This window comes from Maylandia zebra, linkage group LG20 (assembly GCF_041146795.1).
Source record: "Maylandia zebra isolate NMK-2024a linkage group LG20, Mzebra_GT3a, whole genome shotgun sequence".
In the NCBI taxonomy this organism is placed as follows: Eukaryota; Metazoa; Chordata; class Actinopteri; order Cichliformes; family Cichlidae; genus Maylandia; species Maylandia zebra.
The window spans coordinates 16,280,419-16,352,507 of NC_135186.1; the positions used below are offsets into that span (position 1 = coordinate 16,280,419).

Below are 72,089 nucleotides of genomic sequence, written 5' to 3' on the forward strand. Positions count from 1 at the left end.
CTCATCCCCGACCCAGAGTGGGCACTCCACCCTTTTCCGGCTGAGAACCATGGCCTCAGATTTGGAGGTGCTGATCCTCATTCCCGCTGCTTCACACTCGGCTGCGAACCGTTCCAGTGCGAGCTGGAGGCCCTCATCCGATGAAGCCAACAGAACCACATCATCTGCAAAAATCAGAGATGAGATTCTGAGGCCACCAAAGCGAAAGCCCTCCGCCACTTGGCTGCGCCTAGAAATCCTGTCCATAAAAATTATTAACAGAACCGGAGACAAAGGGCAGCCCTGGCGGAGCCCATCACCCACCGGGAACGAGTCCGACTTATTGCCGGCAATGCGAACCAAGCTCTTGCAACGGTTGTATAGGGATCGAATGGCCCGTAGCAATGGGCCAGTCACCCCATACTCCCGCAACACCTTGGGCAGACTCCCATGCACCCTCAAGTATCCTGGAGAGGATAAAGAGCTGGTCCAGTGTTCCGCGACCAGTACGAAAACCGCATTGTTCCTCCTGTATCCGAGGTTTGACTAGCGGACGAACTCTCCTTTCCAGCACCCTGGCATAGACTTTCCCAGGGAGGCTGAGGAGTGTGATCCCCCTGTAGTTGGAACACACCCCTTCTTAAAGATGGGGACCACCACCCCGGTCTGCCAGTCCACAGGTACTGCCCCTGATCTCCACGCAACATTGCAGAGGCGTGTCAACCAAGACAGCCCTACAACGTCCAGAGCCTTCAGGAACTCGGGGCGGACCTCATCAACACCAGGGGCTCTGTCACCAAGGAGTTGTTTAACTGCCTCAGTGACCTCGCCCCCGGAAATTGGCGGGTCATTCCCCTCATCCCCAGACTCTGCTTCCTCCTCGGAAGACGTGTCAGTGGGATTAAGGAGGTCCTCGAAGTATTCCTTCCACCGCCTGACAATTTTCTCAGTCGACGTCAGCAGCGCTCCGCCAGCACTATACACAGTGCAGGTAGAGCACCGCTTTCCCCTCCTGAGACGCCTGACGGTTTGCCAGAATCTCTTCGAGGCAGTCCGAAAGTCTTTTTCCATGGCCTCTCCGAACTCCTCCCACACCCGAGTTTTTGCTTCAGCCACTGCCTGAGCCGCATTCCACTTGGCCTGTCGATACCTGTCGGCTGCCTCCGGAGTCCCACAGGCTAACCAAGCCTGATAGGACTCCTCCTTCAGCCTGGTGGCTCCCTTCACCTCTGGTGTCCACCATTTGGTTCGGGGTTTACCACCACGGCAGGCACCAACCACCTTGCGGCCGCAGCTCAATGCAGCAGCTTCGGCAATGGAGACGCTGAACATGGTCCATTCGGACTCAATGTCCCCAGTCTCCCTCGGAATGCTGTTGAAGCTCTGCCGGAGGTGTGTGTTGAAGATCTCGCGGACTGGGGCCTCTGCTAGACGTTCCCAGCACACCCTCACTACGCGTTTAGGTGCACCAGGTCTGTCCAGCGTCCTCCCCCGCCACCTGATCCAACTCACCACCAGGTGGTGATGAGTTGACAGCTCAGCCCCTCTCTTTACCCGAGTGTCCAGAACATATGGTCGCAGGTCTGCTGATACGATTACAAAATCGATCATCGACCTACGGCCTAGAGCGTCCTGGTGCCACGTGCACTTATGGACACTCTTATGTTCGAACAGGGTGTTCGTTATGGCCAAACTGTGATTAGCACAGAAGTCCAATAACTGTTAATAAATTGTTAGAATTTTTTTTTTCCAACAATATCTTTATTGCATTTCAAAATTACATACAGAAATTGGAGTACTTCCACAGCAAAGGAAACATCCAGGGCAGCTAAATTATTGTATAACAGTCAATCGCCCTCACTTGCAAATCAGACACTTATAAGATGTTAGAGAGCAACAGTTAAGTGGAAGTACAAACTATATGACCTGTAAATAATAACTTAGTCAAACAAAGGAAAAGGAAAACACAACCCCCCCCCCAAAAAAAAAAAAAAAAAAAAAAAAAAAAAAAAAAATATATATATATATATATATATATATATATATATATATATATATATATATATATATATATATATATATATATATATATACATAATAACAAGCTTCTCTATTTCCAAGGGTTGCTCAACATCAACTCGGTTACACTATTGTGCATGGTTCAAAGTTACAAACTCAAATGTACAATTCACACAGCATTAAAGATCAAGTATAAAAGAGATTAATTTAGGAAACTGCAGAGGACCACCAACATTTACACCCCATCTGCCCCATCCACCATACTGCCAAGATCCATATTTCCCATATATTGCATAAAGGGACCCCAGATGTTTTGAAAAAGTGGTAGTTTCCCCTTGATAATGTAAGCAATTTTTTCCATAGGTAAAGTTGTGGACAATTCCTTAATCCAGTTAATGTATTTTGGTTTACTGGTCTTCCTCCATGAGAGTGCTATGACTCTTTTTGCCAGCAGTAGACATAAGTCCAGGGCGGTAATTACCTTTCTAGACATAAGATGTCCATCAGGATATAACCCTAAAATAAAAAGTTTAGGGTCAAGAGCTAGTTGTGTACCCAATATAATATCCAGAGCTTGTTTAATCTCTTTCCAAAACCGTTGTACTTTATTGCATTCCCAGACACAGTGGAAAAACGTCCCTTTCTCCTCTCCGCACCTGAAACACAAGTCTGGGATATCACCATTATACTTATTAAGCTTTTCTGGAGTCACATACGTCCTCATTAGCCAATTATATTGCAATACTTTGAGACGAGTACTGGTAGTTTGTGTTTGTGCTCCAGCACATGCCTCCTCCCAGTCTTCGGAGGATAAGTCCTCCTGTAAATCTTCCCTCCAGGCATTAAGTTTTCCTAAAGAAGATTCAGGGGAACCCTCTACTAACATATTATATAATTTGGAGATTATTCCCTTTCCAAAGCAATCTCTTTTCATTTCTGTTTCCAAAGTGGAAAACGGAGGGATTGACAAACACTGATTTTGAGATGATCTAATAAAGTTTCTCACTTGTAGATATTTAAATCGATGTTTGCATGGGATATCATACTTGGAAATCAACTCCTCAAATGACATCAAAATCTCACCCTCTGATCCCACGAGATCCCCTATTGTCTTTAAGCCTTTGTCAGCCCACTTCCTAAAACCAGGGTCTGCTCTGCCTGGAGGGAAAAATTGATTACCCCATATTGGGCTAAAGCGTGCGAAAGAGGTGGGTTCACCCAGGTATTTTTTAACCTGATACCAGATCATAATCATATTTCTGACTATAGGATTTTTTGTCTTTTTTTTTCAACATTTTGACTTTTGCTGAGTATAGGTACTGGGGAAGGGGAAGAGGTACTGAACTATTTTCCATATTTGTCCAAGGCGGGGGGGATTTATCTGTAAAATAATACATCATAGTCCTCAATTGGGCTGCCCAATAGTACCAAAGTGGATTGGGACATTTGAGGCCTCCTCTTTCATACGGTAAGTACAAGAGTGATAAACGGAGCCTTGGTCGTCTATCATTCCACAAAAAACGTACAAAAATTGTCTTCAGGTGTGAAAATAAGTGTGAATTTATTTAATATTAATTTCTAATATCAGCTGAAGTTTGCTGGAGCCACAGCTGTAAAGCTGCTGGTCACGATATCGGTTTGGTTATCTGGTGAGACGGAAACATGAAGATGAAACCAGGAGATGTCCTTACTAAATCATCAGAGCTGAACAGGTGATGGAGAAACAGGTTTACCTTTTAGGTGACATGAATGAGTTGAAGGGAAGTTATGAACTGTTTCTGAGAGACAAATAACACCAGGATCCTTTTCTAAATAGCTGACAGCTGGTAACTGTGCAGGGGCGGGTCTAGGAAAGTTTTGCCAGGGGGCCAGGTAGGGCATTAACAGGGAAAGGTGGGGCACAAAGAAATACTTTTCTTTCTTATTCTCATTTAAAATATCTAGCTTTTATTAAATAATTATCTAAATCTTACAACCAAAGTTTTTATCTGATGTAAAATGTATAGAAATCATACATATACCAACAAGACAGTGTACATCACTGTCACAACAGCATTTGTTTTCATTCAAAGGCTTTATGGCTTTAATACCTGGTGGGCCGGTCTCTAGTCAAAATGCCCGATTTTCTGTCCCAGTCCAGCCCTGCAGGTTAATACTGGCAGTGTCACCATGCCAGCTGACTGTATTTCATCATCAGCCAGTGTTGTTCTTTATCAATATTACCAAAGTTTACCATAAGGCAGCATAGAAAGTATTTACTTGCTTTCAGGTTTTATTCAAATGTTAGTCTTTTCAGTTGTTTCCCCACTTTTTTCGTGTTTCAAAATCAAACACCAGTTTGTGAGAAGATTATCTTCTTTTTTTAACAGACAGATAAAGTTTTACATTGGAATTGGCTAATTTGTCAATTGTTTGTTACAAATGTTCGTATTTTAATATTCAAAAATGTTTTTGCCCAAAACATATGTGCACTATATGTCAGTAAAAATACTATGCAAATATTGCTGTCCTTGAATGCTGAGTAAACACTGACAAAGCACTGATTGTATCTCTTGTACTTTATCAACACAGTATCTAAAAACTTTGCACCGTAGTGGTTAAAATCTCATACTAATAAGAGTTAAAAGCGCATTCGGTTATTAGGTTTATAGGGTTATTGAATTATGGTTAACGGTTGGTAGAATTTTTTTTAAACATTATCTGCCAATTACATCTGCCACCCTTCTCCAAATCTGTGCCCCTACCTGGCCCCCCCAACAAAAATTTTCTAGACACGCCACTGCAAATATCTGTCCGCGTCAGGTCCCAAACGAACACTGTGTAAATTCTTTCACCTTTTTTTTTTTTTTTTGCTTGTCCCATTTGGTTCTTTAGCCGTCAGAATTGTTGTCTGAAGGCCAACAAGGATACCCAATGGATTTACCTTACCAAGTGGATCATCACGGCCTTGCCGTATTGGTCCATTTGATCGACCTTTGTTGTTATTATTTATTTTATTTTGTTTTCAGTTGTTACAGACGGGACAGAGGGGGAAGAGGGACAATGAGAAAAGAAGCAAAGTCTGGAACCATTTCAATCTTATTGACAAAACAAAGGCAGAGTGTAAGAAAAGGATATCATATAGGGCTCCACAAACAACATGCACAGGCACCTGAGAACTGTCCACCCATCAGTGCAATGGGAAGATAAAACGCAGTCAGTTGAGTGTGATATTAACATTTCTAGATGCCAACTTTTCCCTTAATTAAAGATCTGGGCGTCCCCCCCCCCCCCCCCCCCCCCATATTTTAATTTATATTTTATTGTGTTGTGGTTTGCAGTGTTTTGTGTTGTTTCACTTTAATTTGTTTAAAAGGAAAAAGCTGAAAATTTAAGTACTTAAAAGTTGAAATGTAAATAGTTGGTTTTTGTATTTTATAATTTATTTATTACATTTTATGTGGAGTGAATAAACAAAAGTATATTTACATGTTTTGTTTTTGGTTACTGATTAAAGGTGTTGGCCTCCAAATCTGCTGCTTACCAATTTAAATGCGATGATGATAACAGCATTTTTTTTTCTCATTAAATTCCTTGAATTTCCTCTAATAGTGACTGACCTTTTTTTTTTTTTAGCTCAAGTGCTGAAATAACTGGCCTTTTGTGAATCCTTCAATTTAAAAAATTGCTTTGTTGTTTTAGTGCTTTTGAGCCACTCCTGTGTCCTGTTAAAGTTACCTCAATACACTGCAAACTCAGTGTGGTGAGAAGAACAACACACAAGGGTGGTGATAGAGAGCTGAAATGAGTACCAATCAGCAAAATGGCATTCAGGTTGGTTATACTTAATAGACTGAAATGTGGTTCAAATCATTAAAAAGCTGGTTTATTAATATGTATTAACCCAAGAAGTTGCCACAGAACATCATCTGCCTCCATTTCACCCACCTCCTTCTTCCACATTAACCTTCTGCATGTCCTCCTTCACTACATCGATGAATCTTCTCTGTGGTCTTTCCATTTTCATCCCACCTGGGAGCTCCAATTTTAACATCTTTTGTTCAGTGCATCATCTGTCCTTTGTCTGTACAGGTCCTGATCATTACACTCGAGCTGTACTGAGCTGATGTACTAATTTCTAGTTGTGTCTCTCCAGGCCACTCCCAGCAAACTTGTTAACATCTTCAATTCTGCCACCTCCAAAGCAACCTCCTGTCGTGACATTCAACAAACATGATTTCCTGCACGATCTGGGTGTCTTTTAATACCTGACAGTGAGAGCACAGGGAAAAATGTAACTTACATCTGAAAACTGCCAGGCCATACTTGTCCTCAAGAAACCTCAAGGGTTCAGTTATAGCTACCTGGAGCTTTAATTTAACATATTCAATTCATAATTTTTATTCTGTTTCTGCATACGTCACTTTTTGTCATAGGCTTTCTTTGTTACAGGAAAGATGTTAGCAAACAGTGAATTCAATATAGTTTTAGTCTGCTGAAATTACAATTTAAACTTTGGAGCTAATAAGCAGACACACACAGGCTCTAATCATTCATTTGTCTCACTACATCTCCCAAGTGAATACGACATCGATAGAGACCCTCCATTGCTGCATGTGCTATGTGCAAATGCATTTGTGTATGTGGACGCACGTGCTGTATGTGTGTGCTTATGCATTCCCAGTGTCACATCTATGTTAACAACACATTTATTCTGACTGTACACAATAATGACTGATTAATTATTCCCATCTCCAATTACCATTCCATTACTGCCACACATGCACACACACAAATGTAGAAAACACTTTCATGTCATGATGACTAAGTGCCAGCAGTGGTTCTATGCCACTTTCTGGGGCTAATTGAGGTTAATGAATGTAAATGGTAAGTAAAAACACATTAACTAGAATAATTAAGAGTACCATAAGTTTGCTGGAAACACCACAGGAAATTACACAACCTATCAAACATGATTTCCTCCCGCTCTGTCAGAGACTGAAATATGTGTCTTGATTGAAAATTTATTTTGGCCATAAAAATGTAGTGCCGCTGAATTTGTTTCCTTGTTTTTACACCTCACAGATAACCCTGGAAGAGATGAACAGACTGTATGAGAGTGAGAGATAAAGAGATGTATGAAGAAAGTATCACAAAATGGGGGGGGGATCAAGACAGAGAAAGAGCCTGTAAGTTAGGTAAACAGACAGGAGGTGAAAGGAGGCAGGGGAGACACATGTTAGTCAGGGGGAATCCTGCACATCACCCTGCATAAGGAGTGCAAACCTGACACTCACAAGCTGCACACCAGGCCTGGAGACAGCCTGAGAAAAAAAGATAGAAGAGACCGAGATCACAATCATTCAGATGCTCGGGGAGACAATCAGGCAAGCCAACTGGACTACTCAGGTGAACCACTGAAAAGAGAACTGGAGAGAGGATTGTAATTTTCTATTAATGTGTGAATGTCACCAATTAAGCTTGATTTGATGTAATCTAAAATAGCGTGACTCCTGGAGAGATTGTATTTGAAAGTATCAAAACAGCAAAAAAGGTAAAATAGTAAACAAAAGATGGAGTAGTTGTAGTTTCCTATGGAATGCAATTAACAACAAAAAAGCAGTCTTTCTATCAAAAAGACATATACATTGCAAGTTATAAGAATGAGCATTGCACAATATGTGAGCTTACTTCATTTGGTACAGTGAAACTAAATTTTGGCTGCACAGATCCCTTTTTTACAGCTCTGTTTTTCTGTGCCAAAAGACTTACAGTGGGGCAAAAAAGTATTTAGTCAGCCACCGATTGTGCAAGTTCCCCCACCTAAAATGATGACAGAGGTCAGTAATTTGCACCAGAGGTACACTTCAACTGTGAGAGACAGAATGTGAAAAAAAAATCCATGAATCCACATGGTAGGATTTGTAAAGAATTTATACGTAAATTAGGGTGGAAAATAAGTATTTGGTCACCTCAAACAAGGAAAATCTCTGGCTCTCACAGACCTGTAACGTCTTCTGTAAGAAGCTTTTCTGTCCCCCACTCGTTACCTGTATGAATGGCACTTGTTTGAACTCATCATCTGTATAAAAGACACCTGTCCACAGCCTCAAACAGTCAGACTCCAAACTCCGCCATGGCCAAGACCAAAGAGCTTTCGAAGGACACCAGGAAAAGTATTGTAGACCTGCACCAGACTGGGAAGAGTGAATCTACAATAGGCAAGCAGCTTGGTGTGAAAAAATCAACTGTGGGAGCAATCATCAGAAAATGGAAGACATACAAGACCACTGATAATCTCCCTCGATCTGGGGCTCCACGCAAGATCTCATCCCGTGGGGTCAAAATGATCATGAGAACGGTGAGCAAAGATCCCAGAACCACACGGGGGGACCTGGTGAATGACCTGCAGGGAGCTGGGACCAAAGTAACAAAGGTCACCATCAGTAACACACTACAACGGCAGGAAATCAAATCCCGCAGTGCCAGACGTGTTCCGCTGCTGAAGCCAGTGCATGTCCAGGCCCGTCTGAAGTTTGCCAGAGAGCACATGGATGATACAGCAGAGGATTGGGAGAATGTCATGTGGTCAGATGAAACCAAAGTAGAACTTTTTGGTATAAACTCAACTCGTCGTGTTTGGAGGAAGAAGAATACTGAGTTGCATCCCAAGAACACCATACCTACTGTGAAGCATGGGGGTGGAAACATCATGCTATGGGGCTGTTTTTCTGCCAAGGGGACAGGACGACTGATCCGTGTTAAGGACAGAATGAATGGGGCCATGTATCGTGAGATTTTGAGCCAAAACCTCCTTCCATCAGTGAGAACTTTGAAGATGAAACGAGGCTGGGTCTTCCAACATGACAATGATCCAAAACACACCACCCGGGCAACAAAGGAGTGGCTCCGTAAGAAGCATTTGAAAGTCCTGGAGTGGCCTAGCCAGTCTCCAGACCTCAACCCCATAGAAAATCTGTGGCGGGAGTTGAAAGTCCGTGTTGCTCGGCGACAGCCCCAAAACATCACTGCTCTCGAGAAGATCTGCATGGAGGAATGGGCCAAAATACCAGCTACTGTGTGTGCAAACCTGGTAAAGACCTATAGTAAACGTTTGACCTCTGTTATTGCCAACAAAGGTTATGTTACAAAGTATTGAGTTGTATTTTTGTTATTGACCAAATACTTATTTGCCACCCTGATTTACGAATAAATTCTTTACAAATCCTACCATGTGGATTCATGGATTTTTTTTTTCACATTCTGTCTCTCACAGTTGAAGTGTACCTCTGGTGCAAATTACTGACCTCTGTCATCATTTTAGGTGGGGGAACTTGCACAATCGGTGGCTGACTAAATACTTTTTTGCCCCACTGTATCTGCTTTTTCTTCCAATAGAAGCTGGATTCATGTGTAAAATGTAGGACTGAGAGAATGACCCTGAATTGGACAAGCTGTTAAGAAAATGATGTATATTTTATATATAATAACATGCTGTATACTGCTGTTTGAGCCAAGTCTTATAGATCAGCTGCTGCGACTGATTATTTATTAATATTACTGCCCCATCTATCATGGCAAAAAGGACTAAAAAGCGTTCTTAAAAACCTCTCAGCCAGGAAAATTCACAGAGTTGTCTGTCCAGCTGTCCAAAGTTCTCATGGAATCAGAGCTCTCCAAGCACAAGGTTATCAGACTTTCACAGGACAAAAACAGCGGATCCCACTGATTTATTCACGGCTTTTACTTTTGTAAATAGGCCATTATGCACTACTGTCTTCACACCTGCTCCACCACTTGTCATTACTGAGCAAGCAAAGCGACCCAAAAGCAGACTCTAAAGATTAAATAGAAAATCCCCTTTAATAGTGGGTGGTGAGCAGTTCAAAATACAAAATCTGATAAAGAGGAAACACAAACTAAACTGCCAGGTAATACAAAGGGAAGACATATATCACCAAAAGGACAAAGTAAAAAGGGAAAATACACAAACACAGAGGGTAATCAATTGGAAACAGCTGGGAAACAAGACAAAGGCAAGCATAATCAGACAATTGGCTAGAAGGGAAGTAGAACCAAAGAAAAAACAACTTTTACCAAAATAAAACAGGAACTAACAGATGCTAGCCATACCCGGATAAAAGCATACCTGAGGCAAGCTTTCCGGAGTGCACTAGTCTTTGCCTTGGTGGCACCAGCCATTTTAGCCAACCTGGTTTTCCATTTTAGGATGAAACCTCTTCTCACCCACACTCTGTTATTCATCTCTGTTTTTATGTTGCGGCCTTTGAGCCGGGTCGTAACATAAGTGGGGGCTCGTCCGGGATCTTTGGACATTTTAGTGGAGACTGAATGTCAGTTTGTTTTGCTTTTAAGTGGGTGAGTGATGGTGGTCACTGTAATTGTGCAAACTCCCTTTAGTAAGTGTGTTTCAGCTGGGTGGCTGTGCTGCCCTTCCATCGAAGCACTTGTTTGTTGTTTTGCTTTATTGTTTTAGTTTATTGTGTTTGGTGGCTATCCTGGGTGGGGGTACGCTTCAGAGTTTGGTAGGAGACTATATCTCTTGTCTGCTGCCTGCTCTCGAGTTCGCGTTTAAAGTTGCCTCGAGCCTGGTACACCACTGAAGACTAGGGTAGGAAAAGTAAGGGTTTTGTTGTTTTTAGTGTTTTAGGCTGGGAGTTGCACATAGTAAATCAGTGGCACCAAACTCGGTAGGAGGTTTGAGACCATTCATGATTATGGTCTGTAGCTGTGGCGGGTAGGCTGTTTTTAAGTTGGCATTGTGTGTACGCCATGTGTGTGCATATGTCAGTGTTGATGGATGCTAATGAGATCCTTGTGAGGTGAGTGTTTTTGTGATGTGACCTTTTAGTGTTGTGGGGAATATGGCTATTTTGTTGGATCACTTGTGAGTGTTGTTGGCCAGGTGATGGCAATAACACTGTGGGGTGCTGAGCCACCCTTGATGTGATCATTGTGTGGCCATAGCTCTCCAGTTTGTGGTTGGTCACTAGTGTGCTTGATTTACTGAACTTTTTGGATTAAAGTAACTTGTTGTGGTATAGGGCCACTTGTATGTGACTGTTTGTGTGGTGGAGACAACAGATCACTTGTGATTATTTGTTGCTACATTTGGTTTTGTGTTGTAGCAGATCAGGTAATCATTTTGGGTTTGTGACTGTTGTGCTCCTTTGTGTTGGTCACATGTTACTTTTTGTCTGTTCAGTGTGGCAACTTCAAATCCTCATGCCCATCCATGCTTAGAGATGCCAACTATAACGTGAATACTGTGCTTCTGTTAGCTTTAACTTTTATTCCAGGTTTGTGGGTCAAGGAACTGAAGGCTTCAGAGGGGCTTTTAATAAATTTAAGGGTCCTAGAGGAACCCTTTTAAGGGAGGAGGTGTTACGTCCCTCTGCAGCTTCTAATCGTCTCAGTGTTTTCAGCTGGTGCTAATTGGCCACACCTAGTCAGGTGTGGATAAAAGCATACCTGAGGCAAGCTTTCCGGAGTGCACTAGTCTTTGCCTTGGTGGCACCAGCCATTTTAGCCAACCTGGTTTTCCATTTTAGGATGAAACCTCTTCTCACACACACTCTGTTATTCATCTCTGTTTTTATGTTGCGGCCTTTGAGCCGGGTCGTAACACCCATACACACACCAACTTTACACTAAAGGAAACACAGAGGAGGCCAGGAAATTAACACGAAACCTCTGCCTCAGGATCTCTTACCCGGACACTTATGAAAGAACATGAAACATACAACATAGTTCATACAACACCAGCTAAGTCAGCGGTTCCCAAACTTTTTTTGTTTTACAGGAAAACTGTTGCCTCCCCCCCCAAACATCCTCCAACCACACACACCCATATTTTGCTCCACTGTGGTTTATTTCACACCTCAAACATTTAGTAAACAATTAAGCAAATACAAGTAATCTGCAATAAATTACAGGTAGGAAGAAAGTAAACTACTAACTCTTTTACGCTACGTCCACACTTACGCGGGTATTTTTGAGAACGCAGCAGTTTCGTCCACACGTAAACAAGGTTTTGAATCACCGGAAACGGAGATTTTTTAAAACTCCTTTTTTGCGTTTACGTGTGGACGAGGAATACAGAGTTTGTCACGCAACGTCAAAGGTATGTGCCTTTTTTTCACGTCATGCTGTTATTGTTATTGTTATTGTTTGCATGAGATGAATTGCAGAATAGCAGACAGACACAAAATACTGTTAATCTGACTATCTTCCGGTTTTACACGCTTACACACACACACACGCCGTTACTGTCCCTCCATTTAGAAAGGCAGAGGCGTCACGGTATAATTATTTTACGTGTAGTTGTTTTTTTCCTGTGTAATAATATTCAACATTGCTATCAATACATTTTTCAAAAAAATGCCTCTCTGTGCAAAATGGGTTCAAAAACATAAACAACTGTGGGATACTGTTTGTCCGTGATTTGAACCGGGGGAACAAATCGTGGCAGGATCAGCCTGATATTATTTGTATCCCACTGTAACGTTACTGTATAAAGAGCAAACGTCTCCAGGAGCAGTTAGTCATTACAACAAGTGTTTGTGAACTAAAAATCAAGAGTGTGGGATACTGTTTGTCCATGATTTGAAGAGCCCAGCGCGTCCTCCCGACCAGTGTTGGGACTAACGCGTTATTAAGCAGTAACTACGTTATTATTGTGGTAACGAGCACGGTAACTAGTTATTATGCCAAAATCAGGAACGCGTTACTCGTTACTGGGATTTAGATAGGGTCGTTACTCGTTACTTCGTGTGGTGGCTATCACGGAGCTTCCACAGATTCAGTAACATTAGCAAGGGGTGGAGGCCATCAGGTGGATGAGAGAAAGGGGAGGCAGAAGGAAGAGAGACCCGAGGCGGCCGCCTGTCCCAGTGTGAACTGAAGTTCAGGTAAGAAGTTATGACCTGCAGTCTCTCTGGGTCAGATATAAACCAAGTTTAGGTGGAGTTTATTTTTGTTATTCTGACTTTTTACGTATTGCGTACTAGCTAGCATGACGGAGTTTCTATACAGCTGGGTGGGTGCAGTGTTGCCAACTTAGCGACTTTGTCGCTATATTTAGCGAGTTTTCAGACCCCTTAGCGCTAAAAAAACGACGTGAAAGCACGTATTGCTTTTACTCTCAACAACCAGCGGGTGCTGTAACGCAGTCAGTTCTTCTTTTACTCTTTTACTCTTATGCTGTTTTGTGGATCACAAGGTTTAAAACTACTTATAAACACACACACAAAGTAACTCTACCAGAGTGCCTATTTCGGGTCACTTTTGCCGGTCCAAGCCCGGGTAAAGGAGCAGGGTTGGAATTGTGACATTAAAAAAAACAATAATTGCTAAAAGAAATTTAATTTGTAGTTCTAAATAAACTCTAAATGCATTTAGGACGTTTTTTACTCATTTTATGTCTCTTCCACGATGTTATTTCTCTCTCCAGCAACATAGGTTACAATTAGATTAGCATGACCAATTATGCAAATTAGGCAATGACGTCATTTAAATGACCTGTATTTATATAGCGCTTTACTAGTCCCTAAGGACCCCAAAGCGCAGTCATCCACCCATTCACACACACATTCACACACTGGTGTCATTTAGCGACTTCTAGCGACTTTTAGGACAACCAATAGCGATTTTCCTTACTGTGGAGTTGGCAACACTGGGTGGGTGCTATGATGTTAATGATGTTGAACTTTATTTTGTTCATAAGGTTAATTATTAGTTGCCAACCGTCCCGTAAAAAACAGAATCGTCTCGTATTTAGAGAAAATATCACACATTTCATATTGAGGTGAAAAGGAATAGTTTGTCCCGGACTTCAGCTACAATGAAAAAGACACAAAGCTGGAGTCAAAGGAGCTTGCAAAGAAAAGCGTCTGGACTTCTTTAAGTTGCTTGAAGACGTTTCACCTCTCATCCGAGAAGCTTCTTCAGTTCTAATGTCAAATGGTGGAGAGTCCCAGATATAAACCTAGTGGGAGTGACCCCCACAGAGGGACAAAAGGACCCCCTGATGTCCAAAATGTGAACATTGGCATCCTCGAAAGAGTGTCCTTTATCCTTAAGATGCAGATGGACTGCTGAGTCTTGTCCTGTGGAGGTGGCTCTTCTGTGTTGTGCCATGCGCTTGTGAAGTGGCTGTTTGGTCTCTCCAATGTAGAGGTCTGAGCATTCCTCACTGCACTGTACAGCATACACCACCGTCTTCAAGCAACTTAAAGAAGTCCAGACGCTTTTCTTTGCAAGCTCCTTTGACTACGATGACCTGGATGACTGAGAACCTTCACAGACACACAAAGCTGGAGTTATTCTGTGTTTGCTGCACAGCTGCCTCTTCTTCTCTCATTCTCTCCCCTTCCTCTCCTGTTTCTACTTCAATCATGAAACTGATCAATGATCAGCTGATCGGCTTTTCTTTTTCTATTTCTATTTTTTTTTCTATTGGTAGGTGGCACAGTGCACTTGTGGCAAGTAAGCAAGCTAGAAGACTGGCAAAGTTATGGAAGCAACACATTAACAAGAGAATTCTGAGTAAAACCAAAGTTAATTTCCCTAATAACTAGTTACTTTGAAAATAACTTGAAGTAACTCAGTTAGTTTTGATAGAAGTAAGTAGTAATGTAACTAAGTTACTAATTTAAGTAACTTACCCAACACTGCTCCCGACGCAGGGAAAAGCAGTAATGCAGGGGAGACCTACCTCGGCCTTGTGCAGGTGAAGCCAAAAAGAAGATATGCTTCACCATATTTTCTAGTCTTTGGCTTAGAGTGAAGTTGGTTTCGAAACATATTCAGCGATGTTTCATCTCCTGCTTTGCGTTTGTGTGGACGTCCCGTGTCCAAGCTTTTTTTTTTTTCTCCCCTTTTCACACCACGCCCTCGGTGCAATGGTTCAACAAGGTTGATAACTAACTTTGCCCTTAGAATTAAAACACAGTATATTTAAACTGCTTTTCACCTGTCAGATATAAACCCTACTGTCTACTGGGTTAGCAGACTGAACAGCAACCATTACCTCTATTGATCAACATATTTGTGCCTATAGGCATGTGTGTTTTCAACTGTATTTGTGAATTTGTGTGTGTGTGCATGCAGCAATGTTTGTGAGACCTCCCGCCTGCTCTTCCATTGACTTTCACTTTGGCCGATACAGGATGTCAATTTATCAGTCGATTGAATATCTACCAGTCCTTTATTTATGACAACACTGGATGAAGTGTTGCTGCTCCTTTTTCTTCTTCTCTGAAGAGGTGTGGAGAGAGACAAGTGTGTGCATGTGTGGGGAGAAGGGGGGAGGGGAGGACAAGAGAGAAGCAAAAATCAATGTATTTTTACTGAAAGCTCTTGTGTAGCAGGAACACAGACAGGAAGGAAAGGGGCAGGACAGAGAAAGGGGAAGGGGTTCAGGGTAAGAAAAGCAGTCTGAAAGGAAAGGACAGAGGGTAGGAGCTTTTTTTATGTCTCCACTCGCTTTCGTACTACTCAGAAAAATGTCATACTGGTGTCTGCATTGGACTGGAGTATTTTTGCTGTAGTCCTACAAAGTGAAGCTTCGGCTACGTTCACACTGCAGGCAAAAGCGCATCAAATCTGACTTTTTCTGACCCTATGTGACCCATATCCAATCATGGTATGACAGTGTGAACAGCACAAATCCGATATTTTCAAATCCAATCTGGGTCACTTTCATATGTGGTACTGAATCCGATACATATCTGATGTTTTAGAAAGCAACTGCTGTTTGAACGGTCATGTTGCATTAAATCCGTCTTTACGTCACTGACACAAGACAGACGCCAATTATCAGCGCCGGAGAAGACATCGTGAACGCTTCCTGGCCATCCAGTGTAGATGTTAGTGAAAATGTTGGGAAGACAACGTTGGAGAAACGTGAACATTGTATTTGTACTGTATAATCTGCAGATTCTGACAGAAATCTGCAACTATCCTTTGAAGCACCACTCCTCTTTAAAACAGCAATAATGCAAACCTTCTGTAGATTTTCTGTATTTTTTTAGTTGTTATAAACATCTATAGATATTTTGCTTTTGTTTGTTTTTTTATTAACCATATGAATACTGATGGGGCTCATTGTACTTCAGCTTAAGAAAAACAAGTAATTAAAAAGATTTTATCATTTTAATTACTTGCACCCTAAATGCTTACAGCATAGGAAATAGATAAACACAATGTAAATAACCAGTCCATTCATTATTAGGCATCTTTTTGTATTTGGTTTTGTTTTGTGTACTTACAGTGGTGTACAAATGGAGGAAGAGTGAAACAGCAGAAGAATTAAGAAAGGAACATAAGATGATATCTCAATTCATGTGTGTCTATTCAGAGTTGTGTGCAAGTAATCACATTTGTAAATATTAAAAAAAAAAAGTAAGGATGCATAGCTAAAAAGCAAGTTTTGTTTGAAGCACTGAAAATACACATAAGTCATCAGTCAACTCAACCAACTTTTCAATTGGCTGCCTTTTTTTGCTTTACTTCTGCCATGGCCAATATGCAAATGAGTGTGGACAATAATCCACAAGTGAGTTTGTTGGTAAATTGTGGGTTTTGTTATCTCCGAGCTGAGGCTCAAAGGTTGAGGTTATACCGTGTTACCTAGAACCAGGGTTGCAGAAGTTAGCGATATAAGCGTGATAATGGACAGCTGCTAGTGGTGGCTGGCACATGCAAGGCAGGCATATGTGGGCATACTACATCCATTTAAAGGATCTGCTATATTTATATTTTTCAGTAGTTGTCATAACCAGTGTTGGGTAAGTTACTTTAAATTAGTAACTTAGTTACATTACTAGTTACTTCAAAACAAAAACTGCAGTCGTGGTGCTTTCGATTGTACTCAGAACTCGGAAATTCTGCCTTCTGAATAGGAAGATGTAGGTAACACCAGACTGAAGATGAGCTGCATACAGAGCTGGACTGGGACAAATAAATCGCCCGGGCATTTTGACTAGAGACCGGCCCACCATTACAGGAAAAATCATAAAGCCTTTGAATGAAAATACCGTAATTGTCGGGCTATAAGCCGCTACTTTTTGCACAAGCTTTGAACCCTGCGGCTTTTAGTCAGGTGCGGCTTTTCTATGGATTGTCCATGATTTTTGTCATATCGTAAGACGATTTGTTTTGTTTGTTCCGCTGTTGTACGGCACTACGTTGCCTGGCGGAAGGATCGGGGTTCAAGAGTGGTATGTTAGTCACATGTCCGTCCGCCAGGCAACGTAGTGCCGTACGAAGTAGCGCGAAAAACAAACTTCAAAGTAGCGCTACGCGTTCAGCTGGAGTCGTGGATGATGAGCGGCGATAAACTTGCGAAAAGCAAGTTATGCCCAACTCCACCGGTGGATTCTGACAGCGTGGAAAAGTGTGAAAACATCCACGATCACCAACGGATTTTGAAGGGCTGGACTGCTGCATGATGGAGAGGAGGACACCGCCACGGCCCTTCTGAGGGTGTTCAACTCTGACACTGACAATGAGGATTTCTTTGGTTTTGAAAGTGACAACGAAGGAGAGAAGCGGAGAGTGGATGACGAAGCCATCCTGAGCCTGTTTGTATCCGACACTGGAGGAGAGGACTTTGGTGGTTTTAATGCGCAGGAAGAAGAGAAAGATGGTGGTGAATGACTGACTTTTCTTCTTGTTAAAGCTGTGTCACTGCACCTGAGCCTAAAAGGTAGGCTGAATCTATTTTTCTGGTGTGCTATAGGTTACTGTTATGTACTACATGTGCAAATATGTACCCATAACTTGTTTTTCAAAATATTAATAAAAGGGGTGTGTCTCCAAACAGCCATCTCTTTCCTGACAATTCCCTTTGTGCATATTCTCTTACATATGATAAGTCAACATTGAAACACCTGCGGCTTTTAGTCAGGTGCGGCTAGGATTTTCCCCTGATTTTAGCTTGTGCGGCTAATATTCAGGTGCGCTTTGTAGTCCGGGAAATACGGTAAACACTCTTGTGACAGTGATGTATACTGTTCGGATGGTATATATGTATCAATCTATCAATTGTTTGTTGCAAGACTCAGATAATTATTTTTTTTAAAAGTGAGACATTTTAAATGAGAATAAGAAAGTATTTCCTTGTGCCCCCCTTTCCCTTTTAATGCCCTACATGGACCCCTGGCAACACTTTGCTAGACCCGCCCCTGCATAGTTACCAGCTGTCAGCTACTTAGAAAAGGATCCTGGTGTTATTTGTCTCTCAGAAACAGTTCATAACTTCCTCATAACTCATTCATATCACCTAAAAGGTAAACCTGTTTCTCCATCACAGCTCTGATGATTCAGTAAGGACATCTCCTGGTTTCATCTTCATGTTTCCCTCTCATCACATAACCAAACCGACATCATGACCAGCAGGTTTACAGCTGTGGCTCCAGCAAACATCAGCTGATATTAGAAATTAATATTAAATAAATTCTAACAACAGCTGATCAAGCTTAAAAGTGCTGCTGTTTTTTACCGCGACATCCGTTGGTTTCCTCTTTCTGGCGCAAAGTGGGCGATAAACAAACAAGAGAGAAAAGCCGATCAGCTGATCATTGATTAGTTTCATGATTGAAGTAGCAACAGGAGAGGGAGGGTGAGAGGATGAGAGAAGAAGAGGCAGCTGTGCAGCGTAAACACAGAATAACTCCAGCTTTGTGTCTTTTTCATTGTAGCTGAAGTCCGGGACAAACTGTTCCTTTTCACCTCAATACGAAACGCGCAATATTTTCTCTGAATACGAGATGATTCCGTTTTTTACGGGACGGTTGGCAACTCTAATAATTAACCTTATGAACAAAATTAAGTTCAACATCAGTAACATAGCACCCACCCAGCTGTATAGAAACCCTGTCATGCTAGCTAGCACGCAGTACGAAAAAGTCAGCATAACGAAAATAAACTCCACCTAAACTTGGTTCATATCTGACCCAGAGAGACTGCAGGTCATAATTTCCTACCTGAAGTTCAGTTCACCTGACACTCTCGGACCAGCCCATATGGAAAAGATATATATAAATCTTATAAAGTTTGTATCTGTCTTGTGTGAAACTTGTATGAAAAGCATATAAGAGTGAAAACAGATATAAGATCCCTTGAAAAATTATATAATGAAACTTGTATGTTTTGGATACTTACTAAAACAATGTATGAAAGTAATGCGAAAGTGGCCACTTTCATGAGTAAATCATGTAAGCCTTATATGATTTACTCATGAAAGTGGCCACTTTCATGAGTAATCACATATAAGTTTTTACTATTTCTTTTCCATATGGGAACGGCCGCTTCGGGTCTCTCCTCTTGCCTCCCTTTTCCTTCATCCACCTGCTGGCCTCCACCACTTGCTAATGTTATTGAATCTGTGGAAGCTCCGCGATAGCCACCACACGAAGTAACGGATAACGAGCCTATCTAAATCCCAGTAACGAGTAACGCGTTCCCGGTTTTGGCATAATAACTACTTACCGTGCTCGTTACCACAATAATAACGTAGTTACTGTAACGCGTTACTTAATAACGCGTTAGTCCCAACACTGGTCATAACTAGCTAGTATTGGAGCAAAACAAAACAAATTAAAAAGAAAACAGATGGCTACAGCTATGATTGGTCATCTTATGGTTTACTGAGCAAGTTTTATATGAAGTGGCTAAAATAGTTAGCTAAAAAATTCACTGTACAACAATCAGTGGAGGATTTGATATCTACCTGGATGCCATGGTGGCCGTTTATGTGTGTTAAATATGTTCTTAGGATAGCACCAAATCACAACAACAGTCACCTTAAGATGCTTCATAGTGTAAGACAAATACCTTACAATAATAGAGAGAAAACAACAATCAAACAGCCCCTTGTGTTCTGGTCAAGCACTTGGTGATAGTGAGAAGGAAAAACTCAGTTTTTAACCCTTGTATGGTGTTCGGGTCTGTGAGACCCGTTTTCAGTTTTTTTCAAAAGAAAAATTAAAAAATTAATTATTTTTTCAACCTGAAATTCATTGGCTTTGGCTTATTTTCTGTGAAGAACATGAATCTGAACAAATTTTCAATGACCTCATACTGTACCTCCCCCCACGCATTTACATTACATACAAGGTGTTCGGGTCCACTGGACCCAGGTCTAATAAAAGTGTTGAAAGTGTAGGTCCTGTGTTCCCACACTCTGTCTTCCTCCTTTCTGGTGCTGCTGATAGTGTTTTCTTCCCGTCCTGCTCCCGCACAAAGTTGCAACATTGTTGAAAATTCAACTATCAACACGTCTGCTCTTACATTCCCACACATTTTACCCTCTTTCTTTAGGGATCCAAATTTTATTTTCTCATACCCTGTCCCACCTGCAAATTAGGGGCATAATACTATAAATAAGACTTTGCCAGTGTGGTTCTTTATCACAACTGATCAAGATGGCAAAAGATTATCTGCTGCGAGGGCCATTCAATTGATTTTGGAAGAGAGAGGAGCTTCTGATGATGATGTTGACAAAGAGGTTTCAGAATATTTCACATTTCTGAGTCTGACAGTGACTTTGAAGAAGAGGATGAGGTTGAGCACCATTTAGTAACAAAACGAAGACGAGTACCCCATCTGCAGCCAGCTCCAGGACCAGAACAAGCCCACCAGACAGCAAGTGAAGAAATATGGATGTCAATAACTGGTGAAATTGAATGGTCTTCTTGCCCAAGAAATGAGCCACCCTGCAGAGCTGCTACTGTGATAAGCCTGGGCCAACACGGCTGACAGTTACTCATGTGCAGGACATTAAGTCTTCATTTGAGCTTTTCATCCCAGATTCCATCCAGAAAATTATTCTGGATTGCAGTAATCTAGAAGGAAGGTGTGTTTTTGGAGAGAGGTGGAAGGAGATGGACCAAATCCATCTAAGAACCCCAAAGGCCTACTTTGGGGTTCTTATCCTTGCTGGAGTCTTCAGGTCCAAAGGGGAATCCACAGAATGCCTGTGTGATGCAGAAACCGGCAAGAACCTTTCCATGCATCAATGTTTCTGGAAAACTTCAACAAAATTTCCAGGATTATCCGTTTTGATAACCGAGACGACAGACCAGCTCGACGGCAGAGAGACAAGCTACCTGCCATCAGGACAGTGTGGGATAAGTGTGTGCACCACCTCCCCTGTTTTACAACCCTGGGCCTAATGTCACCATTGATGAGCAGCTGATCCCATTTAGTTGTGAAACACATTGCTTCACGTGTAAATGTGTTGTGTCTTTCCACTCACTCCACTTGATTATAACTGATTTTTTTTATAACATTTTATATAAAAGAAAAACGAGAAGCACATTAATTCATAAATGTGATCTAATAAAGGTAAAGGGAAAAAATTAACCATGTTTGCTGTTCATATGGCTTGTAATTGGGATGAAGTAAACATCTGTTGAGTAATTTAACATAAAATTGTTTGATAGTGTTAATTTGGAAAGCCAAAACTCTAGCGGGTCCACCAGACCCATGAACACTGGCTGAGTAACAAAAATACGAACACCACACAAGGGTTAAAGGAAGAAAGGACTAAAGTCACACTGTGAAAGAGAGCCAGAGATCATATTTCATTTTCATTTTCAAGTTTCACAGGTGTAGTTTCATAGTAGTGAGTGAGCCTTTGCAGACAAGTCAGCATCTTCCATGCAAACTGTGAGAACTGTTAAGTTCTCTGGGTCACCATATAGTTCTTATTTTGGAAGATCAAAGCTATTACACTGACCATAATCATTTAACATTTTTAAACACCTCCATCTTTTATGATCCTGTGAAATATCCTGAGCTCACAATTTGACTTGGCTTCTGCGATATTTGCAGCCCTACATACCTAAGTAAAACCTGCCTTTTTTCCTATAGTAAATGTAATGAATAATAATTATTGTTGTTGTTATTATTATTAATAATAATAAGCAAATCATCCAATCACATGGCAGCATGTAGACATGGTCAAGACAATCTGCTGAAGTTCACTCCAAGTATCAGATTAGGGAAGAAAGGTGAATTAATTGACATGTGCCATAGCATGGCTGTTGGTGCCAGACAGTCTGACCGGAGTATTTCAAAAACTGCTGATCTATTGGGATTTTCGCACACAAGCATCTCTAGGGTATGCATAAAATGTTTATTAAAAAAAAGAAGCTATGACATGAGCTATGCCATTTACAAGTAGCTCTTGTAAATGGCAGAGGTCAGACGGGAACTGCCAGAAATCAATACGCAGCCCTAGTAAATACTCTAAAATAATACAGAGAAAACCCCAATAACAAATGACTCCTTTTCAGCAAGCCCTTTGCAAAAGAAAAACTGGGAAGGAAAACCTCCCTTTTAACAGGAAGAAACCTTCAGCAGCCACCTGCCACGACCGGTTGATTTTTCTACCAATGTTCCCTCTAAGCTGTGCACGTACGCACTGCTGGCACGGTCTCTGCACACAGAAAATCTGCGTTGTGCACAGAAAAAAAATCTAACCTGAATTGAAATTAAAATTAATACTTTAACAATTCTTTTTTGCAGTGTTAGTGTTAGTCGGTAAGTGACTGGCTGCTCCCATATGGGATTAGAACGATGCCACCTTATCCCATAGTCCAGCCAATAATGCGATCCACATTCGTATATACGCAGCTAATCAACGTCGTTGACAGGCTATGAAAGCGTCCTTATGTGCTGACACCAGTGTTTTAGCTAGCGAAGCGGCGTGGCTGATGTGGAGTGAAGCCACGTTAATGACAACGTGTACAACTATTGGAGATGTGAGCAGGACAGACGGAACAATTGACGGAAAAAGTGTGGACTTTATACCAGTTTTTAAATTGTGTTGATAGGCCACGTAAAACCAGAGTTATGATAAAAATATCTGCAATGTTTGGTTTTCTTCCTGAATATTATCGTTGCTTATATTTACTCATCAAATTTGATGCAGAACAGCTGATTGTTCTGTAAACAGTTTGAAATGTTTATTTAAAAAAACGCCCTGGCTGCATTTTTAGGTAAACAGCTGCAAAAAACTTTGTTGTTTGCATAACTCAGTTACTTTTTTGAAGAAGTAACTATATAATTAATTGCCCAACATTGGTCATTATATACTGTATTTTGCAGACAGAGAGTTACGGGACTCTCTCCCAGACCACAGACTCATACTCATAATACAAGTCAGAGCTTTATTTAAAAAAAAGGAAAAAAAAGAAGAAGGAAAGTTTTGTTTTCAAAATTAGAGTTCAAGTTATTTTTATTTTTTTATTTTTACAAAATGTTAACATACTACACAGGTCAACAAGATTCTTTTTGAAATTTTCATTGTAAGTGGGCTAAAGCAGTTAATTAAAAGTAGTCTAACATAAATGTAAATGCTGTAATTTGATTATTTTAGTAAACCATGTAACTTGGATGGATTCGATGCTGCCGTGACCACAGTGCACACATCTGCTGTTGCTCACGGTGGTCCAAGGGACCGCTCAGGGAGTTTGTGTGTTCACTCAGACACATGAAAAATTAGAGGGAACATTGTTTCCTACAGTCAAAATTTAAAAGAAGAACTAAATGTGTTTTGTTACAGCAGTATCTAAAAGTAGAAAGAGTTCATGGACAAATAGTTTGTGCACTGCAGGATCTTATTCAAGTGTGAAAACTATTAGATTTCCTTGATTAAATGTTGATCACACATGTGATTTTACAACATAATGTGTGGGGTGTAGGCTTATTACTCTGAAATTAACTTATTAATCTCAGACGCAGTCATGATTTTAGCACTGTCTGTAGCACTGTTTAGCTTACGCGAGTGTTATTTAGACCCAGAGTTTCTGTGTTGATCGACAACTGCTCTCACAAACTCACGTGCACACATATACACACTGAATACTCACTTCAACTTGTGCTTCTTCCAGTAATTCACACTAAACTGCATTACTGAATTCTCTTCTATTATTGAATGAAAACATATTACTGTCATTTTTCATTTACAGGGAAATGCAGTTCACAGTAAAAAGTTCCTTTCCCATTAATTTCCTTTGCAGAATATGCTCTTCTTCCCCCCGGAGAAATGGGAAAATAAGGCTGATAAACAATTTAGACAGATGCTCGATCAGAGCATAGCTGAGGATGTCCCGCTCCTTATTCAGATCAGCTTTTTACTTGCAACGCTAAGGTGGATGTGGAGGCATTTGATGACAGCATATTGTGCAGATGGTTATAAATCCTCCAGCTTTTGTCCATGATGGTGATTCTTACCAAAGAGAGGTCTTTCAAACTAAATGAAGGTCAACTTGTGACATAAGGTTTGCTGCAAATAAGCTGCTAATGTAATTTTACATTTAATGAATATTTCCCCATGAAAGCAAATTGCAATTGCTAGAGAAGTGATGATACTGAGAATAAAGAGTGACAAGCTGTTAAATCACTAAAATAGGTTATGGAAATGTGAAAATGTACAAAGTAAATGTGTTTCACCACATTTTAAAAATTAAGAGCAAATTCCCTCTCTATTTTTAATTGAATTATATATTATCCACTTTAAATTTTACTGTGTTGTGTTGAAAATATATGAAAACAACTCAACATACCATCTAATTAAATTCTGCCCTTGGTGATGAAGGTTTTTTTATTTTATTTTATTTTTTTACTATTTTTAAAAAGCGTACACTGCCTCAGGTGTAAACAGAAGTCACAATTCTATCAGTTACGTTCTGTGTACACTCTGGCTGGCAAAACAAGTGAAAGAAAAGCAACAGCATCTGTAAATATGTATGTATATTAACCATATGTATGTATGTAAAAGACAATGTTTTGTGCCATTGATCTAGAAATATTAAAAAAGGTGGCCTTTATTTTTATACAGTTTCATTCATTCTTCGAAGCAAATCACTAGTTGTCATGGTATTCAGTTTAAGTTCAGTTTCATTTCCTATTTAGCACATATTCACGATGACAATAATCTCTAGATTTCAAAGTAAAGACCCTAGAATATGAGAAAGAAAAGCAGCATCTATCACACAATAGCAAGCAAGCTATGATATGGTTTGGTCCAGGTGTCAGCTTCCACTTGGCGCTATACATCATAACCTGTAGGAAAGAGACAGCAGTATGTATTCATTAAAAGTAAAGTTCAGGTTCCAAAAAAGAAAAGAAAGCAAAGCAGAGAAAGGACAAAGCACACAATTTATTTTGACACAATTTTTTTCAAAATGTGATGGGTCTCATTCTGGAAAGGTGAACATTAAATAAACTGCCTGACTTTTCTAGTATTAGTCAGCTAACTTCATTCCTAACAGAAAATAATGTGTTTGTGTGTCATTAACATTTGATCAGTGACTGCAGAGCCTTTATACATATTTCTGCTTAATCAATTTTTTCTGTACCTGTAAACCTGCTTCCAGGCCAAAGAGATTAGCTGTCCCACTCTCATCTCCATGTAGTCCCTCACTCCTCACACTGAATTCCCCTGCAGATCTAGGAAGAAGCTGGTGATTTCTTTTATTTCAAAAATGTGTCTAGTTGCAGGAAGCTCCTGGTAACGTTTATTTTCATTCCACACGTTATTTTGTAATAATATATTATGAACATATCCCACATAAACAAATCATTTTTGCAGAAGTGTACATCACTGCATACATTTTGTACACTGCCAGTCACTGTTCTAGGTTCTGAGAGCTTTCAGTAAGCTAAAGTGGGTTAAAAACTATTTGAAGTGCACTAGGTCTCAGGATTGAGAGATTTTTTTTAATTATTATTATTAAAATGATTATTAAAGCTATATTTTCCATTTTAAAGATAAGAATTTAAATTTACTTCCATCTAAACTGTTAATGTATATTTTGTTTGTATTTATATTTGGTGTAAGGTGTCAATCAGCATAAAAATAATTTAAAACAATACAATAATTTTATTATAAAAATAGTATTAAGGTGCAAAAAATGCCCTGCACATTTGCCATCATTTGCACAAAATTGTAAATCTATCGTAACCAGAATACCAATACATGTCTGCACAGTGTTATGTTTTTGGGGTTGGCATTGCCTGTGGTGCTGAAATGGTTGAGTTCAAAGTGATATTTTTTTTTCAATATCCTCAAGTCCCTAGTGACGCTAGGTGACAGTGGGAAGGAAGAACTCACTTTTAGCAGGAAAAAACATGAAGCAGATGAAGGTTCAGTGAAGGGTAGCCATCTGCTATTACTTGCTGGGAAAGGCTGGACTGGTAACCTGGCCCACCAGTCGTTTGCACAAGATGCGCTCATGCACCTTGTACAACAGAGTTTAGTGTGGGAAAAACAGGGAAAAGGTTTAACTAAAAATCTAAGAGAGAAAAAGAAAAAAACAACTTTAAAAAAATGTGTCAAATTAAAGAACATGTTTGCTGTTGGGGCTGCTGCGGGAGCGTCAACAGTAGTACCGGCAAAAATTAATAACAAGCCTTCAAAGTCACAGTGTGCTGCTGCTGCTGCTAGCATAAGCAGGGAATAAGTGCAGGAGGAGGGATAGCAGTCCCAACAAGAGATTGAGGAAGAAAGAGGAAGGTGAAAGACAATAGACAGAAAGGCATAATTAGGAAGGGAAAGATTCAAGAATTCAGGTAAAATGATGCTGATTGAAAGTGTGGCTTTTAATTGTCACATGCTATAATACACTATTTAACACATAAAATTTATTGGCACCACTTTAACTCATGGTGCCTGGATTCGAGTCCAACCTGCTTCCCTTTTCTGCTTGTTAAAATGCCATTAAGCTATTTGTTTTCAAATGAAAAATAACTTTATTTTGCTTATTCTTGATATTTAATATGGGCATATTTCACATTTGATAATATCTTCATAATATTACTGGTAATATTAGTAGCAGATAATAAGTATATTCAAGGTTAAGATTATTTTGGGGTCAGTTGAGGTCAATGTTCCCTCTAAGCTGTGCGCACTGTTGTCAGGCCTGTAGGTATCAGGCTTCTGATGTTCTCCTTTATCTCATAGTGGACAGAAATTATTTTTTGGAGTGGCACAAATAATTTGTGTGGCATCAAATTTGATGCAGAACAGCTGATTTTTTAAATGTTTATTTAAAAAATTGTCTTGGCTGCATTTTTAGGTAAACAGCTGCAAAAACTTTGTTGTTTGCATAACTCAGCTACTTTTTTGAAGAACTAACTATATAATTAATTGCCCAACATTGGTCATTATATACTGTATTTTGCAGACAGAGAGTTACGGGACTCTCTCCCAGACCACAGACTCATACTCATAATGTAAGTCAGAGCAAAATAAATAAAAAAAGAAAGTTTGTGAAAAATTAGAGGGAACATTGGTTGGGGTGGAGTTATAGTATTAGAAATGCACAGAAACACATTATGCTGCAACTGAGAACCATTTCTTTTCAGCTTTGGCTGGCACACACACACACTTGGGAATAACAAGGATAAAGAAGGAAAAAAAATCTGTCAGGGTAAAAAACTCAGGAGACAATAACTGAAAACAGAAAGTCAACAAGAGGGAGAGGAAGAGGATAAAAGTTGAGAAAAGGAACCCTCCCTCCCTTTGAGAGTCATGTCAGCCACTACTGATGAATGTGGTCAAACATCAATACGGTGAGAATGATGACATCTGGCACACACACACACAAGGTTACAACACGCAGTTAAATGTGCTTTGGTAAAGTACCTGCTTTCTTCTTCATCCCTTTAACCTCCATTTCAATTTCCATATTAAAATGTCTCCCATTGTTTTATGTGACTTGGCACATTGCTCCTTGATCTTCAATGACATCAGGCTGATAAATAAATCGATGTACAGTAAAGGGCAAAGTTATCATATGCCACGATGGGCCCATGTGTTCGGCAGCAGCTCAATCTCTTATTCTAAATTTCAATTTTCCTTTCTGCGAGTGTAAGGCTGGCCTAGTCCACGCCCTGCTTTGTGACATGTTGTCTGATATGAACTTTTTCAGTCTCCTCATTTTGCATTTCTCTGAACACACTTTAGGTGTCAAGATTGAAGGAAAAATTCCTTAACCCTGGAGATAAAAATGTATAATATTCAAAAACATATTAAATCAAATGCAGTTTTGCAGATAACTGAAAAGAAAATGTCCTTAGAAGCCATCATTTTGCTGTAACTTGCATCCTATATGTCTGCTACAGTTGAACTAAACTAATCATTTTTGTATTAGCCCATTTAAATGCTACATATGTGTAGAAAGAGACATTTTGAAATCCTAACAAAAAGTCATCATTTTAATTGTTATGCAGTGTAAAAGGACTTAGCCATCTGCAGTATTTTAAAGAAGGGGTGTATTTTGCTCAAGAAGCATTTTAGAGAAATTACATTGTGTTTCTGTAACGCATCCCTGGTTCGCAGGTTGAGGTATGCCACCTTGATGGATCACTCCTGCCCTTTTCTTGTTTTTCTTTTCTCTTCACTTCCTCGAAACATCGAGAAGATGTAATACCACTGACTTTCAATAATCCCACAGATTTAACGGGATGTAAACACACTGAGGTTTAATCAAAATCGCTGTCGGTTTGTTTGTTTATTTGCGAGTTTATTTGTAACGTGTACGTTCCACTTGATTTCTCCATTTCTTCAGCAGCGCTTCCAGTCGTGACAAGCACTGTTTCATTTTAGTGTAATTGCATACACAACACTCCCTTCCCATAATTACTCACTAGCTCATCACACCCAGGACATGAAAAACTGAAAATGACCACATCTACCATTTGCAGCAGTGTGTGTCATCTTCATCGCATCCCCCTCCTCCTTCCACCTCCTCAGCCCCTGAAATGCCTCCTTTACCATTCGTTAGCATAGCATCTCCGCTCAGCCTCGGCCTACCATCTATCACAGCAGACCAAGGCAAATGGAGCTTTCAGCTGAGTGGTGATAAGGAATCGCAGCCACATTAAAACATCTGTCACACCTCCAAAGCCATACTCGGCGTGTGTTACAACGGCCAGGGAGGAGGGAGGAGAGTGAAGGGTTCAGGGAAGGAAGAAAGTAGGATGAAAGTAGGGACAAATAAGAGACGGGATAAAATGTGGATAGACAGATCATTTTAACAATACTTACATTTCTGACATCTTTGTTTGTTTTTTACTTCCATCATCATTCATATTCTACACTATAAACCTTAGTTATCTTAATCAAGTGCCCATACTGTAGGTGGAAGCCATTCAATATAAGTCTGTATTTGTTGTTGTGTTTTGACCTTGTTTTGTACTACTGATGCCACATACTGTAGTTTTTAATTGTCTTTTTTAACACCAGCAAAACCTCAGTGAAAAGACATTGGCTTCTTTTCCAGCTCTATAAAAAATGTTTGTTTGGGTAAAACATAAAGTTAAAATGCTGTCTTTTTTAAAGCTACTGAAGTGTAGAAAAGAGCATTCCATTAAGCTGAAAAAAGAGGGTATCACATCCTTCTCAGCAGCTTTACCTTTGAACCCAGAACTGTCTTGCTGTGAGATGACATTGCTTGCCACTGCACCATTATGGTGTGTGAGGACAATAATTTGACTGTTTAGAGGCTTGTACAAATAGGCATTAGATTGTAGACATATCCAATGTCAATTATATGCACTGGGGGAAAAAAGCATGCTTTTGCTTTTTCTTTTTCTTATTATGCCCTTCCAACACCTCCACTAAAAATCTGCCTTTTGTGTTTATGGCAGTTTATGTTCAATCTTGTTGGAAAACAGAAAAAAACAGTAGTGACCACCAGGTGTAAATAATGGAAACCAAGCATGCGGTTTGTCTGAATCCAAAATACACTGACTCTCATTCAGTCACAAGGGTTTATTTTACTTCAGCTAAATTTTGATCTGTCCTATACCCAAATTGGCAAAAAATACCTACAATTTGGTATAATTCTTCTTTTAATTTCTATACATATATTTTATATATAATTTTATTATATAATTTTTATACTTTAGCTTTGATTATCCAAACCAGTATCATAGCAAAGAAGCTATAGACACATGCATTTCACACTTTGGCGATGCTTGCAGAAGTTGCAGTACATTGCACTACCAGCAGAGGGAGGTATTTTATTTTTCAACCAATCATTGGAAGGTGTTTAAACAGATATTGCTAACACATTTAAATGAAAATACACATCAGCCACCTAGGTTAATCCTTTCTGGCATAGTACCCTGCAATTTAATTCATAGCTTCTTTGGTCACTAGCAATTTCTTAGACTTATTGGAAATATATCTTCTCCCCAATGCTGGTACTGCAACTTCTGCATGAGTGTTCGTTTCACGCTTTGGAGAGACAGAGTGAAATGGACATAATGGACTGACGTGTCTTTTGTGATTAAATCGTGATTAAAGGTTGTTACAAGATCAAGGACTCAACGTAATTAATATTAACTTATTATTAACTTGACGTATAAGCACGTCCAGGTGCATCACTTCCTATATTGTTATTTATTATTATTATTGCTATACAGAAAATGTAATCTTTGGTGTGTGAAAAAAATTTTTTGAGGTGCTTTTTTTTCTAAATGTCATCTTAAATGTTATCTTTCTCCAAAGCATGGGGTCAAGGTTTTTGTATAGGTCTAACTTTAACCTTATTCTGTTTGGGATCTATTTTGGATCAGGTCTAATCACTGGAGTTCTTCAAAAAACATAGTTTTCCTTTGAGTGCTGCTCAGATGGGACATCCAACCCAATCAGACCAGGTAAGATGACATTCAGCATATAAAGCCCACACTAACATTTGATAACTGGTACTAAGCAGTTATACCAATACTGTGTCAGTGTTATTCTGACCCAAATTTTTTAGCCCAGTGTATTTGTGTGTATATATATATTTTATATAGTTTAGTTCCAGCCTTAGCACAACACATTTTACTTCTCTCCCTGGAAAGTCCACACGTTGAAAGAAGAGACCAATTTGGCATTTCACATAAACACTAGGATTAGGCTTTATTGATTAGACATTTGCTTTGGTGTCATTGACACATCTGTACATGCATGTATTTCCACCAGTACTTTTCGTACACAGCATCTTTTCTCAAAGTTTTCAGCAATGCCACCCTTTAGAAGAAGCACACGTTTTGACAAATCTGGAAAGAACAATAAAGTAAGTCTCCAAAGGACAACGCAATTACAGCAGCGCACATCAAAAAGCACAAATTTGACAAGATGTAGTATCTATAATTACTTACCTGCCTTGTTTTACTCAGATTAAGCAAATTACTTGAGTGTCTTTTGGGCAAACTGAATGATTGAGATAAATCCAAGCAGTAACTGGTGCATCATGTGTATTATCCATGAATGGCTTTGTATCTTAGTCCAATAAAGAAGCCAATCTAACCTCAGTTTTAGATTTAAAGCTGTTTTCTGATTAATTAACTCCAGTCTTTCAGGGGTGTTTTTTTCTTGTCACTCTGAATGTGGATTGGGGTGATCAATGCACAGCTACAGCTGGTTGAAGGGGACCAAATCCATTGAACAGTTGATTTGGTTCCATTTTACCAGCTTTAGCAAAGCATTTTAGGGTAGAATCTGGTCCAGAAGAGGTGACAGGAAGAAGTGAAGATGCCTGAAAGAGACAAAGCCAGAGAAAGGAAATGATAAGAAATGACGCTGTTCACACCCACGTGTCGTCAATAAGCAGTAATAAAACATTTGTACAAGCTGCAACAAACCAAACAGCACAATGCATCAGCAAACAGGCATTGATTGCTAGAAAAAAATGTTGCCCTTAAAAGAGTGCATGTTACTGCTTAGAAGAAGCCAGATGATACAAAAAAGGTATGGGTTGCAAAAGACCAAGGGAAAACGATGAAGAACAGAAGAGAGTGAGTGAGCCAGAAGGTAAGACAGAGAAAGGGGAATAGCAGGTAGGACGGGTGATGAAAAAGAGATGAGAAAAACAGAAAGTGGGGCCCTGAGAGATAAGAGAGGAGCACATATAAACAATGGTTGCAGACAAACTTGAAAAAACAATGAATTCATCACCTAACTGCCAATACTGCTAATGAAGCCAGTGGATAGGACAGCAGGAAAATTAACTCACATTGACCTCTAGCCTTACACGTGGAACATCTCCTCCTCTCTCCATTTCACCCAGTCTCTCCTCACCAGCCGTTACTGTTCTCACGTCTATGCACTAAGTTCTGGCCCATAGTTGGGCCTGTTCAGTGTGGTGGCACAAAGATGATGTACTCAGCAGTCTTGCTGCATGGCTCTGCTCGTCTTTGGAACAACTCACTCATTTCCTGGTTCAATTAGCCTAGCTAATCATTTAATCATTAGAAAATAAACTTTTTAAGCAGACTCATGGCCCTAGAAACGTATTGATATATGTTGTGTTTGGACTGTACTTTTTCATAATTGACTGATCTTATATGATAATCAATGGCTTAACTGAAATGACAAACCTGCTAAAGACTGTTTTTATATTAACAAAGGATCCGATACATAAGTGGACATGGGAAAGGATGGCTCGTACTGAAAATTATTAAACTAAAGTTTTGTTTTGGACTCTAATGTGAAAAGATGCGTACCATATGTGCATTGGTAGCATCAGATACAAACTAGCTGGAACAGACCACACTAATCTGCAAATGGAGCTTTCTAACAGAACGGCCACAAGTAACTCATCGGGTATCCTTCCACACTAAGCTTATATAGGCTGAGATTTTTAAGTGCCTTAAGCCTGCCCACGGTTTCTCTGTACTGAACACGGTCCCACCCCTTTCTCATTCAAATCCCAGAACACAGACATGTGGTCCTATATAAACTAATTCAGATAAATTCAGATATTTTTATATTTTCAAAAGCATTTTTTTCTTCAAGCTTTCGCCCTGAGCCATCATTTGTGAGGTGTTCACCGGAGTCTTTTGTGGCAGGACTGGGTTTGTTGGTGAAGGTCATTTTGAACTGTGGGGGAAACTCAACGGGTGAGTACGCTAACGCTGACTAAACTTTTAACAGTTTTCCTAGTTGTCAACAAATCTCAATTGTCATCTTTCCTATTCCACTGGTGACAATGAAAACACACACAGTTTATTCTAACTCAGTCCCACCAACGCCATACTGGAACAATAAATATGGGTAAATCCACAGCTGAAGAAATTCACTGTTTGTGCCAAATTGAATAAAAAAAAATGTTGTCCAGCAGTCACAGCCTGCTCTGTGTAGCTCTACTAGGATTTAGCACTTAAAAATGACACGTGTAATTGTGAACTTTCAGTTCTGTATCAAATCTGTCAAGATAAGAAATACAACAACCTAACACAAATTGCATAAAAAAAAGTGTAAATACTAGCTGCGGATGTAAAGACAGGGTCCGTCCAGTATTTCTTTCTCTCTCTTTCCATCTATTTAATAAACTTGCAACCTATGAGACCGGCAAATTGATGAGGAGGACACATCCTTGAGTGAGGAGGAAAAAAGAGGGGGAAGAGAGAAGGGAGAATGACAGGAGGAAGAAAGCTGGAAGTAGCACACAGAGGAGAGGACAAGCCTGCATGGCCTGAATTCTCTACCTGTCCTCGAGCTGCAGTTGCTCTACCTCTGCAACATGCAGCACTGCAGTGTGCACGTGTGTGCGTACTCTGTGCTTCCAACAGAGTATCCTGTGTTGATTCTCATGTCTATATTTGATCCTGGTGTTGCAAGTGTGAACTGTGCCTGTGTAGAATGTTCACACAGGATGGATGGTGAGGCCAAGTACTACCCGGCAAGCTTCTCTGTGTGGTCAAGCACAACTATCAACTTCAGAGGAGAAAGCGCTGCACGCTGAATCCTTTTCATAGCAGGATTTTCAGTAGATTGAGGAGAGAATTCCTGCCTGTGCTTTATTCTTGCAATCTGTGGCCCACACACTCATCAAACAGGCAACCCTCCTTCACCCCACACACCTCCACTCAGATCTGACATCAAACAGAATCATTATAAACAGAGCGTTTTATCATTAACCTCGCTCAGATGCCTGCTGAAGGCTTCACCGGTGAGTGCTCTTTCAACATTAAACTGTAAGACAGCTCTGTCAAGATCACAACTACAATAAGTAAAGGTGTTAAGCATTCATAAGTTTAGCAGTTCAGGAGCTCAGCGAAGTGGACTTTATATATGTGGGTCGGTCGGAGTGCTTAGTGTGTGTGTGTGTGTGTGTGGGCCCTCTTGCTTGCTGCTACTGTAGGTGCCCTCTATGAGGCTGACTGCATGGTTGGAGATAGGCTGGCTATTTTTCTATTCTGGGACCGTGCTGTCCGCTGCATTCCTGCCCTTATATTGGAGACAGAGGGGAGGAGGAGTTGAGGGTTAGGGACAGCTGGACGCCTGCAGAGGAGCGAGGGAGAGACGGAGCGGTAAAGACAGTTAGGGAGTCATAGTGGGAAGGTCAGTGGGGGTGCACGGCGTCCCTGGGGAGGCTCACACAGTACAGGTAGTGTTACGTAGCAGCTGCCTGCCCACAGCTAAGTAAGGCCCCAGCAGGAGGAGTGACACTTTGAAACCAGTCCCGCTGTGGACTCTGTCACTCTTGCTCACCATGATATTTTCATTTCAGATGTATGGCCTGACACTGGGGGCTGCACTAATACAACCTGCCATACGCAGCCACTCCCCTCACTCTATCAGTCTCTTCTCTCGCTGACCATGTCATGCGTTCTGCCTATCAGTGTCCTACTGCTTTTTCGGTGTCTAGCTGACTGACTGCCAGACCTTGGTTCTCCATCAAGCGCCAATACTGTGGGAGGGCGAGGCCAGGAAACCTGTCAGACCATCACTTCCTGTCACATCAGTGTGAAACCCCTGATGGTTCTGAGGGCCACTGTTGCAAAATAGCCATTAAAATCCACTTAAAACCACAATAATCTTCTGTAATGCGGCATTTAAATGAAGCAGATTTATACAAAGCATCCTAATGAAGGTCTGTGTGCATGTCTGATGAAGATGTTTGCCAGCTGGTAATTAGCTTAATGCAAGGCGCACCATAGTAATGAAACAAGTTGACCTGTGGTCAGGCTGTAAACTTTATCTTCTGTGGCTGGCTGTATTAATTCCCTCTAATTACCTAGTGACTAGAGGCAGAGGGAAAAGTGGGACGTATATCATCAAACTAAGCTTAGACATTTCAATTAAACCTAATTTCTATGGGAGATGTGATGTAAAATAAAAGTCCATAAGCAGAGACCAGCCCTTAAAGACTTGGGGGCTGGTGGGTCAGCACCTCTCAAAATGAAAGGACCTGTGCCACGAGGTTAGCAGTGCTAATGCTGCTGCAGTCCACTGCAGACACCGCCTGGCTGCCTGGCTGGCTCTTCTTCTACCACCGACCCCTCCTCCGCAGCATTCGGACGTGAGCAGCGCCCAGCGGTTGACTCAGCATTTTTCTCACGCCTGATTGGTTGATCAGAAGGGGAGGCAGGAGTGTAACAGGGCCCGTTATCCTCTGCTCAGCTGGTTCCTCGCTCTCTCCCTGAAGATAAAACACGTCTATTGGATTAAAAAAAAGAAAGTTTCCTGACCTTGTGGCGACTGCTTGCCTCAGGTGCCGCACCGCGACTCTTTCTTTATCAACCGTCTCAACCGTCCTTTGATGATTCTATCTCAATACTGTAGTTCAAATTGTGGAGCAACGTTGACATAAACAGTGAGGGCAATTGGTAGACCTTTGTGTCTTCCAAACTCACCTCTCTTTGCAGTGGATAAAATACCATGATCGGGTTTGCTTGTGTGGCCAATAAATGCATCTTAGCTTGGGATCTTTAATGTCTCTTTCATTAAGCGTGTATGCAGCACTCATACTTTGTAATTATTGCAGCGTTTATCTTCTGCTGCTTTTGATTTTACCTCACAATGATTTAATCCTCAAAGTCGCTTTATTCCTTAACCTTTTAATCTAACGGCAACACCCTTAAGACGATCAATACCTATTTAGATGATATATTTAATTATATCCTCACGCTTTGGCCCTCCCACCACCACAACATTTAAACAGGATTTGACTGTTTTCAGCACTTTAATTTCCTTTTTTACAAATAGGACTAAAGCCTGTTTCCTTAATAAACCCTCTCTTCGAGGACTTTGTGAGTTTTCAGACTTGGCAGGAGTGAAATACTTTTCATTTAAGGAGCTCTACACAAACTTTTGCCATCATGCACTTTGGATGCAGACTGCATGGGCTAGCCATGAGCTAGCCAAGGTTAAAACAGTGATGAGACAAGCATTAGACTGTCCTGCACTTTTATACTGCTATGTTATATGTCAAAGATATATTATGTATATATAATGAACATTAGCATAATGACAACAAACACACTTAGACATGACACTAGCTATTCTGCCCTCTGCTCTCATACTGGATATTACTGTAGAAAACAAATGTTAGTTATGCATTTGTTTGGCTTTGTGCCATTGCATGTTTAAGACAAAATTCATACAGTTTGACCCTGCATATAAGTTAGCATTGTGACTAATATTTTCTGGTGTAGTAGCATTTCTTCTCAAGTATGACTTTGCTAGTGACAATGTTAGCAGGTGAGATATGGTTAGTCAGTTGGCTGTAAATAATCGGGCCATGGTTTAAAAAAAATGGTAATATTAACTCCTCGCTCTTAAAGGCAAGAACGTATATTTTTAAAGTTACATTATAGTCGATTTACAAGGACAAGACTTTGATAAATGAAAAAAGTTATATAATGCAAATTTAAGAGCAAAGGGTGAGACAGTAAGTGTCCTTAATGAGCCATTTTATTTGGTAATTTCACCAAATATATATTCTGAAAGTTGGAGCCCTATTTGGATCTCCTCACATAGCACACATGTGAGTTTACTACAGTTTTACTGCCCTTTGGACCTATCCACACTATAGCAGCACACCATCAATAACTGTAATGAGATTAAAACACACACACATTAAAAAAAAGCACAGGAAAGCTCTTATTCCTGCCAATGTAGCTGTGTGTGATTTTATGCGATAGAAAATGCTGAGCTGTAGCTTCAAAACTTAAATGGAATTGGTGTCTAAATATGCTGGAGACAGCCAATATCTGTAATTACACGCTCATAAACTAACGTAAAGATATAAAGAATTCCTGCATACTGGGCTGTCAGTAAACTTCTTGGGAAAGCAGAGGAGATAAATGGCTCCGATAGACAGTAATGAAGAGAAAAGCCCCTGTTTCTCAAGGAAAAGGAGATCAGATAAGGAGAATGAGGAGTGCTCCAGAAGTTAAATTAAAACAATTTAATGAGCAGGTTTTTGATTTTTAAAAGAACTCTTTGAACGATATTAAGGGGGAGAAGACGTCATCCGGTTCGGAGAATGATGTCATGATCCATATGCAGTGGCTGCCAAACCGCAGCAGACCTGCCTTCTGTCTTCACCTTTCTTTCTCCCCTTCTCTTCTCTCTCTCTCTCTCTCTACCTATGCAGGCTGATTGTCACTCTGAGCACGCTCCCCCTGCCCCTCCCCACCCCCACTCCCACTCCCCCTCACCCCACCCCACCCCCTTTCTTAACGAACCACCGCTGCCACTTAGGTGTTTTAGTCATGCATTACAGGCTGCGGCAGGGCCACAAAGGCGTGCTTGATATACACTCTGTTGTGAAACAAAAAATCCAATGCAGTTAAAGTCAGAATGGGCGCTCGGGTGTAAAGATAGCCCCGGCTGACGTGTTCTTTTCTATCGCCAGACAGTGGGACACCCACTCTTTTAAAGCTTGAAAAGCTCACAGAGACGGAGAGGCTTCATAACAGTGTCCTTGTTTTAACGTGGGACAAAAAGGAACTAAAAGAGGGCCTGAGCTAGTTAGAGCCATCTAGATTACAATCAGCAGCAGATGAGTGTCTTGGTTGTTTCTGTGAAGACGTGTGTCGGGATGGATAGGTGTAACTAAAGTGATAAGGTTTTCACTTACAGGCAACATAGTGGGAATAAAGAAAGTTACAGTGTATCATTCTATTGATACATTTTATTGGTCTTCTAATCATTGGTTGGTCATAGATGAATAATTTGGCTATCATGTTAAATTATGAACATAAGTAAACTACAAGTTTGAGCCTTCTGCATCATTTAAAGCAGGGCTAATCAGTGTCAGTATATGAATAAGGACTACTCAGGTATGTGAAAAGGGGCTGCTCATATTGAGCGACTCAACAAGGTTGACTCTTCAACTGTACAGTTCCTTTTAGCTAAAAGATCTTCTTTGACATTTGATTTTGCAGTTTCCAGTTTTACTGCTTAGGTTTATTCTTACTATCATCATTCATTCTTTCCACTTAACAGTAAAAACGATAAAGAAAAAATGAAAAGCAACCTGTTCAGCAACGATACAGTGCACAAACTACAGATAGGTTCTCATTATAGGGTGTCAAACTACGGTGTTAATCACAAGTCTCTGGTGTCACAGAAAAACATAAATGCATAAATGATGTCCTTCACATACTTTATTGCAATGGCCAATACGTCACGGCACTGACGCCACAGAGCAACAAAGTGCACTGAAGGAGTCAATGGTATGGATCACAATCATGTGGAAGAAAACAGGACTCTAAATAAATGTCAATGTCGGTCCGACTCTAATAGAGACTGTAAGAAAGTTTAAGGGAACAAATCTGTGCTGCTTTAATCTCCACTACGTTTATATAAAACAACTGTGCTCTTTACTCCACCTTCAAGTCATTTTTGACCAGGATATGTCCTTCAACGCACATATTAAACAAAGATGTAAGACTGCTTTCTTCCATTTGCGCAACATCTCTAAAATTACAAATATCCTGTCTCAGAGTGACGCTGAAAAACTAGTTCATGCATTCATTACTTCCAGGCTGGACTACTGTAATTCATTATTATCAGGAAGTCCTAAAAACCCACTGAAAAGTCTTCAGCTAATCCAAAATCCTGCAGCAAGAGTACTGACAGGGACTAGAAAGAGAGAGCATCTGTTTAAATCCAGAATTGAAGTCAAAATCCTGCTCCTCACATACAAGGTCTTAAATAATCAGCTGATAAAGACTTGCTGATTAGAGGGCTAGTCTGGTCTTGTTTTTCCTTTACTGGCCAAGCAGGCATGATAGATAGCTGCTCCTTCCTGATCTTGGTTCTGCAGGAGGTCTCTGCCTGTTAAAAGGCCCACGTAAGGCCTCGAGCAAAAACAGTTGGACTCGACGACTATCTGTTCTGATTTTAGAAACAGAATATCACTTCAATCACCAGGATCATTTTAGAGAGTCACTCAACTTGTTCTTTTCAAATTCACAATGAGATCTCATCCCATTGAGGTGCCGTGCTGATGCCCCCAGATCCGACAGGAAAAAAATGTTTTCACTCTACGAAGTGGAATTCGTTGAAAAGAAACCATAACTGCTACAATAGCCCCAGGCTAATACACAACCCACTCATGATGTTCACTAAACCTATAGTTTCTACTGTAGCCCTGCTGCTGATACAGCACTACTTCTGGTGTGTAAAGCCCACTGTTACAGATGGTAATCCAGCTATCATATACTGTAATAGTCTCTGTGCAACAAAATGGAAGCAATTATCTCAAAGCACACAACGATCGTTGGAACAGATCACAACGCATAACTCTTTATTGGTTTGGGAGATTTACTTTCTGCGACTGGCTCTCTCTCTTTGTAATTCATGTTCTTTACAATTCTTCTCTTCTTTTGTTTCTTCTCTTCCTTTGTTTATTGATCATTTGTTCCTCGGCTTTCTCGTTAGGCTTGAACCCCTTCCTGGGGCTCTAACGTAGCCTTCGTGCCACCACAACTGCCTTCTTCCTTTCTCTTTTCTGTCCCCTACCTTGCTCTTTTTTCCTTCCTCTTCAATAACAGAAGTTCTGAGCAGTGAGGTGATGACAGGGGAATGCTAAGTAGCCTTGTCCCGACGCCGCACTCTCCTCCTTTTAGATGTATGTGTACTTACAGGAGGGAAGAGAGGCCAGACTCTGCGCTCTGCTTGCTTGACTGACGGACTCCCTGACTGACATGGTCATTTTACCAGCGGACAGTCCACAGCTGACTCACTGCTTTTGCTGCCTTGCAGGCTGCTCCACTAATCTTCCTCTTCTATCGTCCTGTATCACCGGCTGTGGCAGGCTGGCTTGCTGACTCCCTGACACTCTGCACTCCAGCACACTGCTCCCAATTACACTCCTCCTCTGGTAGACTGAAGGGAGAAGGATGCATGAGACCCCACTGAGACAGAAGACGTGCTGTATGCACATAGAAATCGCATGGGTAACTACTGCACTTAATGTAGATCATTGACGCTAAGACACCAGACACGCAGGCGCCAATTTATTCAATAAGTAATGTATTTTCTCCTAAATTTGGTCAAAATTACGATTTCAATTACTGCCTGTTTCAAACATCTACAAACCACCAATATCAAAACTCATAGTTGCACTAGAGGATATGTGCAGACTAGACAAGATTCAGTCTCTGGAGACAATGAAGGTCTATGCAAAATGTTTGTGCTCTTGACTAGATAAGAGCCACAGGGTTAAATCTATTGTATTCTTTCATGTCTTCTCTTTTCACTCACCCTGAGATCAGTTGTATTTGAGGGCTGCCCCTGCATGAACCTGGTTCAAGAAAGGTCTTCCTGTTAGAAGGCCGTTTTTCTGCCCCACCGTTACCAAGTGATTGTTTGTAGGAGATATACAAAGAAGAAGGCGGGATCTCTAATACTGATTTAAGCTTACTCATAATGTGCCCTGACATTGACAATATTGCTAACTATCAATATAACTGAAAAGAATTCATGTTCTTGACAATATGATTCAAACATTAAAATGTTAACTAGACTTCATGATGGAAGTCTACACCACATTACCAGCACAAACTACAGCAGTCTCTGTTTTTTGTTTTGTTTTTTTTACTTTAGCTTAATTAGCTTTAAATTCAATTCAGTTTTACTTTAAATTGTACAGCACATAGCACCAAAATCACAACAACTGTTGCCCCAAGGAGCTTTAATAGATTGATACATATTCATAAATATTTTATACAGGTTTTAAGAACTATAACAGTTCCTCCTGTCCTTCTTCATGAGAATTCCTCTAAAAATGAATCTAGAGTACATGAAACCATTCTTTCCCACAGTCTTCCTTCACTATTCTCATAACCAGTAATCAAAATAACTATGTGCCCAGGAATGCATTATATTCTGAGATATACCTTATGAGATACATCAGTGAAACTCTACTTTATATTCCCTGAGATGCCTCTCCAGGCAATATATTTTTTGAAATACTGCGGGACATGGATGGTAGTGCTCTCAGGCAGGAGTTGCATTACAAAAGACACTGGAGCTGTTCGTTCAATAACCCAAATGTATTTTGAAATAATTAAAGGAAAAAAAAAGTGCTTATTCTGGGACAAGTGATAGCCACAAAAGAAACAATTAAAGTGAGAAATGCCTTTTTCTAATTTTTTGGTCAACGGACAACTATTGTGTCGTAAAATTGTAAATGTTATGACCTTATAAACGCAGACAGAGTGTAATTAGAATATCAGGATAACTGTAAACCCTAGCGGTAATCATGGGGAGGAGGGGTGTCAATATAAGGGGACCTCGCATGTGAAAATATGTGTGTAATCTCCAGCGAGCAGAGAGAAACAGTAGCAGAGGGGACGCAGAGGAGGGGGATGTGGTCCACCACCAGCACCACCACAGTGCCCTTGTTCCTTTAATTACTTCCTCTGCTTCACAGCTTCACTGCATAACAATTATCCTGCGTGTTCATTTGAAGGGAGCAGACCCCCTCTCCTCATATCGTGCAGTAACGGACATCAGACAGGCTGTGATGTCAGCAGCATCGCTTGATGTAAAGAGAATACTAGTGGGAGCCATTAAATTAGACTCGGGTTAATGCAATTGTCTTTTACAAACACCCCTACCCACCCATCTCTACCTCCTGCACAATAAACATGAGCAAAAGTTGCCCGTAGCATTGCTCAGTCCACATGTAAAGTTTTGCCTTTTCCTCTCTGCATTGCATCTTAAGAGCATTCAGCAGATACTAGAAGAAAGGCACTACAGATTATAAACCCCGCTTATGTCCCATAACTGCTACCATCAATTATGCACTGCTGGAATGTTAGATTCTTCAGCTTTTAGTGCTTTAATGTGAACTTACTATTTTTGCAGTGCAGCACACTCACAAGGATAGGAAGGGGTTGGGTCTTTTGCAGTCTATTGGAGTCTAATTCAAGCAGATGTCTGTTTAATTGATCGAAACAAATTACCTCAACATTGATCTCTGTCCCGGCCTAAGCGACTGATCTGCTTTTTGGAGCCACACTGTGTGTGTGTGTGTGTGTGTGTGTGTGTGTGTGTGTGTGTGTGTGTGTGTGTGCGTGCACGCTCGGGGCAGGGTGAATCTTTTTTGGCTCTGACACACTCAAAGAGAACGTATGGCTTAATCGCTAAATGATAAATAGTAATTTGCTTTCTGATTGTGCTGTGTTTTCTTCATTGATTGTGAGGTTTCCTTTGAACTAATGCACCATCATTCTAACATTAAACTGCTGGGCCAATTAACTAATTGACTTTTAAGGCCCATAATTATGAGAAATTCATTAGATGTTTGAAGCCGTTTATTATCAAGGCCTTATCTTCTTTCTTTCATTGGTTGTAAATTGTCTCTTATAATTCCAGAGGCATATGTACTGTACGACACATGTTCCATCACCAAAAAGCTCTTTCTGCGTCTGTACAAGACTCCGTTAATGTCTAAGACCAAAAGAACTTTTATAGGCCAAAAAGAGACATCACTACTCATATAGGTACACGTATTTGAGTTTTTATATTTTTTTTAAAGCTCTGCATACTTAAACCAAAGATTATACATATAAACTTTTTTTTTAAAAACTTTTGGTTTTGGATTCAATATTTTTTAAGCCTCAGCATCAGTATTTTGTTTACAACATGCTAGGTTTAGGACCTAGAAGCATGAGCACTAAGTTATGCACTAATGCTAACTTGTTTGGTTAGCAAACTATAACTATAAATTGCATGGAGTCAAAGCAAAGAAATCCATATCTACTAATTAGTGCTAAGTAAAAAAGTGATAAAATACCACAATTTCATTCATCAAAACTGAAGTACAAACTTTCAGATTACCTGAACCACAAAGTAAGCTATACTAGTTGTCAAATAATACTTAGCCTAGCCTAGCAAAATATAGATTGGTTACAGCTGCTTGTAGTGGCACAAATCTCAAACAATCTACCATCCAGACAAGTGGAATATTAAGTTAAAAATAAATAAATAAATAAGCGTAAAGAAAAAAAACCACACCCTCCAATTAGCATATTTATCCTTCAGTCATTTTTCATTCATTCAATGAATATAAGTCACACACACGTATGTGTTTATATATACTGGAAAACTGCAAACTTTGGCTGAAGCCTATTGCTGATGCTACAGATAAAAAAGCTTCTACAGCTAAAGAAACAAATCACTGAGCTACCGCCCTCAGAAAAGGTGCATTACAACCATGTAATGTGAACATTAAAAAAAACAGAACATAAACAGCCAGATGAATCAATACTGTGGCTGGGTCTGTTGGTGTTACATATACATTCTAGAGCTACTTTCTGAGTGTTTATGTGGCCATACCCACATTTCATTTAGACCGGTATGTGTGACGGTATCTATGTGTGTGTTTTATATATGTGCCCATTGTGTGAGCAATGACTTTGCAGGGGGTTTCAGATGTACATTTCCCCTGAGATTAGCTTTTGAGACATAAACATAGAATGGGATATAATAGGCTATGTGTGTGTCCTTGTATCAGGGCGAAACGACACATACATTACCACTCCACCGCATCTGTTTCAACTTCCATTACTCTTTACCGCTATTATATTCCGTAGATTGCTGCCGAAGCACACTTACTATAAACATGATTAAAAGAGAAAAAAGTCCCGGCAATAAACTCTGACACTTAATATCAAACGGCTGACTTTACAATCTTCTCTCCTACAGTCTTGTCTTCTACTTCCTTCTGTCTTCTGAGATACACAGAAATGCAGTGCAAGGAGGCATATTAACAATTTAAGAAACTAAACTCACCTATCTAGGGCACCATTAAAAATATAAAGGCCTCATTTGGAGCCATTTGTTCTTCTATCACTACACACCTCATGATGCCACATAAAGTCACCCCTGATTAAAATTCGAGTTATATTCAGGGTTGCGGGTATCTTGTGTACTGCAGAACCCTGCAACCATGTTTTCACCTTTTTTAGAATAAAAATGAAAAAGGAACTTCACAAATGTATCATTTTTCCAAATTTTGAAGTGAGCCATCAGCACTATAACTAGCTTCTGCAAGTGTTTCTTGTTGGTAATTGCTTAAAACATGTTTCCTTATCGTAATGCACATAGGGGCACTGACAAAATAAAAACACACATGGTGTGTTTTTGTTTAAGTAGACAGCAGCACATTAACAAGATTTTACATTCTGAAATACAATAGTGTACCCTGTGTGGTGTGCACTGTGTAAAGTCACAGGATATACACCAAACAGACCCTCCTGATTTGGTTACGCTATAAGCTGCAAAAAATTCCCATCAGTTGCCATTGCTGCCTTCTATCACTAGTTGCTGTTTCAATCGTTACCTATCACTTTTCAATGCATATGTTAGTATGTTCTTTGCAGAGCTGACAAGCTTGGTGAAAAGCTTTAAAATATATTCTGCTTCTGTAGGAAATTATTTCAAATGCCTTGTAGTGATACTAAAGATAAGCTATATATGAGAAGAACAGGTAATTAATTTATGGTATGGGTGGTATAAATAAGGCTACTGTGGTGTCAGAAGACACACCTACTAGTTGGTAGAAATATCACTTAATCTCTAACATTCTTTACACTAACAGAATCAGAATCAATTAGTGGTGGACAGAAACATAAGTATATTAATACATTTTTTTAAATCCCAAAAATTTGGTGGCATTGTCCAACAAATCATCAACCTAACAGTAAGAATAGCTGTTTCAGAGAGGGTGAACATCTAGTGAGGCACAGTCAGCAGATTAACAGCGAGTGTTGCTTTATCAGTCTGAAGAAAGAAAAAAAACACATGAATCTGGTCTCTAGCTGTTTCTTAAGGAGAAATACTGCTCATAATTAAATCAAAGTCTTTGTCTTCATTTTGATTGTGAATCACTTTGTATATTCTGAGTTAAGTTGGTCAATTTGAATTGAATTTAAATTAAATGTGTTTAATTAGTTTGTGAGAAATTTGAGCAGGAAGGGTCATTAATTAATCCTCTGAGCTCTAATCCTTCAACAGACACTCTTGTCTGCGTGGTTGGTGAAACATCAATTTACAATCCATTGATGATTAAAGCTAGGGTTGGGGTTCAGTTAATGTTGACTCCTTTTTATAGAATTTAAAGAGAAATGTAAAGAGATTTCACTTAAAATGTAAAACATTCTTGTTTCTGTTTAATATATCTGGCAAAAACCCAATGCTACCCCTAATCTCCAATGACCTTGTGAGTCTTTAGTGTTAAGATGCAACTGCATCACTTTATGCCTAGGGCATAAAATCATAAACATCTAAAAGCTTTTGGACAAATGCCTGTATAAACTCAGAAAAAAAGCAGGTTTGGCCTCTAACATAATCTTGCCCTGGTTGATTGACTGGTTTGCTTCAGCTGACAGAGAGTGGTGAATCAAGCACTTCTTTACACATGCGTATAGTCAGCTGGATTGTAGGCTCTGCATTAAATTCCATATTCACAGAGGCAATTTTTTTGTAAGTTGCTACAGTCAATGTTCCACATGACTGATCTGTATGTAACTACCACTAATCCCTCACTGGGCCTGTGGATTACAAGCTTTGCCTTTGCCCTTGTGTGGACTCCAAATGGGGAAACAAGTCAGCCAGCCAGCCAGCCAGCCGGTAAGCTGGCAAGTCAGCCAGCTTTGGCATTGGACTAAACAGCCAGCAAAGAAAAGCTGGAAGAGAGGGTCGGGGAAGCCCTGAGAAGAAGCTGGAGTTCTCAAGGTGTGTGCATGCCTGTATGTCTTTATGTATGCGTGAGTATGTGTGTGTGGATGGATGGATAACTGTCTAGCGCAGAGCGAGTCAAAGCGGTGGCATTGGTTTACTTTTAGCGGGGCCCCCCAGTCGTCCAGCTTTGGCTGTCTCAGCACGGTGCCGCAGTCAGCATTGTTGCATATTTAATGTCCTGATGAGAGCTTCCACCTGCTGACACAGGCAAAGTGACAGAACAATACCCGCCCAGCCCCACCTCATACCCCCCCCACACACACACACACACACATACACACAGGAGGCCCTGAACACCATCATCAATCCAGCCTTCGCCTCGCCTCATCTCACACGCTCACTCGCCACAACTCCCTCCGCTACGATCCTACTTCAGTCTACGCTGCTCTCTCGTTTCCCTTTTTTTCCTTTACCACCCCCCACCCCATCCGCATCTCCTCTATCACACACTTACTACTGTGCCCTTCTATCTTTGAATTCTCCCACAGTACAACGACCTTTCCCGCTGCTTCTTAAAAATCACTGCAATAAATCCCTCCAACATAAAAACACACTCACACACTTGTACTTACTCACAGGCACACATACTTTACGTTTCTTTGTGTGTATGTGTGTGTTGGGGGCGCTGGGCAGGGGGTCTTTATGAATATGTTCTCCAGTGATGTGTGGAGCCTCTTCATTTGCGCCTGCTAAGATTAGAACTGTCTCTCATATTGAAGCTTAATTAGCTTTGAAACAAACACACGACTGCGTGTATTGTAATGTTAAACAATTCTTCCTGGCACGAAGCTGTTCTTCGCATTTATTACCCACCCCTTTTTTTCTCTCCTTGAAAAATCACATTGGCAGGAAGTGTAATCCGACTGCATATCCCTGTCAGACCAGTCGCTCCCACACAGGCACAGCACCCCGGGGTGTACACCTGACCAGGGCCAAATTACCGCACTGAAACTGGCCCAAATAATACCTGAACAGGGACAGGTAAACCTTAAGTAGGCCACATACAGTATTTATATACAAAGTAGGCCAAAATCCATACACTAAAACCTGACATGATTGTTATACCTGCTCCCAAACCACACCCGGATTAGTCACTGTTCCAGCACACATAGACATACTGTGCCTCCCATACATACTTAATCAGAGCTAAAAAATGATTACACAAAGACCTGCATGTCCTGCTGGCTCAGCATCCTGAGACAGATATCATACAGGCTCACACTGTGGGTTTGCCTCATCGTAAGTCTTTTTCGTTCACTTTTCCTGTCACTTTTCTCTCTCTTAGCTGTCTTGTAAATGCCATAAGACATAAACTTCCCCCACTGCAAAGAAGTTGACAGAACAATCAGACCAAGTAACTTGAACGAGAGGTGAAAAATTTAGACTTCTGATTTCAAATGTCTACAAGTAGGCCAACAAGTCGAAGCCAGATCCAGACAGCGTGACTGCACGCAGGCGTCTGAGCGCAGTAATCTGTTAGAGAGGCCTGCAGCCAGTCTCTTCTTCTTCCTCTTTCTGACCGTCCTCTCAGGCCCATGCTATCCATTAGCAAGCATTTAATCACTGCACCATTTACTGGAAACCGCTGCCTGTCTGTAGTGTGGGTATGTCTACTTGTGTGTCATTTTGTAGCATTAGCAAATTCACACAATGTATTCTTAAAGTAAACAAAATGGACTTCTTAAAAACTAATCACCATCACAGGGTGTAGGGGAAAAAAATCCACTTTTGGCCAAATGAACTAAGAATGAAAGACAAATCTGAAAATCTATGACAGCCATGTGGAAAATGTCGACCAGAGTTTAGCTGCATCTACACTTTACTGATGTATGTATCTCATTGAGAAGCTGACTGGACTCAATTGGGCCACATCAGGGCAGAAAAAAAATTTCACATACCTTGCCTGTGATCATGTAGCATGCAGATAGATTATCTACAGCTAGGATGTGGAACTAAAGTAAAATCTTCTTCATCATGGTGGATTTGCTTTGCAGTTAAGTTTAAAGTTCCTTTCAGGTTGCTGCGCTGCAATTTCTCCCGACCTGGGATACATACTTCTTTACATTCCATAGTTGCTCTTGTTCATATGGGCATATAAAGAAGTATGTCCCCCAAGCAGGCCACTGTCCTTGGTGGCGCATCAGGCCTCACACCTCCTCCTCGCTGCCAGCCCAAAACGCTCGTCAATGGGGAGGGGAAAAAAAGTGTCGAATCAGGAACTGCGCTGACCACTGAATGTATTTATGACACTCACCAGTAGCACAGGCTTCAGGGTTCACTCCTCCCATCCCAACAGAGAGAGTTCTTTTGATGCTAACATGCCAAACTTTTCTGCCTATTAGAATAAGGACCCAGCTTTTTGTTCTGACCCGTGGACCAAAAAAGAGCCGAGATGATTTAAAACTTTAATTAAAGGAGAAATCCATGCAGCTAGTTTACACTTTTTTTCATTGAAAAGAAAACACCTACAGCTACCACCAACAAGTCACTATCAACGCTTAAAACACTATGAGTAGACACTTGTAATAAGCCACTATGTCTGCCCACTATGTGACCGCTGAGCTTTGAAATATTGTACATTATGAAGTGATTTTTCTCAAACACACACACACATGCACACACAGCACGCAATTCACCTTGAGTGTCATACTTAGAGGTTCAGCTGCTGTGGGGTGAAGGAGGTGTGGGAGTTAGAGAATGATGGGAAATAAGGGAGATGTTGCACTTACCTACAGGCAGATGTTGGCTAGAAGCCCCCCAGCACGTACACACACACACACACGCACACACACACACAGGCACACAGATACAAGCCCCCCCACCCCCCATCCCCCCACCTCCTCCTCCCCTCGTCTCTCGCTTCAGCTGGGACGATGCACCAAAGAGAAGAAGCAATAAAGCGAAAGCACAGAAGAAAAGGAGAGTAGAAGAAGAAGTGCTTCGCTCTCTCTTCCCTCAGTCTGTGTCCCAGGTGCTGCCTCTGCAGTCTGTGTGTGTGTGTTTCGCCACACACTCACTCTCTCTCTCTCTAACATCCTCACTCTGATTCTCTCTTTCTCTCTCACCCTATCCTCTCTTTATAATCTCTCCCTCTTCCTCATACTGAAAACTTTTAGTCCGGTGAACAGCTGCTCGTCCCACCGGTCCTCCACCACTGACAGCAATTCCCCCCCTTTTTTTCCCTCACCTCCCATTCATCTACCCTCTCTCTCACTCTCGTTCTCTCTGTCTCACACACACACATAAACATTGTCCCATGTAGTCTATAGGCTGCCATGCTATGCAGTCACCCCCTGACTGCCCACTCCCCCTCATGTAGCATGTGCTCTCATTCCCTCTCTTTTTTTCTCTCCTGCTCCCATGCGCTCTCTCTCTCAGCCTTCTACCTCTTTCCCAGTCAAACTATAGCGGTGTTACACTTCCATGCTGAGCAGACGGTGGTGGTGATGATGAGGTTTGAATGGCACATGTGGTGCTGCACATGGTCAAAGTGGGGGAAAAGCAAGGGGGAGAAGGCCGAGCGAATTAAATTAATCTCTGTATATGTCGTGTGTTAATTTGTAAATGTATATCAGTGTGCATAGATTGTGTGTGTGTGTATGCGTGTGTGTTCAACTGCCCTTGTTGCTCCAGTGAATCCTATTCACCTGAAGTCCCTTCCCACAAACACAATCACAGACACACAAACACATACACCCTACCTGCTGGCACACACTATCTGCCCTCTCCTATTAGCCTCAGCCCCGAACTCCAACCAACCAACCAACCAGCCAACCAACCAACCACCCGATCTCCCTCTGGTACACACATATAAATACACACATCCCCCATCTCCTTCCCTTCCCCCTTCCTCCCCCCTCCCCATCCTCTCAGAGATCAATACCAATTTATAGGCAAATGCACAAAGGCTGAGTCGCGCTTTTAATGAATTGAACCATTGCTAACGTCAGACATCTAATGAAGGCTCTGAGAGAGGCGTTAAGAAAACCTATGGCGGGAGCTGCAGAAAGCGTGTAAGGGTTATTGGGAGTGTGTGTGTGTGTTTGTTTGCAGAACTGTAGGTTTTTGGATCACAGGTTTTACTCTAATTTCCAGTCAAGATCCCCATTAAGGTATTTAACTAATATAAGACAAGTTCAAGGATAAAATGCGCATGTTCTCCATCCACAAAACACTAATGCACAAAAAATCCCTAAACTATTAGTAATAGAAAAGAAAGAAAAATGGGGCATGCACTGCTTCTGCTAATCTGCAATGTCAGGAAGTCTCTCTTTGTCTTTGTTCTGTCAAACTTTCAGCTTGAAGGACAATTAAAGCTAATAAAATCTCCATGAAAGCGTGCATTAAAGCATACTGTTGACACAGCACAAAGTTCTCCCCAATATTCTATTTGCTAACATACAAGGAACAAAAGACACATTCCCCTATATAAGAGTCCTTCCACAGTGAAGTGGAAAATGGATATTTTGTAAAAGCTTCTACGTGCATACATTTTCCACTTGTGTTTGTGCCTAACCACTCACATATTGTATATTGCTTTTCCATGCTACATAATCTGACTCTCATGTCTTGTCCTGCACTTTGAACACACAAAATGCCTGAGTGTATCAACTGCAAATGCAGAAGCTAGTATGTCATCTTCTCTATAGCCGCCCCAATAGCCCTTTTGTGTGTTCCTACCACTGTGTAACCAGTGCCATGGGGGCTGCACACATCAGCCCTGCCCGCCCAGTAATTAAACTAAAAGTCTCTTCCATAAATCACAGTCGTCTTCTTCTTTTCTCCTCTCTCGTTCCTATCCTATTTTCTCTCCCAGGGATGGAACGAAAGTTTTGTAAATTACCAGCTATGGCTGGTAAATGAGAGGGGCTATGCACACTACAAATCCAGCTCTAGACACAGACACATTAAGAAGAATTAAGCCACCTATCTAGCTTCTTTGCCATCATAGTCACAATATTCCTGGCGGGAATTACAATTCTCCGGGGAGAAGTAGCCAGTTCCTGCAGATTGCAAGAGCTGCTCAGCATGTAATGTGCACCCTTGCTCCACTACAATACATAGTTGGGAATGTACCATCAGACAGGACTTCTTTAGAACAAGGTGAAGTACTAAAATGTTTTCTCATACATGCAAATGAAATTGAAACAAATATAAACCTCTTCATTCTTGTACCCTCTCAACATTTAGAGTCCCTATGGTTAAGCTAACACAGTTTCACACAGGCTTCTTTTCATACCAAGTGGAGGATAGACACATTCCCTTCAGTCAGCTGTGTCTGCTAAAGCATGTAAAGCTATGGAAGTGCTCTCTTACAGGGATGGGCAAAGATACCCGACACTTTGCCACCTCCTGTCAGTGCTCTGCATGCTTGACAGACAGCTGACTACTGCTGATCTCCCTGGTATCTGCTAACTGGGTAAAATTAGCCTGGACAACGGCAACACAGAGAGAGAGAGAGAGAAGGAGAGACACTGGAAGAGAAGTAGGGGGAATGATAGAGAAGGATGGGAGCATATGCGGGACACTTTTAGAACCTTGCTCTTACTTTAAACTTCTCTCGCTCCTTCTCTCTGGAGAGTGACACATGTGTGTGCCCCGTCTATAGATAGAGCCGAGGCCCCGTTTGGACGGCCGTCCCAACACAATGATGCAACTGATAGAACTCACCTGTGCTGCACCATGTTCAACACCATGCATTATGTTCTGCTGCTGCCATATGGAAATATAGTGGCTCACATGCTGCATAAAATGCAGTGGAAAGTTTTATAAAAACTGGCAAAAAAAAAATGTGAGGCGATGTGATAATTTCACATGTGTATCATGTACATGTTCACAATCTGAGCAAACAGACAAAGGCAATAGCACAATAAATAAAAATTTTTAAAAAGTACTTTAAACTTGATGTACATTGTGTAAATTCATATTCCATAAAGAGAGACTGAGTCATTTCCACCATTTCCAGTTTTCATTCTAAGGAGTTTTCACTGAGTGTGAAATACTTGCTTCATCTGTCCAGAATGTTGAGTCTCAGAGATAACCCTTGACCTTTCAACCCTGTCCAACATGCAGCATGTTGTAACACTTTCCCTGCTACCACCAATCAAAAAAACAGCGGCGCAACAAATAAATAAGAAGACTGTTTCCAGCTCGCTCACTCACATTTGGAATTTTTTCTTTCAAACCAGCAGCTAAAAAACAAAACTAAAATAACAAAACTAAATACTTTACTCTGTGAGAAGGCGGACAAAACAATGGTACACATACAGAAACACACAATATATGCAGTGTGTAAGCACTATGAAAACAAAGAAAGCAAAATTTTAAAAACACTTATTCTACAAATCTCTAAACACACACTGAGGCACTTCAACACCTACCGTAGTAAAGGTGATCCAGATGGGGATGGTGGCCCATGCGGAGTGAAGCAGTCGCTGCAGGCGGAGTCTCGCCTCCCTGGGAGCTGAATCAGCAATGGAGAGTTTAAGGATGCAGAGAGGAAAAGGGGAGGAGGAGGAGGAGGAGAAGGAAAGAAGGAGTGAAAGGAGAGGAGAGAAAAGAAGAAGAGGGTCATGGGACTTGTGACTATCTCTCTCTCTCTCTCATTGCTGGATGCAAAAGGAGGAGGGGAAAAACAGGCAGACCAAGAATAAAAAAAAAGACATGCATGTAGAATTGAGAGTAAAAATAGTGGCCATAAAAGAAAACCATAGAGGTTTGTGTAAGAGGATTCGATTTTGAAGTGATGACTGGGCAGTGAAATGCGTCAGCCGGCAGCTGCCCGTCCTTGCGCACCACACCAGGCCATGTAAAGTTAGAAGGAAGACAGCTGATCAGACTACCAGAGAAGGAGATGGAGAGAGATAGTGAGTGCTGACAGAGCTGAAGGACAAATCGGGAAGAGGGACAGGGAGAGGGAGGGGTTGGGAGAGCGAAAGAGCGGGAGTAAAGAGAGGCAGTGCGCAAGGAATTGAGGGAAAATAACGTAAAGAGTAAAATGAAATAGAGAAGAATGAAGGAAGGATTTGGAAGGTAGAAAGGAAAAGGCAGGAAAATGAAAGACAGGAAGGTAAAGTAAAAGGAAATGGGAAAACAAAAAAGAAGGGAAAAAGAACTGAAAGAAGGAAATGCAGAAACGCAGAGGTGCAATGTTTGGAAGAGGAAAAAAACAGAAAAATAAAAAAGAGCAGTTGAAGGGGGAGCTTTTAAAAAGTAAACTTAATTATTTCTTACTCTTTTCTGTCTTTCTTGTCCTTTTGCTCCCATATTCCACTCAGTCACTTTCCAGATATGTCGTCCAGAGGTTGGTAAAGGCAATTCCTCCGCAGAAAAAAAAAGATGAGGGAATGACTACAAAAAAGAAACAATAACAAAAAACCCCCCCCAAAAAACAACAACTTAGATATCAAATTCTTAAAGTAAAGTAAAAAAGGGTTTTTAATGATAAAAGGTCATCTGATACCGCTTATGAGCAGTGATTTGTACGTTGATTTTTTTTTCAATATGGGTGTCAAAAATAGTCGAAAGAACATTAGAATGAGAACACTGTGAGTGATGGAAAAGCAGCGTAATCAGAGGAAACCCCCACTGTCCCACGATTTTTATACCAAGGTAAGAACCAGAGACACACACCCCTCTGTCAGCCCACCCATGTAGGCAAGATCCACGGCCTTATTTAGAGAAGCATGGCAAAAAATAGCCTCCCAAGTGTTGCTTTGAGGTGTCAGGGGTGGGGTGGGAGTGTCTGTGTACAGAGGGTGGGTGGGAGAATAGGAGTGACAAGATGGGAAAGACTTGGAGATGAGAAAGGTTGGGTCAGTGGAGGTGGTGATGTAGCCGCTTTTAATCATTCTATCTGCTATTTGACTAGTGTGGCCTGAGCTTGAATTACTCAACAATCTTCTCTTGTTTTCACCGGTGTCATGTGACCATCCTATAGCTTCCTCTGCTCAGAATGCATCATCTGCTGTACTTACAGATTACCATCCCTCTCCAGTGTTTCCTCTGTAAGTGATCATTACATTACCACCAGCATTGGTGGTAATATAATGTTGTAATGGATTTTTTTGGTATTTGCTCCATGTTATATCTATTTGGTGCTAAAAATCTGCACTCCACTATTTGCATATATGAAGTAAATGCAGTGAAATCTGTAAGTATTTGGACAGTTTCTCAGTTTTTATGAGTTTTCCTCTGTACGATAGAACAATGCACTTTGATCCAAACAGTCAAGACATGATTGAAGTGCAAACTTTCAGCTTTATTTATTCAGTCATAATTGGTGAGAGCCTCAACTTTGACTTTATAACACCAACCTTAACTCTTCTGAAGAGGCTCAAAAATGACTTTTAAAAATGTGTTATATTTAGCTTTCCACATGTTATAAAAATGTGGAAAGTTAAAAATTTTCTTTATTTATCTAACCAAACCTCAGAGAACAATTTTAAAAAGTAGCACAGAGTTGGGGTTAAGGTCGTCACCAATTATGACTTAGGCCTGATTTAGACTTCAGTGGGAAACTTTTGTAGAGCCTATGACAGAACAGTTAAATCCTTCCCAAATCAAAAACCCTGGATTAACGGAGATGTTCGCGCGGCACGGAACACCGCCTTTGCCTCCGCGAACACATCGGACTACAAACACGCACATTACCAACTCCGGAAGACGATCAAAGCAGCCAAACGTGAGTACAGGGACAGGGTGGAGCAACAGTTTGACAACCCTCGGAGTATGTGGCAGGGACTAAACACGATCACAGACTTTAGAGGGAAAACCAGCACACCGCAGACCACGGCCTCTCTGTGTGAGGATCTAAACGTATTCTACGCTAGATTCGACACAGCGAACACCATGAGACCGGACAGTGTGCGCACCGCGGATGACGTCAGTGCGCACACTGTGTCTGAGGAGGATGTGCGGAAGTGCTTCAGGAAGGTGAACGCGCGCAAAGCTACTGGTCCGGACGGGATTCCCGGCCGCGTCCTCAAGTCATGCGCGGCTCAGCTGGCTGGAGTGTTCACGCACATCTTCAACCTTTCCCTCTCTCTGTCTGTAGTCCCAGCCTGCTTCAAAATGGCCACCATCGTCCCTGTACCCAAATCCTCCACCATCTCCTCATTGAACGACTGGCGACCTGTAGCCCTGACCCCCATCGTAAGCAAATGCTTCGAGAAGCTGGTCAGGGACTTCATCTGCTCTGCACTACCCGACTCACTGGACCCTCTACAGTTTGCATACCGCCACAACAGGTCCACTGATGATGCCATAGCCCTGACACTACACACTGCCCTGTCACACCTGGAGAAGAGAGACACGTATGTGAGAATGCTGTTTGTAGATTACAGCTCAGCATTCAATACCATCGTTCCCTCGAAGCTGGACAGGAAACTGCAGGATCTAGGACTGAGCAGCTCCCTCTGCAGCTGGATCCTTAGCTTCCTGTCTGACAGACGCCAGGTGGTCAGACTGGGCAGCATCACCTCATCCCCCATCACACTGAACACTGGTGCTCCACAGGGGTGTGTACTGAGCCCTCTCCTGTACTCACTCTACACCTACGACTGCACAGCCACTAACAGCTCCAACATCATTGTGAAGTTTGCGGACGACACTACAGTGGTGGGTCTTATCACCAACGGTGATGAGACGGCTTACAGGGAGGAGGTCAGCGCCCTGACCCACTGGTGTCAAGACAACCATCTCACCCTCAACGTCGCAAAGACAAAGGAGTTGATAGTGGACTTCCGGAGGTGCAGAGAAGTACACACCCCCATCACCATCAACGGCGCTGCTGTGGAGAGAGTGAGCAGCTTCCGGTTCCTTGGAGTACATCTGGCTGAGGATCTTACGTGGTCAGTACACACAAACAAAACAGTGAAGAAGGCGCAGCAGCGCCTCTTCTTTCTCAGGAGACTGAAAAGATTCGGCATGAGCCCCCGCATCCTCAGGACCTTCTATCACTGTGCCATTGAGAGCATCCTCACTGGATGCATCACCACCTGGTATGGCAACAGCACCGCCTACAACTGCAAAGCTCTCCAGCGAGTAGTGCGGTGCTCTGAACGGGTAATTGGAGGTGAGCTTCCCTCCCTCCAAGACATCTACAGGAAGCGCTGCCTGAGGAAAGCGGGGAGGATCATCAAGGACTCCAGTCACCCCAGCCATAAACTGTTCAGACTACTTCCATCAGGAAGGAGGTTCTGCAGCATCCAGTCCCGTACCAGCAGACTGAGAGACAGCTTCTTCCATCAGGCCATCAGACTGCTGAACACGTCATAGACACCTCAGCTTCACTACTGGAACTTCAACATTATGCACTCCACACTGTATATAAATGCCACTTGTTTTGCACATATTCAACTCTGTATATTTTATATATTTTATTATTATTATTATTATTATTTTTTTTTTTATTTATTTATTTTTACTATTTAATTTGTAAAAATGTGTATACACACACACACACACACACACACACACACACACACACACACGTAGGAAAATATTTAGTATACACATCCAGAAATGCATACACTATTATATATTGTACATATATTTATTAGTTTCAGGTTGGCCATTCTTGTATTTTGCTCGTTTGTGTTGTTGTGTTTGCACATCTCTGTTGCTTGTGGGGCTCGCACACAAGAATTTCACTCGCATGTGCTGTGCCAGTGTGCCTGCACATGTGATGTGACAATAAAAGTGATTTGATTTGATTTGACGTAACCTAGTGGTCAATGTCATTTTCCACAATTATGCTTGTGTATGGTTACATGTTAATTACCACGTGGTCATGTCCTGCGGTTACAGACAGTGTCAGCCGGAAAAAAATTCAGTGCCGGGACTTTTTTCTCTCTTTGGTCCGGCTCCTATTTTTTTTTTATTTTTTGGAGGCAAACATTTGCTTAGGTTTCCATTCCTTTGTTCTTCATGTCCATTCTGGCAGTTTCCGTAATGTCCCTGTAGTTATATTGATGATTGTTATTCTGTCAATGATAAATTCAAAAACTGCAGTGAAAACGTAGCCAGAAGTGCACAGGAGGAATCAAGGGTGCTGAACAAGGCCAATCACAATATTTGAGGGATGCGTCCCGACGTGCAGTTACATTTCTTGGGAGGTGCACGTCTGGACTGAAAGCTTGAAGAGCATCTCAGCAGGCAAATTGCAGTATTTGGTAATGTCTATGAGGAGACAAGGGGCTTACATGCAAGTATAAAAAATAATTATGCAAAATTTATAATTTTGTAAACTGGACAATTACTTTTGAGTCTCTGAAAATAGGGGACTATGTATAAAAATGGCTGTAATTCCTAAAGAGTTAATGTCAGTACATGCACTGTCTTTATAGGCTTGCCCTTTAAAGTTGACAAGCTTTAATACTGGCACAATAGAAAAAACCTTCTTAAGCCTGAGATCCCCTATCTTCATCCCCTTGTCACCACCGCCCTGCTGAATCTCCCTGCTGTATTTTTAGAGCTGCCAAATAAAGATGCACGGGGCCCTCCACTGACAAACCGGAAACCAACTATCACACACACACGCATCCCCTCCCCGAATTACAAAGCTGTAGTCACAGCACCCAACCCCAGTCCTGCATCACATTTGGCGACACCATGGGGTGGTGCTATATATGTATGGACCCTAAAAAATTAAGAGAGAAGGGACCCACATATAGACAAGCAGGGTTAGAGGTGTTCACTCTGTGAGTCTCTGATCCAACAAAGAGTCTCACAGGAGACAAATGTATCTGTGAAGGAAGCAGCCAAGAGACATGGCAAGATGGAGAGAGAGAAAGAGAGCGAATGAGGGGGCCTGGGAATTGAGAGGACAGGAGAAAGGGAGGAGAGATGGGGAAAGAAAGGATATTGATTTCCACCTTAAAGAGGCAATCTCCGCTTCTCAGGAGCTCCAGGGAGTAAGCGTGTATCTGTGCCTGTATGTGTGTGTGCGTGTGCGTATGTGTATGATCTGTCCTGGGATCGCAGACTGAAGACACGGGTGCACACAAGCGTGCACGCACACACACACACACACACACACACACACACACACACACACACACACACACATAAATACACAATTTGGAATGTTAACAATGTTTAGAAAAAGTGAAACAAAGCGCAGAGCAAAAGAGAAAATAACACCTTTAAACTAGTCATTTTATGCCCTGCCTCCTTCAAAGGCATCCCACTGCTCTAATTAGTTTTATTAGCTGCAATCTTTTTCCTCTTTTGAGTTTTATGTTCTCTTTTTATTTCACACCTTCTTCTCAACAGTTTTTATTTTTTTAAACTTTCATCAAAAACATTAAGTAAAGGATTTTTCAATGACTGCTTACTGAATGCTGAAGATTCAAACTACACTAAGACTACATCAGAGTAAACAAGCTTTTTCCCCCTCAGAAATAGTTATATAATAAAATATAATAGCACATTTGTACATTCTTTGAACTACAATATATAAAATGAGTGGCAGCTTTTCATCTTTCAGACATTGTTGGTTTTTATATTAATGACCCTTATATCTTTGGGCAGACACCAGAGACTACAGACTTTAGAGAAAGACCAACATTACACACAACTCACAACTAATATGTTATGCCGTTATTTTTGTGCCATTATTCTGAGCGCACGTAAAAAAAAATTGCAGGTGCAAGTGTTGCATTTTGGGGAGAAATTTATTTTGAGCGAAGAAAAGCTAAATTTGAGTGAACAAAATTCATTGCTGCGTGCAACAAATGTATTTCAGTGTTTGCTATTATCCATATACACACACAATAGCAGCCCCTCTCGCTCAGTTTTTGCATTTACGCTCGCTCGCAATGTGTTGCTTGCGCTCTCAACATTTCTGCCCATGCGCATTCAACTCTTTCTCTACACCGTTATAGTTGTGCCACAAAACCAGCCAATCACAGACTTGGATGCAAAAAAATCTGATTGGCTGTTTTGGTCTCCAATCAGCTCGAAATGACGAAATGCAATATCCCAGAATCCATTTCATCCAAAACTCAAACGAGGCAGTGGCGGAGGAACACAGAGTGGCAGAGTTTGAAATATTACTCTTTCTGGGTGACAAAATAAACTTTTAAGATATTTTCATGCGAGAATGGTGCTGTGTGAACTTCAAATGTCTGCTCGATTTATCAAGACATCACATATTTGCAAAAGTGCTCTAACGTTTTCGGAGATGCCTGTTAACCACCAGCTGACCACATAGCTGGACTGGCCATTGGGCATAGCTGGACTGGCCACTGGCCGGTATCGCTCAAAAAAAATTTCTCCTCAAAATGCAACACTTGCACCTGCAAATTATTTTTTACGTGCGCTCAGAACAGTGGCACAAAAATAACGCCATAATATTTGAGACCAGTTAGTATAGAAGATTGTAATTTATGAAACATTTACAGCCCTATTAAACTCTCAGGACATCTTGTCAACTGCAAGAAGAGAGAGTGCCTCTCTTATCTCTGGATTAGAAAAGTATCCATTTTTGAAAATATTACCACTTTTTAAATGTCACGTCTTTGGCTATTTAACTTTGGTAATTTAACCCCAGCTCATGTGCCTCAAGGTCATCTCCTTGGGCAGTGCTGCACCACTTTCAGCACAGCTATTTTTATATTGCCCTGCTGTATTTACCCTCACACAAGTGTGACACACACTGAAGCTTTTTCTGTTTGTTAAAACTGACTTCTTAGTCTTTAAGTTTACTCTGGGAAAGAGGATGAAGTGACAGGGAGTAAAATTCAAGTGGGTTGTTATGCACAGATTATGTTGATGAGCCCAAAAAAACTTCCCAGTGTGCTGTGCTGAGCAGGCACACTTGGACCTCAATGAAGATGAAGAAGGATACCCAGCTCTCACAACACAACACTTATGATCATCTCAGGGACACAGCTCCAGCTGCGAGCACAGAAGCCCATCCACCTGCTGTTCACACACACACACAACCAATCAGAAGAAAGCCAACTCAAAGGGAGGGTGGCCTGAAAGGTAAAGAAATAAACTGCTATTTTCAAACCTCAGATAAAGGCAAACATAAAAGGGATACATTTATTATTTTGAAGTGTGATTATGCAAAGCTGCTCTAATAGTCTAATAGTCCAAGAATTAAAATAGAACTTGTGTAAGTACAGCTAATACAGCTGGTGGCCTTCTGAGGCTTTCCTGTGATAACTATGTTAAAAAACAAATACACACCATAACGTATTCACAAATCTACAGGGTGGGCCATTTATATGGATACACCGTAATAACATAGGAATGGTTGTTGATATTAAAGTCCTGTTTGTGGCACATTAGTATATGTGAGGGGGCAAACTCCTCAAGATGGGTGGTGACCATGGTGGCCATTTAGAAGTCGGCCATCTTGGATACAACATTTGTTTTTTCAATGGGAAGAGGGCCATGTGACACATCAAACTTATTGGTAATGTCACAAGAAAAACAATGGTGTGCTTGGTTTCAACGTAACTTTACCTGGTGGCGGGGGGAGAAGCAATGGATACAGTGCACAGATCCTGCAGACACTTTTTAATCTGGGAGAGAGAACTCTCTGATCCAAGCTAGTGACAGAACTGAAAAAAGGGAAATGTAAAAAGAGACGGCCAGAAGGCGAAAAAAGAAAAAGAAAGAAAGAAAGAAAGAAGGAAGGATAACGGAGTACGATGTGTGATTGTATTTTTAATTAGTACAACTAGAGAGGAAAGTTAAACTCCTGACTTTGGATAATTCTTCACCACAGGGAAGGTTTTCAATCTAATGAAAAGACTTTGACTTTCAATTTGGCTCTAACGCTAATTGTGGTGGACTGAATGGAGCCATTTGTCCCAAGCAGGGGGACTAAACCATATTTAGGGGGCTACTGCCCATAAACAACAATTAGCTCATAGTCCACAGTGTCCACACTGAGGAGCCAGAGCCAGAGGAAGCAGATGCTCTCAGAGGTCAATGAGCAATTCAATCGGTAAAGTTGCAAAATGCAAATAAAATACAACATAGATTAATGGATCCAGCCCATATTGTCTTTTGATGCCACAGTAGAACAGCCAGTGACCTTGTGCTTTTTAAAGTTCAAAATAAATTAAAATCATTTATTGAAGTAAAAAAATACCCCTTCAAAGGAGCTGTCCCTTTAGCTTTCAAGCCAATGACTGTTTAGGCCACTAACTAATTAATATTCAATGCTAGGAGGTGCAGCATCAGCAAATGGGCTCCTATTGTAACTGGAGTGTCCACTCAAAGACAATCCTTCAACTATCTGTTCATAATATCAGACTTTTTTCATGCTGGGCCTTCAAAATTTATTGGTGTAGTTACATTTTGGTAAAACCAAGTTAACAGAGAACAATGGCTGCCAAAAGACAATTGTAGCTATTACTCTCTACAAACAATTACCTTAATATACCTTCAGGGATATTGCTGCATTTATGCTACACTCGTGAGAAGGGCTACTTATTTCTGCGTTTGTGGTTTGTGTCCCTTTGGAGACCAGTGAGATGACTTTTTTTTTTTAATCTTAACCCTCTCTGTGAGGTGTTGTTCTTTATTGGTGACGACCTTAACACTATGGCATTTGAGGTTTTTCTTTGATGATCCTTAAAAATGCTAACTCTTTTAACCTTAGTGACAAAAAAATTGCAACCTGCTGTAAAAATATGACTATATACTATTTGCTTTCTAAACTATTATCTTTTAAAACTACTTAAGCCTGAAATAGACATATAAAAAAATAATTACAATTCATTTTATTTTAACCCTTTGAAGTTCAGTTTGTTTACATAGCTTATTTTTATTAGAAGCTGAGATGGGTTAGTGATTTCAGCCACACTGATTTTTGTGCATTATTTTTCTCTACAGTGTCAGATTCTTTTTTTTTCATACTAATGAAAAACATGCCACCTTCCCACAAATGGCTTTTTTGCCTTTAAATGACATAGTCTTTTGAAAGTACTTCAGATGAGCATCCCTACATAAGTCTGCAGTTCCTCTGTATCTACATAAGCAACTGAATGTTTTTCATGCTGATTTATCATGGCTACAACTTGCTTCTGGATGTCATCCATCAGCAGCAGTGCATAGCTGGTGGCATGGTGTGTAGGTCCCAGGATCAAACCTCTGACTGATGGGACATAGCATTGCAGTTATTGTGGAAGACCAAAGTATGGAAATGACAGGGCCGTGCAGAGATGTTTGAAGGGACAGGTGCTCAAAGTTAAAAAGGAGCACATAAAACCAGGCTAAATAACAACAACCCACATTCATCAAGAATCTAATATGGAATCATACTATATCACTATGGTCACAAGTATGCATCATGGTGCTGATCCAGAATCCTTCCCTTATTATTTATTCTTAGTTATACAGGGTGGGCCATTTATATGGATACACTGTAATAACATGGGAATGGTTGGTGATATTAAAGTCCTGTTTGTGGCACATTAGTATATGTGAGGGGGCAAACTCCTCAAGATGGGTGGTGACCATGGTGGCCATTTAGAAGTCGGCCATCTTGGATACAACTTTTGTTTTTTCAATAGGAAGAGGGCCATGTGACGCATCAAACTTATTGGTAATGTCACAAGAAAAACAATGGTGTGCTTGGTTTCAACATAACCTTATTCTTTCATTAGTTATTTACAAGTTTCTCGTTGTTCACAGCCTGTTGGGACCAGGAAGCAGAGTTGCAGTCTTACACGCCTCTCTGCAGCTTCTCTCCTCCTGCTACCCCCCCCCCCCCCCCCAAAAAAAAATCCATCTCCATAGAGACTTTGTCAGCTTCCAAAAAGACAAAAAACAAACTAAAAACCAGCAACAAACAACTTAAACATAAACAGTCACAAAGAAAGAACAATACAGTATCCACATCTGAACCAAAGAGTAAAACAGTGAAATGTGGATTATTAAATATTAGGTCTCTCTCCTCCAAGTCTCTGTTAGTACATGACTTAATAATTGATCAACAAATTGATTTACTCTGCCTTACAGAAACCTGGTTGCAGCAGGATGATTATGTTAGTTTAAATGAATCAACACGCCCGAGTCATTCTAACTACCAGAAATCTCGAAGCACAGGCCGAGGGGGCAGTGTGGCAGCAATTTTTCACACCAGCCTATTAATTAATGAAAGACCAAGACAGACTTTTAATTCATTTGAAAGCCTGATGCTTAACATTGTCCATCCCAGCTGTAAAACTCAGAAACCAGTCTTACTTGTTATCATCTATCGTCCACCTGGGCCTTACACAGAGTTTCTGTCTGATTTCTCAGAGGTTTTTTTTTTTGTTTTGTTTTGTTTTTTTTTTTCAGAATCAGAAACTTTATTGTCATTGTCATGAGAACAACGAAATTAAGAATGGTCCCCGATCATTGCATCATCCCTAGCAATATCAAAATATAAATAAAACAATAAAATTCAATAAATAAAATAGATAGAATACTTAAAATACTAATAAGATATAACAGTAAAACATTCACATACATTCCCACACACATGCTTCAGACCGTGCATAGATTAACACAAGAGTGGCGTGATGGACATTTTTTTGTAGTATTCAGATGTGTTATTGCAGTTGGATAACAGCTGTGTTTGAGTCTATTAGTCCTTGCTCTGATTGCCCTGTACCGTCTGCCTGAGGGCAACAGTTCGAACAGGGAGTGGCCAGGATGTGAGGTGTCTTTTATGATGTTTTGGGCCTTTTTAAAACAGTGGGCGTTGTGTAGAACTTCCAGTGTGGGGAGAGGGCAGCCAGTGATCTTTTGGGCGGTGTTTATATCTAATTTAGTTCTGAGCTCAGATAAAATAATTATTGTGGGTGATTTTAACATCCATGTAGATGCTAAAAATGACAGCCTCAACATGGCATTTAATCTGTTATTAGACTCAATTGGTTTCTCTCAAAATGTAAAAGAACCCACCCACCACTTTAATCACACTCTAGATCTTGTTTTAACATATGGCATAGAAACTGAACATTTAATAGTGTTTCCTGAAAACCCTCTCCTGTCTGATCATTTCCTGATAACATTTACATTTACAATAATTGATTACACAGCGGTGAAGAGTAGACTTTATCAAAGTAGATGTCTTTCTGAAAGTGGTGTAACTAAGTTTAAGAATATAATCCACCCACTGTTATCATCTTCAATGCCCTGTACCAACTTAGAGCAGAGCAGCTATCTGAACGCTACCCCAACAGAGGTCGATTATCTTGTTAATAATTTCACCTCCTCACTACGTACGACTCTGGATACTCTAGCTCCTGTGAAAACTAAGGTCTCTAATCAGAAGTACCTGACTCCATGGTATAATTCTCAAACACGTACCCTAAAGCAGATGACTCGTAATCTGGAGAGGAAATGGCGTGTCACAAATCTAGAGGATCATCATTTAGCCTGGAGAAATAGTTGGCTGCTTTATAAGAAAGCCCTCCGCAAAGCCAGAACATCTTACTATTCATCACTGATTGAAGAAAATAAGAACAACCCCAGGTTTCTCTTCAGCACTGTAGCCAGGCTGACAAAAAGTCAGAGCTCTTTTGAGCCAACCATCCCTTTAACGTTAACTAGTAATGACTTCATGAACTTCTTCACAAATAAAATTTTTATCATTAGAGAAAAAATTACCAATACTCATCCCACAGATGTAATATTATCTACAGCTACTCTTAGTACCATTGATGTTAAGTTAGACTCTTTTTCTCCAATTGATCTTTCTGAGTTAACTTCAATAATTACTTCCTCCAAACCATCAACGTGTCTTTTAGACCCCATTCCTACAAAACTGCTCAAAGAAGTCCTGCCATTAATTAATTCTTCGATCTTAAATATGATCAACCTATCTCTAATAATCGGCTATGTACCACAGGCCTTCAAGCTGGCTGTAGTTAAACCTTTACTCAAAAAGCCATCTCTAGACCCAGCAGTCTTAGCTAATTATAGGCCAATCTCCAACCTTCCTTTCATATCAAAAATCCTTGAAAGAGTAGTTGTCAAACAGCTAACAGATCATCTGCAGAGGAATGGTTTATTTGAAGAGTTTCAGTCAGGTTTCAGAGCTCATCACAGCACAGAAACAGCTTTAGTGAAGGTTACAAATGATCTTCTTATGGCCTCTGACAGTGGACTCATCTCTGTGCATGTCCTGCTAGACCTTAGCGCAGCATTCGATACTGTTGACCATAATATCCTATTAGAGCGATTAGAACATGCTGTAGGTATTACAGGTACTGCGCTGCAGTGGTTTGTATCATATCTATCTAATAGACTCCAATTTGTGCATGTAAATGGAGAGTCCTCTTCACACATTGAGGTTAATTATGGAGTTCCACAGGGTTCAGTGCTAGGACCAATTCTGTTTACATTATACATGCTTCCCTTAGGCAGTATCATTAGAAGACATCACTGCTATGCAGATGACACCCAGCTCTATCTGTCCATGAAGCCAGATAACACACACCAATTAGTTAAACTGCAGGAATGTCTTAAAGACATAAAGACCTGGATGGCGGCTAACTTTCTGCTTCTTAATTCAGATAAAACTGAGGTTATTGTACTCGGCCCTGAAAAGCTTAGAAATATGGTATCTAACCAGATTCTTACCCTGGATGGCATTACCTTGGCCTCCAGTAACGCTGTGAGGAACCTTGGAGTCATTTTTGACCAGGACATGTCCTTCAACGCACATATTAAACAAATATGTAAGACTGCGTTCTTCCATTTGCGCAACATCTCTAAAATTAGAAATATCCTGTCTCAGAGTGACGCTGAAAAACTAGTTCATGCATTTATTACTTCCAGGCTGGACTACTGTAATTCATTATTATCAGGATGTCCAAAAAACTCGCTGAAAAGCCTTCAGCTAATCCAAAATGCTGCAGCAAGAGTCCTGACAGGGACTAGAAAGAGAGAGCATATTTCTCCTGTTTTGGCTTCCCTTCATTGGCTTCCTGTTAAGTCCAGAATTGAATTCAAAATCCTGCTCCTCACATACAAGGTCTTAAATAATCAGGCCCCATCTTATCTTAATGACCTTGTAGTACCATATCACCCTATTAGAGCACTTCGCTCTCGCTCTGCAGGCCTACTTGTTGTTCCTAAAGTATTTAAAAGTGGAATGGGAGAGAGAGCCTTCAGTTTTCAGGCCCCTCTTCTGTGGAACCAGCTTCCAGTTTGGATTCGGGAGACAGACACTATCTCTACTTTTAAGATTAGGCTTAAAACTTTCCTTTTTGCTAAAGCATATAGTTAGGGCTGGACCAGGTGACCCTGAATCCTCCCTTAGTTATGCTGCAATAGATGTAGGCTGCCGGGGGATTCCCATGATGCATTGAGTCTGTGAAGGTTCTCAGTCATCCAGGTCATCGTAGTCAAAGGAGCTTGCAAAGAAAAGCGTCTGGACTTCTTTAAGTTGCTTGAAGACGTTTCACCTCTCATCCGAGAAGCTTCTTCAGTTCTAAGGTCAAATGGTGGAGAGTCCCAGATATAAACCTAGTGGGAGTTTCCCCCCACGGAGGGACAAAAGGACCCCCTGATGATCCTCTAATCGCCTGAGCCAAGGTGTGAAACTGGGTGTGGGTCCCCATCAGCCAGAGTTTCGGGTGTGTTCATTGTGAAACCTGGCCCCACCTTATCATGCGAATTCCTGAGGTCAGATGGCCCAGGATGTGAGTGGGCGTTAAGGCGTCTGGGAAGGGATCTCAAAACTGGATTATAGATGGCAGAGAGTTGGTGTCGTAAACCCCCGCCTCTGTTCAAAGATGGTCGCTTTCCAGTCTTTCCAGTCACCTTTCTCACTCACTATGTGTTGATAGACCTCTCTGCATTGAATCATATCTGTTATTAACCTCTGTCTCTCTTCCACAGCATGTCTTTATCCTGTCTTCCTTCTCTCACCCCAACCGGTCGCAGCAGATGGCCGCCCCTCTCTGAGCCTGGTTCTGCCGGAGGTTTCTTCCTGTTAAAAGGGAGTTTTTCCTTCCCACTGTCGCCAAAGTGCTTGTTCATAGGGGGTCATATGATTGTTGGGTTTTTCTCTGTATCTATGAAGCGCCTTGAGGCGACTTTTGTTGTGATTTGGCGCTATATAAATAAAATTGAATTGAATTGAATTGAATTGACATATCGAAGAGGCTAACACATGAGAAGCGGATCGAAATTGTGTTGATATCTGGTGAACGCAGTAACCGGGTCATTGCAGCAGATTTCAATGCAAGACACCCTACAAGACCACAAATCTCCCATGCTACAGTTAGCAAACTGCTTGCTAAGTTTCGTGAAACTGGTTCAGTGTTGGATTTGCCAAAATGTGGACGCAAGAAAACTGTCACTAATGAAGAAACATCAGTGGCTGTCCTAGCTTCATTCAGCAAGAGCCCACAGCGTAGCACTTGCTGCATGTCACTGGAGAGTGGCATTAGTCGAACATCCCTTCGGTAGATATTAGCTACTCACAAATGGCACCCTTACAAACTCCAGCTACTGCAGCATCTCAACGAGGATGACCCAGATTGGCGCCCAGAATTTGCAGAATGGGCAAAACAAAAATTGGAACAGGACCCTCAGTTCACGCAGAAGATTTTGTTCAGTGATGAGGCAAACTTTTATGTGAATGGTGAAGTTAACAAACAAAACCACCGCTATTGGTCTGACACTAACCCACATTGGATGGATCCCTCCAAGACTGTTGGAACAACAAAAGTGATGGTTTGGTGTGGTATATGGGATACAACGATAGTGGGTCCATTCTTCATCAATGGAAACCTCAAGGCTGCTGGATATTTGAAATTGCTACATGATGATGTGTTTCCCTCTTTATGCACTTAAGCTGGCACGTTCCCTGAGTTTTTCCAGCAAGATGGTGCACTACCACATTATGGGGGCCAGGTCTGAGCATTTCTAGATGAACTGGAAAGTGGATTGGTCGTCGTGGGCCAGTTGAATGGCCCACATGGTCTCCCGATCTGACCCCCTTAGACTTTTATCTTTGGGGTCATCTGAAGGCAATTGTCTATGGTGTGAAGAGACGAGATATGCAGCACCTGAAACTACGGATACTGGATGCATGTGCTGGCATTTCTCCTGCGGTTTTGCTATCAGTGTGGGAAGAGTTGGAGAAGAGGGTTGCATTGACAATCCAACACAATGGGCAGCACATTGAACACATTTTATAAGAGGACACTGGAGTATATTCTCCAGCATCTCACACTTCTGATAATCAGTTGACTGCTTGACGTTTATTCAGTGGTGTAAAACCTATAACTTTAATCTTACCCGACCCATCCTTCAAATCTGGGGAAATGAAGGGCGCAATTGTCGGCCGCATTTGTCGGAGTCTTCGAATTTGGACAGTCTTGGTCGTGTCGCTGTAACGTAATTGGCCTACTAATGCAAGCATAGGAGGATGTGATTGCTGAATTTTGACACAGCTACGATACCGGACACTGCTTCTTCTTCTTCGAGGTTTAACAGCAGCTAGCATCTTTATACATACCAACTTCTGTTTCAGTCCGCTATTACATTCTTAAATCCTAATACTTATCCCTGCTTCTTTTGGGATCTTACAAAGCTTCAAACGACGCGTCAACTATTAAAATAGTCGTCGACAATTTTAATAGTCGACGTAATCGTGACTAGTCGACTAATTGTGGCAGCCCTACTGTCAAGCACTCCACCAGTAGATTACACCGTCCACCTCATAGGTCCCTATCCGCTTATTACATCAGTCTTTCAATCCATATAACAGCTCTTGCAAATAAAATGTCCTCTCTATTTGTTGTCAGCTTTGGAGTATATTGAGATTGTAGAGCTAATTCATTACTTACAAGTACAAATTAGTCTTCAATTTTCAATCTCATAATAAACTTATAAAAACACAGCTCCAGCAATTCATTCATTTTTACAAATGCATTGTCGAAATATTAAACTTCAGTATCTCATTTGTATGGAGTGGTGAAACTACATATATTGAATAATGTTACAACTAAGTACCGTAATTGTCGGGCTATAAGCCGCTACTTTTTGCACAAGCTTTGAACCCTGCGGCTTTTAGTCAGGTGCGGCTTTTCTATGGATTGTCCATGATTTTTGTCATATCGTAAGACGATTTGTTCTGTTTGTTCCGGTGTTGTGCGGCACTACGTTGAATGGCGGAAGGGCATGTGATCAGACACACAGTATCGGGTTCAAGAGTGGTATGTTGGTCACATGTCCATCCACCAGGCAACATAGTGCCGTACAAGTAGCGTGAAAAACAAACTTCAAAGTACCACTATGCGACACTGGAGAAGAGGACTTTGGTGGTTTTAGTGCGCAGGAAGATGATGGTGAATGACTGACTTTTCTTCTTGTTAAAGCCGTGTCACTGCACCTGAGCCTAAAAGGTAGTCCAATCTATTTTTCTGGTGTGCTGTAGATTATTGTTATGTACTACATTTGTTACTCATTCATGAAGCACAGTACATGTTTCATACTTGTAATTACCGCTACTTGTACATATACCTAAAAAGTTATGTAAATATGTACCCATAACTTGTTTTTCAAAATATTAATAAAAGGGATGTGTCTCCAAACAGCCATCTCTTTCCTGACAATTCGCTTTTTGCATATTCTCTCACATATGATAAGTCAACATTGAAACACCTGCGGCTTTTAGTCAGGTGCGGCTAATGTATATACAAAACAGGATTTTCCCCTGATTTTAGCTTGTGCGGCTAATATTCAGGTGCGCTTTGTAGTCCGGGAAATACGGTATTAAAATTTGCGTAAAATGACTTACTTTTATTTAAAACCTTCCAAAAATATGGATTTCAACACAGGAAAAGAACAGTCTCCAAGGCAGAACGCCTTGGGAGGCTTAAACATCATCTCTATAATCAAATAGAAAAACATACGGTAGCTGGGAAGTGCAAAGCGCTACAAATTAAAAAACGGCAACAAATTAAAAATCCACAACAAATTAAAAAATCCACAACAAATTAAAAAGCCACAACAAATTAAAAAACCGCAACAAATTAAAAATCCACAACAAATTAAAAAAACCGCAACAAATTAAAAAACCACAACAAATTAAAAATCCTTGACGGATCGTCTGAAATACCGGAAGTGGAGAGTGATGTCACGAGAGGGGGGCGTGGCCAGGATTTTTGGTTGAGGCGCCATGTTTCTGGGCCGAACAAAGCGCTAGCGAAAGAGGAGCGAAAGTACACGGATAACACCAGCTATGGTTCGTACTTGCTGTGCGGTCGGTTGTAAAGTTAGATCGCACGACCGGCAAGGGAATAAGGTTGAAAATGGTTTATCTTTTCATTCTTTCCCCACCTGGAAGCAACATGAGGCAGCTCATGTATCGGATGTTACCAAAAGAAGGCGTCTAGTCTGGATAGCAGCTGTGAGACCAGCTGATATCCAGTTGTCTTCCATCTCCAAATATCTGTTGGTGTGCTCCAGACATTTTCATTCCGGTAAGTTATAGATATGTTCATATCACTCTTTATCGGTCTTTGTCTGACATCACTAGCCGTGTCTTGGCTCAAACTCCCAAGAGCACCTGCAGGTCCATAAATCACACGATCACTGTGTCATCACTGAGTGTTGAAAAACTATCTAAAGTCTTTCATCTGTAATAAAATGATCAGCGTTCTGCTCTACCATGTGTAACAATTGAGTTTATCATCCAGGCATCCATGAAAACGAAATTAGCAGGAAGTTAGCTCGCTAGATTCCATCTAAATACAATATAGCATGTCCTAACTGAGGGATTTTGGAAACAAAGTCAAACGTACAGCTCTGCTATCACTTCCAACATAAATGAAGACAGAAAACTAAACAGCAGTGACGTTTGTAGGGTACTGTGAGTAAAATGCGTTTGATTTTCCCCCGAACATTCAAATTAGTGCAATCATAAATTCATTCATGAGGGACAAATTACAGTGAGAGCATGTGGAGGCTCTGGCTATGTTCACACTGCATGCGAAAGCGCATCAAATCGGACTTTTTTGACCGTATGCGACCCATATCCAATCATGGTACGACAGTGTAAAAACAGCACAAATGCAATATTTTCAAATCAGATCTGGGTCACTTTCGTATGTGGTACTGAATCCGATATCTGATGTTTTAGAAAGCAACTGCTGTTTGAACGGTCATGTCGCATTAAATCCGTCTTTTATGTCACTGACACGAAACATATGCCAATTATCAGCGCTGGAGAAGCGTCCGAGAAGACATTGAGAACACATGAGCGCTTCGTGTCAATCCCGTGTAGATGTTAGTGAAACTGTTGGGAAGACAACATGAACATTTTATTTATACTGTATAATCTGCAGATTCTGACAAAAATCTGCATATCCTTTGAAGCACCGCTCCTCTCTAAAATGGCAATAAGGATAATTATTAGGCCATATGTAAATAACAAAATAACTTAAAGCAAAGTCTGAAGCAAGTCTTTATATTAAGGGCCATCAGTCAAACAATACTGTTTGGTCTGGGTCTAAACAGAGCGTGTTGGGTGTGACATCTGCTTTTGCACATGTGGGCCACTTTGAGGGTTCACAAAGGAGCGCGTTTGCTGTCACATTTTATTTGTAGTGTGAACAAGCAGACAAAAAATCGGAATTGAGCATTAAGACCTGCAGTGTGAACGTAGCCATAGTGAGTTCAGTGCATTGATGTGACATTGTCCTGAAGGATTTAGTTATTCTCAGTGGTTAAAGAAATTGCAATTATTTATTCATATTTATTAGAAATAATCCTAATTACATATCTTGCTTCCGTGTTTGTGTCCTGTGTCACAAAAATACATTTTTTACTATAATACATTGATTAATGACCTGCAGAATCTCCTTATCATATTACGTGTCCATAATTGTCACCTAAAGTCAAACTTTATGCTTTCTCCATAAAGTGATTACATACTTTAGTTTCATTTTCTGAAGTCAGGTTTCTGAAAGAGAACAGGCAGATTTGGAATATAACATGCAGCGTTCTATAGATGGATACATAAAAAAAAAAAGGAAAATTACATGTATGTGCTAACTTTCTAAACACTTTGTTACATTTATGATAAATGGATTTGAAAGTAGATAAAACACATTTA

General features: G+C 40.9%; 1 long non-coding RNA gene across 1 annotated transcript; it reads right to left on the reverse strand.

Annotated features, from left to right (window-relative positions):
• Positions 1-30,899: 30,899 nt before the first annotated feature.
• LOC101479488 (uncharacterized) lies at positions 30,900-53,545 on the reverse strand. The gene is made up of 3 exons (XR_191561.2): positions 53,231-53,545; positions 52,378-52,460; positions 30,900-31,544 (listed from the first exon to the last, which is right to left on the reverse strand). It is a non-coding gene; the product is annotated as an uncharacterized LOC101479488 (long non-coding RNA).
• Between the last annotated feature and the right edge of the window lie 18,544 nt (positions 53,546-72,089).